The 72,089-nt window shown below is 50.7% G+C and overlaps 1 long non-coding RNA gene across 1 annotated transcript; it reads left to right on the forward strand.

Annotated features, from left to right (window-relative positions):
- Window positions 1-3,344: 3,344 nt before the first annotated feature.
- LOC119966837 lies at window positions 3,345-32,112 on the forward strand. The gene is made up of 3 exons (XR_005460851.1): window positions 3,345-3,487; window positions 23,135-23,244; window positions 31,923-32,112. It is a non-coding gene; the product is annotated as an uncharacterized LOC119966837 (long non-coding RNA).
- Window positions 32,113-72,089: the final 39,977 nt, after the last annotated feature.

Below are 72,089 nucleotides of genomic sequence, written 5' to 3' on the forward strand. Positions count from 1 at the left end.
CATTGTCTCTCTCGTAGGATTTTGATCTGTTTGAGCTGCATGCAGAAAAATACTTTTCACTGTACCCCAGGACACGTGACAATAAACAAATCCAATCCAATCCAAAGCATTCTCCTGGATGCACTTTAGGAATTCTGCCCTCTTTAAGCCTTTCAGACTTTACCTATCCCAATTAATATTGGGGAAATTGTAAGCCCTACTATTATTAACATACTGTTTTTACACTTCTCTGAGATTTGCCTACAGATCTGCTCTTCAGTCGCTCTCTGGCAGTTTGGGAGCCTAAAGTACACTCCCAGCAATGTGATTGCCCGTTTTTGTTTTTATATTTGACCCACATGGCCTCAATTGAGGATCCTGCTCAGGTATCGGGTGGAAACTTTCCTCAAAATGGCCAAATGTCATGTTCTGACTGAAAACCAACGTGTTTCTCCTAAAAAGGCCATCAAGTCCAGCTCCATAAAGATCTGGGCATGTCGCCGGCAATTGCCCCATCTATCTCACAAGCAAATCCCCCAACCCACATCATCACGCTGGGCTGTCCCATCCCGAAAATAATTTTAACGATTCCAGCATTTCAGGTGAACAAGCTACTATTGTAGAACTCTACTGAAAGAAATGCACAGCCTCACCGTTAATTGCACAATGTTCAGCACCATTCGCAACTCCTCAGACACTGAATCAGTCCACATGAAAATGCAGCAAATGATGTCCAAGTTTCTGCTGCCAATATAATGTAAGTTTATTGGTGCATGCTTTTAATAATGTTCAAATCTTCTAGCAACTTGCAGTGATGATAAAATACTCTGTAAATTACCACAAGTTGCAAAATGATGAATTGTCTGCTCCACCTTAGCCTCATGAGAGCAACTTTCCTCAATCTCCCCATGACTGCTGCATTTGTATATTAATTGAACTCACCACAGAAAGTTAGGACTGCTACGTACAACATTTAAGCACCTATTTTAAGAAGGGAATTTAATATTTTCCCACAGTGGCCCAAAAAGGGAACAATTTAAACTGTGAAGCCTCGTTGCTCAGAGTCCAAAAGGACTGCAGGTTAGGTGGATTGGCCATGCTAAAAAGCCCCCTTGTGTCCAAACATGTGCAGGTTAGGTGTATCGGCCATGCTAAACTTGCCCTTAGTGTCCAAAGATTTGCTGGTAGGTGGAGTTACAGGGATAGGACGGTGGAGTGGGCCTAGGTAGGGTGCTCTTTCAGAGGGCCGGCACAGACTCAGTGGGCCAAATGGTCTCCTTCTGCACTGTAGGAATTCCATGGTTCTATAAGCTCAATATTGGAGATGTTTGCTGATGATTATACAGTGCTCACTCAGTTCCAGTCATAATTCCTCAGATGAAGCAGTCTGTGCCCAGATTCAGGCTTGGACTGATAATGACAAATATCATTCGTGCCACAGAAGTGTCAGGCAATCACCTTCTCCAACAAGAGAGAATCTAATCATCTCCATTTGATATCCAATGGCTTCATCATCACTGAATCCCTGACTATCAACATCCTGGGTATAATCATTTACCAGGAACATAACTCGATGAGCAATATAAAAACAGTGTCTACAGGAGCAGGTAAGAGGCTGGGTATTCTGTAGCAAGTAACTCAGCATCTGACACCTCAAAACCTTTCCACCATCTACAAGGCACAAGTCAGGAGTGTGATAGAATACTCTGTATTTGCCTGGATGAGTGCAGCTCCAATAACACTCCAGCAAGACAACATTTAGCAACAAAGGGTCAAGTTAATTGGCATCCTGTCCGCCACATTAAACATTCACTACTATCACCACGAGTGCAGAGTGGCTGCAGTGTGTACCATCTAGAAGGTGCACTGCAGCCAAGGTTTCTTCAACTCATCAGGTAATGAAGATTTCCAAGTCCATTTTTAGCAAGACTCGGAGAACATTCAGCCTTAGGCTGATAAGTGGATTAGCATTTGCGCCACAGAAGTGCCAGGTAATCACCATCTCCAACAAGAGAGAATCAAAAATCTCCCTTGACATTCAATGGCATTACCATCCCTGCAACCCCCACTATCAACATCCTGGCATTTACCATTGACCAAAAACTGAACTGGACGAGCCATACAAATACCACGGCTGCAAGAACAGGTCAGAGTTTGACCTCCTGACTCCCCAAACCCTGTCTACCACCTACAAAACACAATTCAGGAGGGTGGTGGAATAATCTGCACCTGTTTGGATGAGTGAAACACCAACAACACTCAAGAAGCTCAACACATCGAGGACAAAATCCTGCCTGATTGACAGCCCACTTACAGCCTTCAACATCCACTGCGTCCAGGACCAATGCACAATGATACCAACGTCTACAAGATGCACTGCAGCAACTCACAAGGCTCCTTTGACAGCACCTTCCAAGTCTATGATCTTTACCCCTGGAAGGACAAGGGCATCAGTGGCACCACAACCTTCAAGTTCCCCTCCAAGCCACAAACCATGCTTACTTGGAACTAAATTGCTGCTCCTTCCTTGTCACTGGGTCACAACATTGCAGCTCCCTTCCTAATGGTACTATGGATGTACCTACGCCGCTGGATAGCACTGCCACCTCACAGCACTGGAGACCTGGGTTCAATTGTGACCTTGAGTAACTATCTGTGTGGAGTTTCCACGTTCTCCCCATCTGTGTGCGTTTCCTTGGGGTGCTCCAGTTTCCTTTCACAGTCCAAAGATGTGTGGGTTAGGTGGTTTGGCCGTGTTAAATTGCCGATTAGTGTCCAACGCTGAGGTGAGGTATGGGGATAGGACAGGAGAGTGGGCTGAGGTAGGGTGCACTTTCGGAGGGTCGGTGCGTACTCGAAAGTCCGATTGGCCTCATTCTGCATTGTAGGGATTCCATGAATAATATAAATTATAGATAATGAAGAAACAGAAATTGCAAGGAAGCAGTTTATTTTCTTGCATGGATTTAGGTTGAAAACAAATATCTAAGACTGCCAATTTATCTGTTTGATTTTTGCTTCCTCCGGCAAATTTTGAGTTCAAATGAGTCATCTGGACTTGAAACATTTGCTTCTCTCACCACAGATGCTGCCAGGCCTGTTGAGTTTATCCAGCATTTTCTGTTTTCATTTCAGACCCAAATACATCTGTTTGAGCCGAAGTTTCTAATTTCCCACAACTCTTCATCTGCTCTGTTCCTGGTCCAAGTACCTGAAAACTAAGAACATTAGTTCTGGATTATGATAAGATTTATGGTGGAGGAATTGAACAGGGTTGCATCCATTTCATTTTGGGTAACTTCAAAGTTGGAAGACCAATTTTGAGTTGTGATCTCCCTCACTTTATCTCCTCAGAAGGATGCAACCTGACAAATTGGAAGGGAGCGACTTCTGGTTGTTGGATCTCGAATAAAATTGGTCGTCAAATGCTCAGAACTGGCGATACACACGTTCATCCCGATTTCCTCAGATCTTCAGTTGTCCTTAAAACTGGAGAACAATTCGAAAGGTATATAGCTTTGCTTCTTAATTTTTCCAGAGCATGTAGGAACAGGGGATGCTCCCCTGGTCCCATAAAACAACTGTGGGTCACTGTCGGGCCAGGGTCAATTCCCTTCCCCAGCTTTCCCTCACTTTACCTCACCCCACCTTAGCAACCTTGGCATTGAAAATGTGCAGCAAGCTACATTGTGACACGCAACTGGCATCCAGAACTCGTCACTCAATGCAAATGAAGCCCGGTCTCGAATAAGTCTCAGACATCTTCTGTGTTAGGGCCTCAAAATTCATTTTGAACCAGTTTACAGGCAGGGGTAGAATTTCATCCTGCATGTTTGTTTGATTATTTATTGGGTAATTTTAACCTCACTCACTCATTAGCAATCTGACAGGGTCACTCCAGATCCCACTCCATTTTGCTTTCCACTGAGGTTCACGGAAAATAAACAAGGCCAGGTGAAAAACTGATGGCTGATCGGATCGTGCCAGCTTCCCCAGCTCCAGCTTCCCACACCCAGCCCCCAAAGGGTTCAGTTAAAATGGCTTATTGTCTCGGAATTTATTTTACCCGCAACATGAGATAAATCATGGACCTCATTCCAGAATGTGTTCAACGATCAGCACTCTATGGTATTCTATTAATACTTAATGCATCACATCTACATTGACAGAAGGTGACAGCTACGTCAATCATTTGGGCAGCTTTTGTCATGTTTCCTGTGGCTGGACTGAATGACAAAAACATAAGACCCTGTAGTTATGGGTTGTATTCTGATTTTCAATATTATTTTTCATATCTATATCACTAAATCGGGAAAGGCTGCTGACTGAATTAATCTACAGACAGTGATATTAATTTCTAGCCTATTCTTAACTTGGTTTTGATTTGATAAGGAGGCACCTTTTGCAAAAAAAAAATGAAAAGCAGATTTAGTGTGTCATATTCTAACAAAAAAAAACACCTTTTCAATGTCAGTGATGTCAACTACAATACTTCCAAAGCAATGTTCATTAGGTTCCAGATTTCAATTTATCCTCTTTTACGTATTCGGCATGAACATCATCATTAGTCATTCCCATCAACAATAGCGACAATTAAAGTTGAAGCTTAGCTTATTTCACATGGTTAATTTGCCAATGCCTAGCCACTTGAAGTAGCAATTTGCTCCAGCTATGCACTTAATCTGAATATGAATGCCCTTGGAAACACAATGCAGTGAATGTTCAGATAGGATTTGATAAATGTTGTATCATTACAGAGTATTTGTCAACATTATCAGCTCCAGCCATGATTCTTTTGCTGGTGCATTCACACAGAATGCTTTAGAGATGAGTCTTGCAGGTAGCTAGCTCCTGGAGAAGTAGAAAGCAAGCATTTATCATTCCTTCGAGCTTGCTGCCTGTCTTGTACTGAGCTTTCATTCTCTGCTCCAAGTTGTCTGACGCAATAACTGCTGTCAATAGCCAAGTGAAGAGTCAGCTCATGTTGCTTCCGAAGCTGTCTGTGATGCACATGCGCGCAACTGGAGTTTTAGACTCGATAAAGTTTTGCAAAAAGAAATAAATTGATGTGTTGTAAGGGTGAATGTGGTAACATGCAATTCAAACACGGCTGATCAGTTGTGCATTTTGATTCTGGTATTTTCTTGTCAATAAAGAAAGAAAAGAACAAACTTGCATTTATATCTTGCCTTCCACAATGTCAAGATGCCTCAAAGAACATGGCATTGAGAATTACAGAATCATAAACCAGAAAGATATGGATGATTCATCTAAGGAACTAGGTGCAGAATTCTAAAATGTTTTTAAAAGCTATGCAGACTCAGATAAAATGTAATGTTCAAAAGAGTGTCTACGTATTAAAAAATGTCCATTAAATCTATAGCATGTAAATTATACAATTTACAACATTCACTGTAACGGAAAATTTAAATAATATCTAAATACAGAAGTTTTATGTGATGTACCATAACCAATATTTGGGTGTATATGAGTGTGTGCGTTTGTCTATCTTGTGTAGATGCATATGTGTTTTTTTGAATATCCCAATACGCTGCATGGGGTCCCAAGAGTGCTGCTTTATTGGATCCTGACAACAAGGACCCTTGTTATAACCTGCACGAGACTTGCGGGCCAATTAGCGTCCTCTGAGACTGGTGCAATACGAGCTTCCCCACCAAAGGGCAGGGGCCCATCAGTGGAATAATGAACTTTGGCAATAAAAGCTCTGCCCGAACGGGAGTCAAGCAGAGTAGTTCCAGCTTGGACCTGAAGTATATTGTGTAAGCAGTTGTTTATTATGAGTTTCTTTACTCCTCTCGTTGTGGGCTCCTCCGTGGCCACTAAATTGGCGATGAGGATGGGATCAGTAAACTTCCGCTGTCGACGAGACATTTGACTTCTCCCAGGACCGATGAAGTTGTAGCCATATTGAACTTCATGGATACGTTACCTGTCACGGCGGCCCAAATATGTGAATGGATGCAAACCGATCCTTTATTGTCCAAAGTCCACCATATGGTGCTGTACGGGGGTCAACATTGGAAACTGTCCAATGAGTTAAAAGCCTTTCCCACCAAGATAGCCGAGTTCAGCATCGAAGATGGCATCTTTTTGTGGGGGACTCACGTTGTGGTCCCACACAAGGGTCAGGTCTTCATACTGCGAGATCTGTATAACAGGCACCGAGGGGTATCAAAAATCAAACAGCTTGCCTGCAGTTATATCGTATGGCCAGGACTGGATCTGGAGATAGAGCGACTGGCCCAGCTTTGCAGTGTTTGCCAGGAACTGCAGAAGGTCTCACCCTCTTCACCCATGGGAGTGGCCCGGGCAGCCCTGGGTGCGGCTTCATGCAGATTTTGCCAGTCCGTTTCAGGGCTCCATGTTACTGATTATTATGGATGCTCATTCAGAGTGGTTAGAGGTCGCCAAGCTGTTGCCCACTACCGTGAAGGTGATGATTGAGAAACTACAGCTCTCATTTAGTGCACACTGTATCCAGGAGGTGTTGGTTTCTGACAACGGCATTTCATTTACTAGTGAAGTGTTCGGAGGTTTTGCGAAGGCAAACGGGTGCGACACATCCTCACAGCCTGTACCACATGTCCTCAAAAGGACTGGCCGATAAAAGTGGCTTGAAGAAGCAAACCTTGGGATCCTTCGACACACGCATGGCCAGGTTTTTATTCTGCTCCTGTACCACCCCACATGTCGTGACCGGCATAGCGTTGACAGAACTTTTCATGGGCCGGAGACTTTGGCCTCAGCTTTGTGTTTCCAAATATTGGCGAGAAAATATACCATGTTTAAAAGCAGCAAAGGCATTGCCCAGCCAGACGTACTTGGACCACCGACCAGTTTGTACTAGGTGACGCAGTTTACATGAGGAGCTTGGGTGAAGGCAGCAGGTGGGTTCCAGAAACGATCATTTAGCAGACAGGTTCAGGCACAGAACTGAGTAATGAAGAAGCATTTAGACCACCTCAGAAGCAGGAGGCCAGCTTTTGCCACAACTCCTCTGGAGGAACCTACTCCTTCTCAGGCAGCCTTGGACCAGCAACATCGAGGGCGTTGCCACCTGGGGACCCGACATGGAGACCAGGGAGTTCGAGGACTGCAATATGGAGATCCAGGTATCAGACGTTTCTGACGGTGAACAGGCCAAAGAGCAGTGGTGATTCCACCATGATGATCAGCAAGAAAGTGGCGCTCACCATTGAGATATACGCCTCTTAATCCAGCTGCACAGGAGCAAGAAGCACAGCCATTGGATTTCAGAACACGCATGAGATCTACGGGGACGGACCAATTATCCTCCCAGTAAGCCTCATGGAATATGAGCTTCCCTGCTGAGGGGCTGCAGAGTAAACCTTGAGAGCGGACAAGAAAGCTATTGCGCCATCAAGATATCAGTTTGAGATCTTCTCCTCCCCATGGGTGTGATAGAACATAGAACATAGAACGATACAGCGCAGTACAGGCCCTTCGGCCCTCGATGTTGCACCGACATGGAAAAAAAACTAAAGGCCATCTAACCTACACTATGCCCTTATCATCCATATGCTTATCCAATAAACTTTTAAATGCCCTCAATGTTGGCGAGTTCACTACTGTTGCAGGTAGGGCATTCCACGGCCTCACCACTCTTTGCGTAAAAAACCCACCTCTGACCTCTGTCCTATATCTATTACCCCTCAATTTAAGGCTATGTCCCCTCGTGCTAGCCACCTCCATCCGCGGGAGAAGGCTCTCGCTGTCCACCCTATCTAACCCTCTGATCATTTTGTATGCCTCTATTAAGTCACCTCTTAACCTTCTTCTCTCTAACGAAAACAACCTCAAGTCCATCAGCCTTTCCTCATAAGATTTTCCCTCCATACCAGGCAACATCCTGGTAAATCTCCTCTGCACCCGTTCCAAAGCTTCCACGTCCTTCCTATAATGAGGTGACCAGAACTGTACGCAATACTCCAAATGCGGCCGTACTAGAGTTTTGTACAACTGCAACATCACCTCATGGCTCCAGAACTCAATCCCTCTACCAATAAAGGCCAACACACCATAGGCCTTCTTCACAACCCTATCAACCTGGGTGGCAACTTTCAGGGATCTATGTACATGGACACCGAGATCCCTCTGCTCATCCACACTACCAAGAATTTTACCATTAGCCAAATATTCCGCATTCCTGTTATTCTTTCCAAAGTGAATCGCCTCACACTTCTCCACATTAAACTCCATTTGCCACCTCTCAGCCCAGCTCTGCAGCTTATCTATGTCCCTCTGTAACCTGCAACATCCTTCCGCACTGTCTACAACTCCACCGACTTTAGTGTCGTCTGCAAATTTACTCACCCATCCTTCTGCGCCCTCCTCTAGGTCATTTATAAAAATGACAAACAGCAACGGCCCCAGAACAGATCCTTGTGTACGCCACTCGTAACTGAACTCCATTCTGAACATTTCCCATCAACTACCACTCTCTGTCTTCTTTCAACTAGCCAATTTCTGATCCACACCTCTAAATCACCCTCAATCCCCAGCCTCCGTATTTTCTGCATTAGCTGACCGTGGGGAACCTTATCAAACGCTTTACTGAAATCCATATACACCACATCAACTGCTCTACCCTCGTCTACCTGTTCAGTCACCTTCTCAAAGAACTCAATAAGGTTTGTGAGGCATGACCTACCCTTCACAAAACCATGCTGACTATCCCTAATCATATTATTCCTATCTAGATGATTATAAATCGTATCTTTTATAATCCTCTCCAAGACTTTACCCACCACAGACGTTAGGCTCACCGGCCTATGGTTACCGGGGTTATCTCTACTCCCCTTCTTAAACAAAGGGACCACATTTGCTATCCTCCAGTCCTCTGGCACTATTCCTGTAGCCAATGATGACCTAAAAATCAAAGCCAAAGGCTCAGCAATCTCTTCCCTGGCTTCCCAGAGAATCCTAGGATAAATCCCATCAGGCCCCGGGGACTTATCTATTTTCACCTTGTCCAGAATTGCCAACACTTCTTCCCTACGCACCTCACTGCCATCTATTCTAATAGCCTGGGTCTCAGCATTCTCCTCCACAATATTATCTTTATCTTGAGTGAATACTGACGAAAAGTATTCATTTAGTATCTCGCTTATCTCCTCAGCCTCCACACACAACTTCCCACCACTGTCCTTGACTGGCCCTACTCTTACCCTAGTCATTCTTTTATTCCTGACATACTTATAGAAAGCTTTTGGGTTTTCCTTGATCCTACCAGCCAAAGACTTCTCATGTCCCCTCCTTGCTCGTCTCAGCTCTCTCTTTAGATCCTTCCTCGCTTCCTTGTAACTAACATGCGCCCCAACTGAAACTTCACGCCTCATCTTCACATAGGCCTCCTTTTTCCTCTTAACAAGAGATTCCACTTCTTTGGTAAACCACGGTTCCCTCGCTCGACCCCTTCCTCCCTGCCTGACTGGTACGTACTTATCAAGAACATGCAATAGCTGTTCCTTGAACAAGCTCCACATATCCAGTGTGCCCAACCCTTGCAGCCTACTTCTCCAACCTACACATCCTAAGTCATGTCTAATGGCATCATAATTGCCCTTCCCCCAGCTATAACTCTGCGGGGTATACTTATCCCTTTCCATCACTAACGTAAAGGTCACCGAAATGCCACAACGTTCCTTCCCTCCCCTGGCAGCATTACATCATGTCAGCACAAATCACTACTGATATATTTTTAATAAGGACACAGGAGTCCACACTGAGTAAAATAAGAATAAAGTTTATTTACACAAACGATATGTACACTACCCAGTAAATCCCTACTGGGTTCCTATTCTGGTCAGTGCCTTACTTGCCAATCTTTTACACATGGGTTAATGGAGATACTCTGCCCCTAGCGGGGGAGATTGCACTCCTCAAGGAGCACGGGGAAGGCAAGCATTCCCATCATGTAGGTTCTGTGTGGGATGTTACAGTTTTCAAAAACAAAACCAGCCATGATGAACATACCAAGGGTGTAAACGTGCCTGGAGCCCCCAGGAGGTTGGGAGCATGTCATGGGGCAATGACAGGGGCAATGCCTGGGGGCAATGACAAGGGCAATGCCTGGAGGCACTGGAGAAATGTTACCCTCCTCCAACAGGGGGGTTCCCCCTTCTGCGTGTCGAGTAGGTGTTCCCCTTATCCATGGGCAGGGGTGGGGTGTGGGTGAGTTGAGTCCCCTTCTGCGGGTGGGAGTTGAAGGGTTTTTCTGATGTCCGTAGGAGAGGAGGGGTCTTGAATTTAACTTTGAGATCCGGGTGCGCTTTAAAATAATGCCAGATTCAGAATCATGGTGTTGCCAGAATGTTTCCCACTGCAGAGGCCTGCAGGAAACCATGCCATATCATCCGGGCCTGACCTCATTAATTACTCCAGCTGTTCCAGATGTGTTTTGCATCGATGTTTTTTCCCATTGGCATCACAGATAGCTGGGCATGGGTGGAGGATTCTGGTCGGCCCTTCATCTGCATCCCATTAGCAGGAGGCAGGAGGTGTTTCGCTGTGTATTCCATAGCGGGGAAGGCCTGATGACACATAGTCTGCTGTCGTATCTGGGTGCCATATTGAAAAGGTGCCCAACATCACTGACCCACAGTTGAAGAAAGAAAATGGACATCCTTAAAATGAAAATGGATCTCAAGGAACACTCTGAGGCGGGAACACGGACGTCTTTGATGACGCGGAAACTAAAAGAACCATCTGTAGATGCTTTGACAAAGCATCTACATCTCCCTCCTTGCTTTGACAAAGAGTCATCGGACTCGAAACGTTCGCTCTTTTCTCTCCCTACAGATGCTGCCAGACTTGCTGAAATTTTCCAGCATTTTCTCTTTCGTTTAAGATTCCAGCGTCTGCAGTAATTTTCTTTTAACTGTAGATGCTTCCCCACCAACTGCTGTTGTGTACTGGGTGGGTCCAGGATTGTTGGCGGCCTCTACTGTGAAACCTGGAGGTAACCCCAGGCATTGTTCAGGTGTGCCCCCGCATTTGCACACCGCGTTGTTCCAGATGTGTTTTGCATCGATGTTTTTTCCCATTGGCATCACAGATAGCTGGGCATGGGTGGAGGATTCTGGTCGGCCCTTCATCTGCATCCCATTAGCAGGAGGCAAATCAGTTTCACGCTGGCTTCCAGTGGGTTTACACACCCGCCATGGCGGGCACCAGCAGATGATGCTCCAGGAAATTTACGTCAGTGCAAAACTGATTGTTACACTCCTGCCAAATTCTCCCCCATGTGCCCACCATGGAACTCATTGGTGGGGTCATTGGAGAATTTTGTGTGACAGCATAAATCAGGTGACAACACGACAGCCGGTTTTACATCCTTCCCGTTTTTATTAATTGAGTCAATGGAAGTAAAAATTAGAAGGTAAAATAGGCTGTTGACTCGTTATTACTCATTTTACACTTTTGCACAAAATCGAGGGGCTGGGTTCTCCGATATTGAGATTAACGCCAGTGTGGACACTGTGGTGTTTTACGATAGGAAAAATGGCACAACAGCGGCACTGATTCAGCAACTCTAAATGGGCTGGCACCATCGCCACATGGATCGCAACCAGTTCCAAGGGAAACGGCGCCGAATTCGCCGGGTCTGTGATTGCCACACATGAGACTCACGCGCCGCAAACGCACTTAAACGATCCTTCCCCCCACACACATATCGTCCCAGTCAACAAGATGGCTGGGAGGAGAGCAGCGCCAGGGACACTGAGCTGGACACCCTCCTGGGCGCTGTGGAGGAGAGAAGGATGACCTTGTACCTTGGCTCGGGAGGAAGGACACCACGGGCCGCTGTTCGGCATCCGTCGTGCCTGGGCGCAGGTGGCAGACGCGGTCAGCGGCGTGGGCAATGTCGTCTGAAGTGGCATCCAGTGCAGGAAGAAACTGCACAAACTCCTCAGGGTGGTCAGAGTGAGCAGACAGCGCTGTGCCCCTGGCACCAACCCCCGTTCCCCCCCCCCCCACACACATGTAACCCGGACCTTTTCCCCGGGGGACGGCCGCACCCCCACCCTGCCCCCACATGCCAGCACCCATGCCAGCCGCAATGGCCGGGTATCTACCCAACCCCTGGGCTGCATGCGTCGGAACATCTATTACTGTTAGTGTTTGTGTTTCCCCCCTCCCCCCACATACCCATAGGCCGCCCCATGCACCCCCCCCCCCCCCCCCCCCCCGGGCAATGGCCAAACCTCCACCTGGCCCCACATGCCAGCACCCATGCCATCTGCCATAGTCTGGTGCCCTGGCCTCTGAGGCCACTATGTACCCAATCCCAGGGGTGCATGCGCCGGACCGTCTAATGGTGTCGTTGTTTGTGTTTGCACCCCTCCCCCCACCAGGAGAAGGCCGTGTACAAAAATCGGGAGAAGACCGCAAGGGGACCACCAGACCTGCGGCCCCTCACCATGCCCGAACAGAGGGCACCGGATGTGGTTGGTGGCCCAGGAAAAAGGTTTGCTAACGCTGCGGTCAGCGGTGGGCAAGCAAGTGAGACTCTGCTTAGTTGCGGATCTCCATGGTACAGTTGTGGACATCTACCCCCACAAACCCCCCTCACACTCTGCAACCCACAACCCCCTCGCCCTCTCCACAACCCACACCCCACACTTCCCTCACCTCCCCAACCCCTCCCCCATGTCCCCCCCTCCCCCCCCGTCCTGCTCTCTAACCATACATGCCGTCTTATGTCTTATAGGACCTGCCGGAGATGGGGATGGTCCATCCGGAGACTCCGCCCCCAGCAAGTTCCAGAGCCGGTGCCCCCCAGATGGCAGAGCACTGACAGGGAAAGCAGCCTGAACACCAGCCCTCTGCCCGAGACTCGGAAGACCCCAGAGTTCGGGTCGGATGAGGACACAGACTTTCCATCTCAGCTGTCTCCTACACCCTCCACCATCCCAGAGACTATCACCTCGGTTGGGCACATTAGTGAAGAGGCTCCTGGGACACTATCTGCTGTGCACCATACATCGCATCTGGTATAGGAGGTGGAAGTAGGAGCAGCCGAGGGGCTGGATGGTCGGAGGGCAGGCCGGCCCCAAGAACCTGCTGCGGCCCACATGTGTCTCGGGCTGCTGGAACATCCAGTCCCATCCACAATGGAGATGCAGTCAGAGACCCAGTGACTATAGGAGGGGATGACGGTTGGCGTCCAGCTCCTGCAGGTGCGGTCATGCGCGCCACCCGGGCCGACACCGCACAGGTGGCGTCCGCGTTGAAGGTAATGGGGCCGACGGTGTCGGATATGCGTCAGAGTGTGCAAGGCCTGGGGTATTCTGTGCAGGCGGTGGCCGAGGCCCAGGTCAGGGCTGCCCTCTCACAGGGACATCGCAATGGCGCTCCTCAGCATGACCCAGTCACAGCAGGCCATGGCTGGGAATGCCAGCGGCATTGGCCAGGCACTGGCTGGCGTGGCATAAACACTGGGTGGGGTGGCCAAGTCCCAGAGGGACATGGCCCACTCACTAGCTGCTGTGGCCCAGACCCAAAGGAACGTGGCCCACTCACTAACTGCCGTGGCCCAGACCCAAAGGGACGTGGCCTAGTCACTGGCTGACATGGCAGGGTGGTGGCACAGTCCCAGACGGAGATGGTCCACTCCCTGTGCTCCATGGCCGTGAACATGCAGACCCTGGATGAGACCAGAGAGGGCCTCCAGGACTGACAGCAGCAGGTGGCAAGGGAGCCTCAGGGGTGGCTCCGCTCACACCCGCATCTCCTGGAGTAGCCCGAGGGCCATCGGGTACCGCGAGGGAGGAGAAGGTGCTGGGGTCCGTGTCGGTGAACCCCACAGGGGAGGTGCCGGAACACCGCAGCACCTCGGGCTCCCTCCCTCCTGTCCCTGATACATCTGGTGGGCAGCGGACAGAGCTTGGCAGCACCATGCCACGCGGGATGCCCGAGCAGCAGCTGGGCCCATCCACGCCGGGTTGACCCAGGAGACGTCCGCCAATGGGGACCCTTGTCGCAGGACGGGAATCACAGCAGGCTGTCTCCACTCCGGCTGTCCCATCTGGGGTTTCACCGAGGCTCAGCGATAGGACCCCGTGAGGCCAGAAAATTGGACACCGGTTATGTTGGTCCGGGTGCAGGGCACAGTTTAGTTATAGGGGCTGGGGCACAGACTTTGTATAATACTGTTAACAATAAACACCTGTTTTACACCGTTGAAACCTGCCTCGGTGTGCAGTCTGATGGGTGTGGGACTTGGCCAGTCAGTGCTGGCCAGTGGAAGTGGGGGGTGGTGGACGAGTGATGCCCAGTGGGTGGACCGTGTAGCCCCCCCCCCCCCCCCACCTGACAATCCCTCGCACCTCCTCCCAGCGATTCGACAGGGCCATGTGATGGACTGGCTAGCTCACATGCAGGGATCACCCAGGTGGAATGTGCTACTATGGCATGAGTCAGACATTGTCAAATGATGTGGAGCATTGAGGTCATCGCAGAGCAGGCTGTCATCATCCTCCATCCCATGGACCAGACCCACTGTCACTGCCAACTCAGTGCCCCCAGCTCATCGCGCCGGAAGTATGTGTCGTGGAGGGGGTTGGTTTCGTGGCGTGGGAGGTGAGGGGTGTGGATCTGGGATGGTGGTGTCATTGCCACTGGCCAGCAACCCTCCTCCCCCCTAGTCTGCACCCACACGGCCAGTGACACTGTGTAGAACCAGGGGCCGAGGTAGGTGGCCAGCAAGATGGCCGCCATAATGGTGGTTCATGCCTGGGCGCTGTGGGGCGGTGCTCCGGCTGCTCAGCCTGTCTACCCCCACCCTCCCCTCCCCCGGCCCTGGCAGGCCTCCCCCACCACAGCCAGCACAGCCGGTGTCAAGGCCAGCAGCTCTCAGTCACTCCACGGCATTTCCTACCTCCCCTCTCTCTCGCTCAGCAGCCACGATGCCAGGTTCACAATTTTTATAACCACAAGTGAACCACGCCGTCAGGAAATCGCCCCATCGGAGTCGGTGAATCACGGAGGCTCCACAGCATCGGGCGTCATGCCCACTAATGAAATGCCTACAGAACATTCAGCCCATGTGGCGAGCGACACATTTCCACCTTTTTGGGGGGTGCTTGAGCATTTGGCATCAAACTGGCGTCTACCGCGATTTTGGCGTCGGCAAACGGATAATCCAGCCCAAGATCGACCTTGATGTCTGACAGATTGTTTTGCTGCAGCAGACTGTTTTGCTTGATTGTTTATTAGTATGCAATACACCAACCTCCAGGTGAGAAATGATAATCCGGTGTAAATTTACAAGCTGCATATTTTATGAAAAAAATACAGTTTTTTAATTTACAACATTCCATTGTGCATCATCTCAGACGTTACTGTGAATCGTTCTCAGCAGGGTGAGAGGAGGTGAGGAGACTCGGAGATCTGCAAACTTAAAGAAATTGATTGAATTGGAATCGGAGTCTGGTTATTTCTTATTTAATATTAACGCTTTACAAAATTAGGATGCCACTTAAATACAGAAAATAATATAATATTGATGTAAGCATATTAGTAATGTTAATTATCTTGCAATTCATTTTGCTTCCCTGAAATTGTTCTGCTGTCAGATATTCATCAATGACTCAAAGCCAAACTGCTGAGAATGATTCATTCCGAATGCTATCACAAGCCTCTCAGAAATAATGCAAGGTTAAGTTTGACACACATATAAATTCATCAATTTCATCAAATACAAGCCTGCACCGGGGAATCTGAACACCTTACATTTACACTCTTTGAGGTGGAAACAGTACATGTTTATGAACTTCATGGCAAGACTGTGGGATTCAAGGGAAATGGGGTTAGGCCAGGTAAATGGAATTGAGTGGGAGATGAGTAATGATCTCAGTAAATGGTGGAGCAGTCTCAAGGGGCCATATGACCTTTTCTGCTCCTGTTTATTATGTTCAACAATCTTATGCACAGCTATTGGGGGAAATTTTAACCCTGCAAAACATATGGGGCGCGGTTTTCCGCACTCACGCCGGTTCAGAGAATAGCGGGCCGCGCATATTTTCATGGCGACGCCGGTCCGACGCCCTCCCGCTATACTCCGAACCCCGCACAAACTACACGTCAGCATTCCCGGCAAAGGCCTCGAAAGATCCCCCCGACACGACCAGAAGCCCGACTTATTGGTCCCCCGCTATTCTTCGGCCCATCCCGACGTCATGACGCAATGTTTTCACGCCGGCCAACACACCTGCTTTTCAAGTTCGTCAACCAGTCGTGCTGGCTGACAAGAGCTTCGAGTAGGTGAGCGCACCGCTCAGCGCACCGCTCAGCGCACTGCTGGAGTCTGGCCACAACGGGGAAGGCATCCCCGAGAACGGGAGGGGGGTCCAGAGCGGGAGGGAGTGTAGGAGACGGAGGGGGGAGTGGGGGAGACTGAGGGGAGGAGTGCGGGAGACGGAGGGGGGAAGTGTGGGAGACGGAGTGGGGAGTGTGGGAGACGGAGGGGGGAGTGGGGGAGACTGAGGGGGGGGAGTGTGGGAGACGGAGAGGGGGAGTGGGGGAGACGGAGGGGGGGGAGTGGGGGAGACGGAGGGGGGAGTGGGGGAGACGGAGGGGGGGGGAGTGGGGGGGGGGTAGGAGAGAGTGAGCAAGTGACCCGTCCAACCCCGGTTACAAAATGTCTGCCACCATGCCATGGCGTGCCGGTCACGAGGACACAGCCGCTGGTTCCCCTGTGGCTTACGGGCACAGGCCACTGACGCACCGGTGAAGAGGACGTAGTTAACTGCCCGTTGGATGCAGAAAGTGACCAGGAGTTAGGCTGCCCGCGTGTCAGCAGCGCGACCAGGCCACCGGGACACACAGGTATCCCATGGCAGGCGGCTGCCGAGGTGTCGACTAACGTCCGTCTAACATGTCCCGTTTCTCTGCCCCCACCACCCTTCTGTAGGTTAGCACAATGTCTGCGAACAGAACGGCTATGTTCTGCGCAGTGGTTGGGGCCGCTCTACTGCATTTGGAGATGCAGCAGCATCCACACCCACAACCCGCAGTGGATGCAGGGCCAGCTGCAGCAGCAGAGGGAAGGGCTGAGGAGTTGCCAGTCGCCGAGCAGCATGGGGGGGAGGAGGAGGAGGAGGGGGAGGAGGAGAGAGTGAGGGTGCAGCCACGGCACCAGAGGCGATGACCAAGGCCGAGGGTGTACCGTGTCCGGATCTCTTTCCTAACAATGACGGACATCACCTGCAGGAGGAGACTCCGGCTGAGTAGGCGGACGGTGATACATATCTGTCACCTCGTGGCGCACCTTGCCCCACGTGGAACGGGGGGAGGAAACGCGATCCCGGTTGCCATCAAGGTGACGGTCGCTCTTAACTTCTATGCTACCGGCTCCTTCCAGTCTCCGAGCGGGGACCTCTCCGGGATCTCCCAGTCTCAGTCCACAGGTGCATCCGGGATGTGACTGACGCCCTCTATGCCATCGCGGACCGCTACATCACCTTTCCCGAGGACCGAGCAACTCAAGACTCACGAGCTCGTGAATTTGCCAGCATGGCCGGGATACCGATGGTGCAGGGGGCAATCGATTGTGTTCACGTCCCCATGCGCCCGCCTGCAAGGGACAGGGAGGTGTTCACAAACAGGAGGGGGACATACTCCATGAATATCCAGGTGGTATGCGACCCCCACATGACGTTCATGAACGTCTGTGCAAGGTTCCCAGGGAGTGTGCATGACTCCGACATACTGGCACAGTCGTACATCCCTGCGATGTTTGAGGGACGGGCCCCCCGGCTGAGGGGCTGGTTGCTAGGCGACAGGGGTTATCCGCTGAGGTCTTGGCTGATGACGCCTATACGGAGGCCTCAGACCAATGCGGAAACCCAATACAACGAGGCCCATGCAGCAACCAGGGGTGTGGTGGAGCGCTGCCTTGGTCTCCTGAAGATGAGATTCAGGTGCCTGGACCGCTCCGGAGGGGCCCTGCAGTACCAGCCCGACAGGGTCGCTCGCATTGTTGTGGTCTGCTGTGCGCTGCACAACATCGCGATGCAGAGGGGAGATGACCTGCTGCAGGAGGCGGAGGGAGAAGCCAGTGGCAGTGGTGCCAGCACAGAGGAGGAGGAAGAGGAGGAGGAGGAGAGGGAGGAGGAGGAGGAGGAGGAGAAGGAGAGGGAGGAGGAGGAGAGGGAGGAGGAGCAGGAGGAGGAGGAGGAGGAGGAGGAGGCTGGCGGAGTGGCGGGTGCAGCATGCAGACACGACCCAGGTGCTGGTGATGCCCAGGAGGCGGCACGACGGACCCGGCGAGGACGGCGGGCATGCGACGCCTTGGTGGCAGCACGGTTCACGCGTCGCATGTGACATCCCCGCTGAACACCAAACCACCACCTGCATCGCTAGTCGTGCAGAGGGTTAACACACGACTGCCACCACCACAGCCGCCCCCCCCCCCCCCCCTCAGTGTACACTGCTCCACTTCGACATCAACCTTACCACTGGTTCCAGACGGTATGGCACAACATTGATGGCTGTGTCAGCGGGTGTGATCAATGCCATGTGGAATAATGACAGCCTGTTCTGCGATGAGCTGTGAGCTCAGAATCGTTAGAGAGAGTCTGACCCATGGCAATAGCTGAACCATCCACCTTGGTGACCGCTGAGTTCGTCACCGACACTCCATCACGTGCTCGCGTGGGCTAGCTGTGGAGGGGGTGGGGGGGAAGGAACTGCACACCCGGCACCGAAGTTTCACCGCTCATCAACCCCAGCGACACTCGGTCACCATCACGATTCCTGTGGCTGTGGAACAATCACACGGTATTACAAGTAAGGTGGAACAGTGCGTTTAATGTGAACAATAATTTACAGGTGCCCTAGCCCCTACAACTAAACTGTCCCCTTCACCCGTGCCAACTTACTCAGTGTCTCTCTTTGTTGCCTTACGGGCCCTACCACTACGTCTAAGTGATTCCCCAGATGATACAGCAGGAGTGGAGGAGGACTGCTGCGAATCGCCCCCTTCGACTTGTTTCTCCTTCGGCAAGCGTTTCCTGGGGCGACCCGGCCTTGATGGGCCAGGCTGCTCTGCGGGCATCTCGGGTGACGTTGTGCCACCCTGCTCTGCCTGCTGCCCACCCGATGCACCAGGGATGGGACGGGGGGAGGCCAAGAATTCCGGAACGTCCCGTGATGGAGTTAATGGGACGGGCCCCGAAACCTCCTCCTCCTTCGGGGAGCCCGGTGGCCCCCGGGCCTCACTTTGGGACAGAGGTGCGAGCGGGGAGGTGCCCCGTCGCGCCACCGACACCTGGCGCTGCCAGTCCTGGAGGCCTGCAACGGTATCCACCAGGATCCGAAGGTTTGCAGTGACGGAGTCCAGGGAGTTAGACCTTCCCACCAGGGACTGTGCGATCTCAACCTGTGAGTGCACGACGCCATCCAGCACATGTGTCAGGCGTTTGATGCTCTCCGCGACTGACTGCTGGGACTGTGCCATCGACTTCTGGGACTGTGCCATCGACTGCTGTGACTGTGCCATGGCGTGCTGCGACTGGGCCATGACCTGCTGAGACTCGGCCAAGGCCCGCAGCGCGCCGGCAATGTTGTGTTGGCTCTGGCACATTGCTGCCTGTGAGAGGGCAACCCTGTCCAGGGCCGAGGATGACGCGTGCACATTAAGCCTAACGCCTTGCATAACCTGACCCATTGCCTCCACCGCAGATGCCACCCGTGCGGTGTCGGCCTGGGTTGCTGCCATGAGCGGCACCACTCCCTGCTCGTGGACGCGGTTCGACTCCTCTAACAGCGTCTGCAGAGTCTGGAAGACAGCCCTCATCCCGTCATTGTGTCCCTGGGTTTTTTGATGCATCGGCTGTGCGGGTTGGTTGATAAAGTCCAGGAACTTGGAAAACGTCTGGGAGCCAGCTGCATGCTGGGCCTGGCCTGCCCTCCGCCAGTCTGGGCCCTCGGCTGCTCCGACCTCCACCTGCTGTACCTGCTCAGCTGTGATGTGCGACCCAGACTGTGACCCAGGAGCCTCATCACTAAATAGGCCAGCCGGGGTGAGTGTCTCTGGGATGGTGGATGGTGTGGGAGATAGCTGTGCCGCAAGCTCGAGGTCATCTTGGGTGGACGCCTCCTCTATGTCATCAGCCCGCTGAGAGGCCGCAGGGCGTTCGCGGGCCATTTCTCTCTCTTGCTCTGTCGCCACCCTCTGGGCGTCCTGCTCCACAGATTTAGTTGGGGAAGATGGGACTCTCCACTGATCGGGCACCCTCTGTCGTGCGGCCCCGGGTGAGGTGGGGGCAGATGCCTGTGTCCGCCTGGAGGCAGGCGGCCCTGGTCGTTCGGCATCACGTCCTAGGGAAGAGAATGAAATGGGTTATTTAGATACGCTCGGCCGGGCGCTGGACGGTCCCAGTGAGCAGAGTGTGAAGGTACAGAGGATGGGGGAGGTATCCCAGTGGGCAGGGTGTGAAGGGACAGAGGATGGGGGAAGGGGGGTGTTTGTCATGCAGGGTTGTCTCACTTGTTGCAGCTCCGCCAACCTCGCATTGCGCGATCTCCCATGTGGAAGATCCCCCAACAAGGTCCAGTGCCCTCTGCCCAAACGTGGTGAGGGGGTGCAGGATGGGCGAACCCCCTCCAGTCTTGTTCCGCTCACAGTCTTGTCCTGTTGGGAGAGGGGGCATAGGTAGATCATTACAATACGGCAGGTATCAGCAGTCCGTTCAGATACTGGCACGGTTTGGGGGTCAAGTTGTAATAAGACCATTGCATCTCTCCACGGGGGCCAGAGCGCTGGGTCTGTGACAACTTTGTGACCCATCCTCAACTCACTCTGCCCCAATCCCCCTCCACTCCACGTGCCAGGGGGGGAGGGGGGGGGAGATGGGTGATGAAGTAAAGGGGGGAGGGATGGTTGTGACCCGGGGGAACCCTCTTGGCACTTACCCTGGCAGCCCTGGTGAGGTCATGCATCTTGGGCGGAGTTCTCCCCTACCCGGCGTGACGGAGGGTCCCGGAGTAGGGGAGTGGCGCCAACCACTCAGGGGTCGCGCCTCCCTAAAGGTGGGGAATTCTCCCCACCTTTGGGGGCCAGCCCCGCGCCGGAGCGGTTGCCACCAGAAGACCAGCGCAAAAAACCAGCGCCCCCGGAAGCGGGGCTGGCCGAAAGGCTTTCGTCGGTCCGCGCATGGATCATAGGGAGTGGACCATCTCCGTCTGGGGCTGTGCCACATCACCCATTGATTGTGCCACCACCTTCTGGGATTGGGCTACCTCCATCTGTGTCTGCACAATGTTGGTCAGCGCCTGGTCAATGCCTGCTGTGGCTGGGCCACACTCAGTAGCGCCACTGCAATTTCCAAGGGCTCTTGCACATGGCTGCCTGTGGGGTGCCAACCCTGCCCTGGGCCTCGGCCAGCACCTGCACAGAGTGTCCCAGGCCTTGGACATGTTGATCCACAGCCGCAGCCCTTGCCCCAGCGCCTCCACCGCGGACACCGCTCAACGTTGGCCTAGGTTACACACATGTTCGGCAGCACCTTCTGCTCCTGAACGCAGTTGGATGCTCACCGACAACCCCTAATGTAGTCCCTGGCTTTGCGACTGCATCTCCACGATCGCCGGGCTTGTCCGTTCCAAAGGCCGAGACCAATCTGGACAGCAGCTAGTTCCTGGGGTCGGCCTGGCCTCCGACCGTCCGCCCCCTCAGGAGTTCCTACCTCAACCTGATGTACCGGTTCAGCTGTGTGGTGCACAACAGATAGTGTCCCAGGAGCCTCTTCACTAAAGTGCCCTAAAGAGGTGAGTGTCTCCCGGATGGTGGAGGGTGTTGGAGACAGCTGTGACGGAAAATCTGTGTCAACATTGGACTCGAACTCTGGGGTCTCCTGAGTCTCGGGCAGAGAGCTGGTGCTCGAGCCGCTCTCCCCGTCGCTGCTCGATTCACGGGGGGGGGGGGCCTCCGGCTGTGGTACTGGCTGGGGGCGAGGGACACCAGATGGACCCGCCCTATCACTAGCAGGTCCTGCAAGACACAAGACAAGTCGAATGATTAGACCACGGGCCGGGGGTGGTGGGGATGGTTCGGGGTGAGGGTGGTGTTGGGTGGGGGGGACGGGGTGTTGGTGTTGACCGACGTGTCACGGGGAACCAGAACTCAACAGGGTTTCACTTTCTCACCCGCGGCCAAACTCCACCCGGGGACCGCCCTTTCCTCTGGCCGCCGACCACATCCAGGGCTCTGATCTGCCACGGTGACAGGCCGCAGGTCTGGCAGTTCCTCCGAGATTTCTCCGATTCACAATGTTATGAGCGACCTTCTCCTGGGGGAGTGGGGAAGCAGAAAATGACAGTGTTAGACAGTCCGACGCATGCAGCCAGGGGTTGGGTGGCTGGTAGCCTCAGTGGCCAGGGCACCCGGCCATGGTGGCCAGTATGGATGCTGGCATGTGGTGCAGGGTGGGGGTTCTGCAGCCTTCCAGGTGTAGAGCGGGCAGTCGGGTTACGGATGTGTGGGATGGGGGTTGATGCCAGGGGCACAGTGCTGCCTACCCGTCCTAGCCTTGCTGAGGAGGTTGTGCAGTTTTTTTTACAGCACTGCTGGCCGGTTCAGACGGTATTGCTCACCGCTGACCGTCTCTGCCACCTGCGCCCAGGCACGGCAACTGGCAGCCTCCTTCCCGGGCCAGGGTACAGGGTCAACCGCCTCTCCTCCACCACATCCAGGAGGGGCTCCAGATCAGCATCGGTGAATCTTGGGACCGCTCTCTGCACTGCCATCTTGTTGGCTGAGCTGGTGTGTGTGGGGAGTGAAGTGTCACTCCCCACACACACACTGCAACTTGTCAGCCTCCTGCGTTTCAATCTCACACCCGGCGAATCCGGCACCACTTCTCATTGGAATCGATTATGTTCTACGTGGTGGAGGTGCTAACCCATTAACAGTAGCTGAATTGTTCCAGGTGCAACGCCAGTTTGCTGACGTGGAACTCCACAAATCCTGTGCCTGGATCATACACTTTGTCTCAGGAACAGAGAATCCCGTGCATAACTGTTTTTTTTCCCAATATAGTTGATTGAGGTAGCAGATATCTTGCACTTGGAAAGTTGCTAATTCACAGTTCATCAAATTTCCTTTCAGATTTGGGTCCTCTGGATTATATCAAGCCTGCTCCCTGCTGCATGGAACCTAACTCGCACCAAGTCCTGGTCATTCCTAACCCCATTCTCGCAGATCTCCACTGGTTACCAGTAAGCAATGCCTTCATTTTAAATGATCATCCATGTTGCCAAATCCCTCCATTGCTTCACTCCTCCCTATTTCTGTCACCTCCTACAGCCCCATAACCCTCTGAGTTATCTGTAATCCTTCGATTATAACTTCTCGTGCATCCCTGATTATAATCAATCCACCAGAAGCAATCACACCCCAGTGGCAGAGGCTGTAGGTTCCAAAATTATCTCTCTAAATCTTTCCATCTCATTAACCCTCTTTTCTCCTCTAAAATGCTCCTTAAAACCTACCTTGATTATCAAGATTTTGGTCATCTGCTCTGATATCTCTTTCAATGGATTGGTGTTTGATAATGTTCCTGTAAAGCACTTTGAGACATGTTCATCTCATGAGAGATGCTACATCAAAATAAGTTGCTGTTCATAGAATCCTCGAATTCCTACAGTGCAGAAAGAGGCCATTTGGTCCATCGAGTCTGTACTGACCCTCCGAAAGAGAATCCTGCCCTTCTCCATTCCTCCATCCACCCCGCCCTATCTCCGTAACCCCGTAATCTAACCTGTAAATCCTTGGACACTGAGCAGCAATTTAGCATGGCCAATCCACCTAACCTTGCATCCTTGGACTGTGGGAGGAAACCGGAGCACCCGGAGGAATCCCACGCATTGGGGAGAACATACAAACTCCACACAGCCACCCAAGGCTGGAATTGAACCCGGGTACCTGGCGCTGTGAGTCACCTGTGCTTAGCACTGTGCCATCGTGCCACCCCATTGCTGCTGCTTCCGCTGTAAAATCACTAACTTATCACCTTGGTGGGATAGATTTCCATACCAGGCACACTGTAGATGGAGGGATGTAGTCTGTCTGTGAATCCCATTTGCTGGTCTGGCCTAGTTTGTTATTGCTGACAGATTGTTAATTCAGACAGCCAACCGGCTGATGGTCATGCAGTATTATTAGGGATTCAGTTGACATTGCCAGGGAGTCGCATCAGAAAGTTTTAATTTGGAGGAAAGTACAGAATACAAAAATGCACATGCCTAATGCAGTGTTTTTAAGTAATACAATGATTCCAATAGGTTCAGCTGCTTAATATTCATTGCCTGTTAAGAAAATGTATGTCAGTGGTAAAAATTAATCTCTCTTAATGTGAATGTGGAGTTATTTCCCCATTATTATTGTCAGTACGTCACTGTTTTCATGATTCAGAGAGCATTTTCTTTCGTGTGCCCTTTCACTAATCAGCTTCTATATTTACCATCTCTCATGATTTTATTCCTGTCTCTCATGCTATTCCATTTCTGTTTTCCTCACCTCTCATCACTCAACACTATTGGTTCTTTCACCTTTCAGCTGCTGCCTTTCTGTCTCTTTGTTGAGACATATCTAGAATCTTATTCACTTATATTCACCTTCCCACACTGAGCCTATTAGGAGGTATCAGAACCGAAGTCCATTCTCCTTTATTTTGAAAATTCAATATTAAAATCAACTCCTTCATCCATTGTATTGCCTTCACCTTGGGGCCTATGCCATGGCCTTTTGCCAGTGGGAGCAGGATGGCAGCAGGCTCCATAGAAAGGCAGAGGGTGGGGTTACAAGACTATCTATCTATCTATCTATCTATCTATCTCTCTCTCTCTCTCTCTCTCGTTCTCTCTTCCTTTTTCAACTTTCCTCATGTTACATGGGATCACTCCGATTCTGGTTGATCACTCTTCATACCAACCACTCTTCTCTGGATTTGGCAGATTTTACTGCTGGATGCCCTTCCTGTCACTAACACTTCCCATTTATCTGGGCTGGGAATTAGCACCAATACATATTGGCTTCCCAATAGGAAAAAAACTGATCGGACCTGCATCCTTATTTCCCAGTTTTTATTGGTGTTCCATTTTAAGGTGTACAAGGCCAGTTGGGACCAGTATTCCTATTTCCCTGTTTTTACCTTCTGGGGTTCCGCACCAGTGACTGGATTCTTCCATGGCCAACAAGTCCTGGAGAAGGACTCAAACCCAGGACCTTGCAACTCAGAGGCAGGAGTATGACCATCAGCAGCATTTGGGCTCTCTCCCTCATATGCCCAGGAATACTATTCATTGCTATGTATGACATTGGACTCCAGCTTGATGTAGGACTGCTTATGCAAAGGCCCCAACTAAAAAGCAGAGTGACCATACTCAGAGGGAAAACAACAACAATTTATATGTATATAGCATCTTTAAGATGTCCCAAGGTGCTTCATAGAGGCCTGATAAGACAAAATATAACACTGAGTCACATAAGGAAATATTACGGCAGAAGACCAAAAGCAATTGGTCAAAGGGGTTTTAAGGAGATCCTTAAAGGAAGACAGCAAGGTGAATCAGTGAGGGAATTACAACGCTTCGGCCTAGGCAGCTGAAGGCGTGATCATCAATGGTAGAGCAATTAAACTCAGAGATTCTCAAGAGGGCTGGATTAGAGGAGATTACAGAGTTGGACCATGGAGGGATTTGAAAAAAATATGAGAATTTTAAACTCACATCGTTAATTAATCAGAAACCAGAGTAGGTCAGCGACATAGCGGAAATGGGTCAATGAGATTTCTTATGAGTTAGGACGCATGCAGCAAAGCTTTGGATGATTTTGTGAGACAGAGAGTAGAATGTGGAAGGCTGGCCAGGAGTGTGTCAGAATTGTCAAGGCTGAAGGTAACCAAAGGCACAGATGATGGCTCCAGCAATAAAACAGATGAGGCAGGGGCAGAGTTGAGTAATGTCACAGAAATGGAAATAGGCGGTAGTGATGAATAGGCGGTATTTATGATTGGAAACTCATCTTGGGGTCAAATATGACATCAAGATATCAAACACCCTGGGTCAGCCTGAGACAGTTGCCATGGGGAAGGAGGGAATTAGTGGTAAGAGAGCAGAGTTTGTGATGCGGAACATTATTTAATTGGAGGAAATTTCTGCCCCACTAGTACTGGAGGCTGGATAAGCTGTCTGCCAATTTAGAGGCAGTGGAGGGATCGAGTGAGATAAAGTTTGTAGGCTTACGTGTGAAAACTGATGTGCTTTGCGGTAAAGCTGCCAAGGGACAGCACTGCAAACAGGAAATAGGAACAGGCCAAGGACAGGTACTTGAGTGACACCAGGGATAATGGTGTATGAGTGGGAAGAGAAGCGTTAATGGGTTCGACGGAAGGCAAGCATCCAGCAGAGGGCAGCAGAGCAGAGCTTCTGATTGGCTGTTCCGGGGAGATTTGCATACGTGCAGTGCGGTCAGTGTAAGTTGAAGGTGCACCTGCATCAGTGACCCGAGGAGTTCGACGGAAGGCAAGCATCCAGCAGAGGGCAGCAGAGCAGAGCTTCTGATTGGCTGTTCCGGGGAGATTTGCATACGTGCAGTGCGGTCAGCGTAAGTTGAAGGTGGTTTGTGAAGGGGCTGTTCTCGAGTGACAGCTTTACCCGAAACACTACTTACGTAGTGTCTCCCACCCATCCTCCTCCTCTAACCAAAAAAAAAGTTCTGTCCATTGGATTGCTAAACTAACAAGTTTTTTATTTTTATTTTTCAGTAGTTGGGAAGTTAGTTCAGTGGGAATGGAGGCTAGGGCAGTTGAATGTTCCTCCTGCAGAATGTGGGAGGAAAGGGTCACCTCTAGTGTCCCTTCTGACTACATCTGCGGGAAGTGCACCCAACTCCAGCTCCTCGAGAGCCGCGTTAGGTACCTGGAGCTGGAGCTGGATGAACTTCGGATCATTCGGGAGGCGGAGGAGGTTATTGAGAGGAGTTATAGGGAGGTAGTCACACCTCAGGTAAAAGAAGAAGGTAGATGGGTTACCGTCAGGGGAGGGAGAGGGAACTGGCAGGCTGTGCAGGGATCCCCTGTGGTCGTTCCCCTCTATAACAAGTATACCGTTTTGGATACTGTTGCGGGGGACGACTTACCAGGGGTCAGCAATAGGGCACAGGTCTCTGGCACAGAGTCTGTCCCTGTTGCTCAGAAGGGAAGGGAGAAGAGGAACAGAGCACTTGTCATTGGGGACTCCATAGTTAGAGGAACAGACAGGAGGTTCTGTGGGAACGAAAGAGACTCACGGTTGGTGTGTTGCCTCCCAGGTGCCAGGGTTCGTGATGTCTCTGATCGTGTTTTTGGGATACTTAAGTGGGAGGGGGAGCAGCACCAAGTCGTGGTCCACATAGGTACCAACGACATAGGTAGGAAGAGAGATGGGAATTTGAGACAGAAATTCAGGGAGCTAGGGTGGAAGCTGAGAGCTAGAACAAACAGAGTTGTTATCTCTGGGTTGTTACCCGTGCCATGTGCTAGCGAAGTGAGAAATAAGGAGAGAGAGGAGTTGAACACGTGGCTACAGGGATGGTGCAGGAGGGAGGGTTTTGGTTTCCTGGATAATTGGGGCTCATTCTGGGGTAGGTGGGACCTCTACAAACAGGATGGTCTTCACCTGAACCAGAGGGGTACCAATATCCTGGGGGGGAGATTTGCTAGTGCTCTTCGGGGGGGGTTTAAACTAATTCAGCAGGAGGATGGGAACCTAAATTGTAGTCCCAGTGTACAGGATGTTGAGAGTGAGTAGTGAGGTCAGGGATAGGGTTAAAAGTTCGAAAGAGGGCACTGGCAAGCAGGACGCTGGTTTGAAGTGTGTCTACTTCAACGCCAGGAGCATCCGGAATAAGGTGCGTGAGCGTGCAGCATGGGTTGGTACAGGGATCTCGATGTTGTGGCGATTTCGGAGACATGGGTAGAGCAAGGACAGGAATGGTTGTTGCAGGTTCCAGGATTTAGATGTTTCTGTAAGAACAGAGAAGATGGTAAAAGAGGGGGGGGTGTGGCATTGTTAATCAAGGAAAGTATTACGGTGGTAGAAAGGACGCTTGAGGACTCGTCTACTGAGGTAGTATGGGCCAAGGGTAGGAACAGTAGAGGAGAGGTCACCCTGTTGGGAGTTGTCTATAGACCTCCGAATAGTTCCAGAGATGTAGAGGAAAGGATTGCAAAGATGATTCTCGACAGGAGCGAGAGTAACAGGGTAGTTGTTATGGGGGACTTTAACTTTCCAAATATTGACTGGAAATACTATAGTTCGAGTACTATAGATGGGTCAGTTTTTGTGCAGTGTGTGCAGGAGGGTTTTCTGACACAGTATGTAGACAGGCCAACAAGGGGCGAGGCCACATTGGATTTGGTACTGGGTAATGAACCCGGCCAGGTGTTAGATTTAGATGTAGGTGAGCACTTTGGTGATAGTGATCACAACTCGGTTATGTTTACTTTAGCAATGGGCAGGGATAGGTATATACCGCAAGGCAAGAATTATAGCTGGGGGAAAGGCAATTATGATGCTATTCGGCAAGATTTAGGATGTATAGGATGGGGAAGGAAACTGCAGGGGATGGGTACAATCGAAATGTGGAGCTTTTTCAAGGAACAGCTACTGCGTGTCCTTGATAAGTATGTACCTGTCAGGCAGGGAGGAAGTTGTCGAGCAAGGGAACCGTGGGTTACTAAGGAAGTTGAAGCACTTGTCAAGAGGAAGAAGAAGGCTTATGTTAGGATGAGACATGAAGGCTCAGTTAGGGCACTTGAGAGTTACAAGTTAGCCAGGAAGGACCTAAAGGGAGAGTTAAGAAGAGCGAGGAGAGGACACGAAAAGTCGTTGGCGGATAGGATCAAGGAAAACCCTAAGGCTTTCTATAGGTATATCAGGAACAAAAGAATGACTAGAGTAAGATTAGGGCCAATCAAGGATAGTAGTGGAAAGTTGTGTGTGGAATCAGAGGAGATAGGGGAAGCGTTAAATGGATATTTTTCGTCAGTGTTTACACTGGAGAAAGACAATGTTGTCGAGGAGAACACTCAGGTTCAGTCGACCAGGCTAGATGGAATTGAGGTTCAAAAGGAGGAGGTGTTAGCAATTTTGGAAAATGTCAAGATAGATAAGTCCCCTGGGCCAGATGGGATTTATCCTAGGATTCTCTGGGAAGCCAGGGAGGAGATTGCAGAGCCTTTGTCCTTGATCTTTATGTCGTCTTTGTCGACAGGAATAGTGCCGGAAGACTGGAGGATAGCAAATGTTGTCCCCTTGTTCAAGAAGGGGAGTAGAGACAACCCTGGTAATTATAGACCTGTGAGCCTTACTTCGGTTGTGGCTAAAATGTTGGAAAAGGTTATAAGAGATAGGGTTTATAATCATCTTGAAAAGAACAAGTTGATTAGCGATAGTCAACACGGTTTTGTGAAGGGTAGGTCATGCCTCACAAACCTTATTGAGTTTTTTGAGAAGGTGACCAAACAGGTGGATCAGGGTAAAGCTGTTGATGTGGTGTATATGGATTTCAGTAAGGCGTTTAATAAGGTTCCCCACGGTAGGCTATTGCAGAAAATAAGGAAGTATGGAATTGAAGGTGATTTAGCGGTTTGGATCAGTAATTGGCTAGCTGAAAGAAGACAGAGGGTGGTGGTTGATGGCAAATGTTCATCCTGGAGTTCAGTTACTAATGGTGTACCGCAAGGATCTGTTTTGGGGCCACTGCTGTTTGTCATTTTTATAAATGACCTGGAAGAGGGTGTAGAAGGATGGGTTAGTAAATTTGCAGATGACACGAAGGTCGGTGGAGTTGTGGATAGTGCTGAAGGATGTTATAGGATACAGAGGGACATAGATAAGCTGCAGAGCTGGGCTGAGAGGTGGCAGATGGAGTTTAATGCGGAAAAGTGTGAGGTGGTTCACTTTGGAAGGAGTAACAGGAATGCAGAGTACTGGGCTAATGGCAAGATTCTTGGTAGTGTAGATGAACAGAGAGATCTCGGCATCCAGGTACATAAATCCCTGAAAGTTGCCACCCAGGTTAATAGGGCTGTTAAGAAGGCATATGGTGTGCTAGCCTTTATAAGCAGGGGGATTGAGTTTCGGAACCACAAGGTCATGCTGCAGCTGTACATAACTCTGGTGCGGCCGCACCTGGAGTACTGCGTGCAGTTCTGGTCACCACATTATAGGAAGGATGTGGAAGCTTTGGAAAGGGTTCAGAGGAGTTTTACTAGGATGTTGCCTGGTATGGAGGGAAGGTCTTACGAGGAAAGACTGAGGGAATTGAGGTTGTTTTCGTTAGAGAGGAGAAGGCTGAGAGGTGACTTAATAGAGACATATAAGATAGTCAGAGGGTTAGATAGGGTGGACAGTGAGAGTCTTTTTCCTCGGATGGTGATGACCAACACGAGGGGACATAGCTTTAAATTGAGGGGTGATAGATAAAGGACAGATGTCAGAGGCAGTTTCTTTACTCAGAGAGTAGTAGGGGTGTGGAACGCCCTGCCTGCAACAGTAGTAGACTCGCCAACTTTAAGGGCATTTAAGTAGTCACTGGCTAGACATATGGATGAAAATGGAATAGTGTAGGTCAGATAGGCTTCAGATGGTTTCACAGGTCGGCGCAACATCGAGGGCCGAAGGGCCCGTACTGCGCTGTAATGTTCTATGTTCTATGTTCTAAGCCATGAATGGGGATTCCCTGGCTACGGGAGTGAAATGGATTTGAGACTGACAACACAGAAATATCAAGATGATCAAAAGACGTAATGGTGACATTTTAGAATTGTATTGCTTTTGAAAACTTATTTCTGAACCTGCTGTATTAGTTCATAACATATGATTATTTGAATGACCGATGGAATTACATCCGACAAAAATTGGCATAAGTGAAAGTGCAATTCCGTAATATGGCAGTTAATTAATCATTAGGAAAGGAAGAACCAGTGCCTTTTACAATCCCAGGATACCCAAAACACATTCCAGACAACTACAGACTTGTGTTTTTCTAAAGTATACTCATTGTTACAGTGTGGGAAATATGGCAGCCAACTTGCGCACAGCAAGCTGCCAGAAACAACAAGGCGATAATGACCTGATTTTCTGTTTCAGATGTTGTTTGAGGGTTAGGTAGGCCAGGACATCAGGGGAGCTTTTGTCCGAATAGCGCCAAGTGATCTTTCACGTCCACCTGAGATAGGAGATGGGTCTTGAACCTCAGCTGAAAAGCAGCACTTCCAACTCAACCAAGATCAAAATACTTTTTGCTGCACCTTGGTACACGTGACAATAAACAAAAATCCAAAATCCAAATGTGCTCAAGTATCTAGAAGAGAACTTGAACATACAATTGTCTGGTTGAGAGACAAGGTGCCGCCATCTGAGCCAAGGCTGATACCGCCTGCCACCTTTTCTGTGGTGATATGCATCACTGTAAATACACAGGGGGTTACTGTAGATACACTAAGACCCTGTAAATACACAAGGGGTTAATTTAAATACACTGGGACTAAATAAACACTAGAGGGAGCACCAGAGACATCATGACACACACGCATTTAACCAATAGGTCAGTAAGATAGGACACAACCAATGGGCAGTCAAGACACACCCAGAGGTGACACTATCACAAGGGGGCTACCCATATAAAAGGACAGCGCACATATGCTCTTTCTCTTTCCGTCGGTGACACTCAGAGACACAGGGGCAGATCAGGAAAGCATCACACCCACTGCATGGATCTGAGCATCCTGGTTAGTTAGATATAGTTACTGTAATTAGATTAGCAAGAGAGTCAAACCCAAGTAGGAGAATTGTTAACTGTTCAATAAATGTGTTAAACCTATCTCCAAGTCTGAACCTTCCTTTCTCAGAGTTTACATCAAGGAAGCAGCTTATGCTACGTGAAGAAGCATAACACAACATGGTACCTAGGAGTGACCTGTTGAATCCCTATAGTTCAACTAAATAAATCAGCAACACCACCCAGGCAAGATGTTCGAGATTCGGGTTCCACAGCAGCTCAGGTACCAAGGCAATCTCAGTGAAAACTGGCGTGCGTTCAGGCAGAGATTCAAGATCTACCTGGTAGCGTCCGACCTAGATGGCATGGCGGATGCAGAGAAAATAAAGCTTCTACTCACCATCGCGGGTGGAAAAGCAGCAGAAATCTTCGAGACCTTCAAATACTCAAAGGGGCAAAACAAGATCGACTTCCAGGCAGTCCTGGACAAATTCCAAGAATTCTGCGAGCAAGACACAAGAAAAAGCAGTAAACTGAGCCAAGGCTGACACCGCTTTCCACCTTTTCCAAGAGGAGCAATGAAGGCTCTGAGATTGTTAGTTTCTACCAGAAATAATTAATGATAATTAACCGGAACATTCGGATACAGGAATATTGGTCTAGCTCTATTAAAGTTGAACTGTTATTGAATGGAAGTCCAGTCCTGCAGTTCCATATTTACATGCAAATCATAATTAAATGTTTCCCTTGATTTGTCCTCTTGTAGAAAAACATCCCTTTCTTCAGCCTGCCTCCTTTGCTGCACAGATAATCCCCCTGTTGGAAAGCAGGCACAGTAAACCATCATCAGGGTTGTGACAGTGCATTAATATTTGGGCCCTGAGTCGTGTGAGGGCGTTTTAGCTCAAACTGCTTACTTTTGGCTCATTTTCTCTCCCTTTCGCTAAGCTTAGGTCACCCATCATCACTGACAATATTTTTGACACTTTTCGATAGAGAGCAGCCATCTTTGTGAAGAGTAGAATCTGCAACATGCTACCTGCATCTACTGTGTCTGAATTCCATCAACCAGCGTTGTTTCTACATTGATTTGTCAGCTGATGTCCTTCTTTTGTCATTGTTTCAGTCTGCATGAACCCATCACCTGTACAGTCAGCTTAAGCCCATTATCTTCCCCAAGCAGAACAGTTTGGAACTGCAAATCTTTCACAATCTTGAATCCTTCATGTTCGCAGCTCACTGCCATAAAAGACGAATGTCACGATAAGACATTGATAAAGCCTTGACTTCATTTACACCAATATTGCTTTTGGTTACCAGGTGGCATAATTCAAATTCTCCTCTTTTAATACCCCCAAACATCTTCCACATTCTGTAATGAGACTGTCCAAGTAGACCAACAAATCTAATTATTTTAGCTTGTAATCTGACATAATCTTGACTGTGCCTACTCTATCTTCAGTGACGGACATTATCTCTGCTTTTTTCGGCATTGATGCAAAGTCTATTTTTTTTGCTGTAGTTATAATCTGCATCTTCCCATCATTAGCAGCAATCAGTCTACATTTCCTTCAAAATAAAGACTGTTAGTCATCTTGCTTTGTGACAGTGCTACCAAAATTGATGTCACTCATTACCAGTTCAAAGATTGCACAGAACAGTTACAACAATAATAACATCCAATGGCAGCACGGTGGCAGTGTGGCTAGCACTGCTGCGTCTCGCAGTGAGACCCGGGTTCAATCCCAGCTCTGCGTCACTGTCCGTGTGGAGTTTGCACATTCTCCCCGTGTCTGCATGGGTCTCACCTCTACAACCCAAAGATGTGTATGGTAGGTGGATTGACCATGCTACATTGACCCTTAATCGGAAAAACAAATTAAAAAAACAATAATAACAACCTTTTCACATCTCACTGCTTGTTTGAAAACAGTGAAATACTTACCTTTCCACCGATATTTGTGCCGTCTGCAAATTTTGCTACAGTACATTCAATTTTGTCCTCCAAGTCATTAATATATATTGTAAACAGTTGTGCTCCCAGCACTGATCACTGTGGAACACCACTGGGTACGGTTCGCCAATCTGAAAAAGAATCCCTTATTCACCCCTGCTGTTTCCTGCCCATTAGCCAATACCCTAACCATGCCAATATACTACCTCCAATACCATGGGCTCTTATCTTATGAATTAACCTTTTGTGAGGAGCCTTGTCAAATGCTTTCTGCAACACATCTGCTGGTTCCCCTCTATCCACTCTGGTTGAGACTTTCTCAAAAATTAGTCAGGCACAATTTTGCTTTCATGAAGCCATGCTGATTCAAGCACCATAGAGCAATGGTACTGAAAACATATTCTATAACATCCAGAATTGCAGATCAGCACCACAGTAATCCCCTGGTTTGACGCAACTGGTCTTTTTTATCTTTTTTCTTGGGCACCGGAATACTCTACATCCTCTAAAATTTAGAGTTGCATAATTAACCATTTACATTTTTCAATGATGAGGAATGGAATTAACATCATGGCTGGGAAACTCCAATAATGGGGCTATGTCCCCACGCCTGGCAGAAAACGGGCATGAAGCACTCCGGACCTTTTTCTAAAAAAGAAAAAAATCCGGAGTGATTCTCCAACTTTATGGGGAGTAGTAGGGCCCCGGCATGGGCCGCGCAGCTCCTGCTGCTGGACTGGGATTGTCCGAGCCCCCACGCCGCAATCGCACTCGGCATGGGGGCGGAGAATGGGGCATCAGACATGCAACGCCTTCGCGCAATTCTTCGGCCACTGGAGAATCGCCACCAGCTGTGAGTACACAGTTGACATGGTGCAGGTTGGGGGCCATTGAAAGAGGCCCATGCAGCGATTCTCTGCAGTCGACCGGCTTAGTTCCCGCTGGTGTGGTTCACGTATGTTTCCTCGCGCCGGGAGCTCGGCGTCACGGCGTGCGGGGAGGGGGGCGGGGGATCAGTCTCCGGGGGGGGCCTCAACGACAGCCAGGCCCACGATCGGGTGCCACCGATCGGCGGGCGCTGGCGTCACAGGCAACTGCCGCGCACATGCGCGGACCCCCGGCCAGAAGTGCAGGGCCCTGTAACGGCAGCAGGAACTGTGCGGCACATGCCGAGACCCTGCAAACCCCCTTAGGGTAGTAGGGAAGATGCTGGAATCTATTATCAAGGAAGAAATAGTGAGGCATCTGGATAGAAATTGTCCCATTGGGCAGACGCAGCATGGGTTCATAAACGGCAGGTCATGCCTAACTAATTTAGTGGAATTCTTTGAGGACATTACCAGTATAGTAGATAACGGGGAGCCAATGGATGTGGTATATCTGGATTTCCAGAAAGCCTTTGACAAAGTGCCACACAAAAGGTTGCTGCATAAGATAAAGGTGCATGGCATTAAGGGTAAAGTAGTAGCATGGATAGAGGATTGGTTAATTAATAGAAAGCAAAGAGTGGGGATTAATGGGTGTTTCTCTGGTTGGCAATCAGTAGCTAGTGGTGTCCCTCAGGGATCCGTGTTGGGCCCACAATTGTTCAAAATTTAAACAGATGATTTGGAGTTGGGGACCAAGAGCAATGTGTCCAAGTTTGCAGCCGACACTAAGATGAGTGGTAAAGCGAGAAGTGCAGAGGATACTGGAAGTCTGCAGAGGGATCTGGATAGGTTAAGTGAATGGGCTAGGGTCAGGCAGATGGAATACAATGTTGACAAATATGAGGTTACCCATTTTGGTAGGAATAACAGCAAACGGGATTATTATTTAAATGATAAAATATTAAAGCATGCTGCTGTGCAGAGAGACCTGGGTGTGCTAGTGCATGAGTCACAGAAAGTTGGTTTACAGGTGCAACAGGTGATTAAGAAGGCAAATGGAATTTTGTCCTTCATTGCTAGAGGGATGGAGTTTAAGACTAGGGAGGTTATGCTGCAATTGTATAAGGTATTAGTGAGGCCACACCTGGAGTATTGTGTTCAGTTTTGGTCTCCTTACTTGAGAAAGGACGTACTGGTGGTAGAGGGTGTGCAGAGGAGATTCACTGGGTTAATCCCAGAGCTGAAGGGGTTGGATTACGAGGAGAGGTTGAGTACACTGGGACTGTACTCTTTGGAATTTAGAAGGATGAGGGGGGATCTTATAGAAACATATAAAATTATGAAGGGAATAGATAGGATAGATGCGGGCAGGTTGTTTCCACTGGCGGGTGAAAGCAGAACTAGGGAGCATAGCCTCAAAATAAGGGGAAGTAGATTTAGGACTGAGTTTAGGAGGAACTTCTTCACCCAAAGGGTTGTGAATCTATGGAATTCCTTGCCCAGTGAAGCAGTTGAGGCTCCTTCATTAAATGTTTTAAGGTAAAGATAGATAGTTTTTTGAAGAATAAAGGGATTAAGGGTTATGTTGTTCGGGCCGGAAAGTGGAGCTGAGTCTACAAAAGATCAGCCATGATCCCGTTGAATGGCGGAGCAGGCTCAAGGGGCTAGATGGCCTACTCGTGCTCCTAGTTCTTATGTTCTTATATTCTTAACAACGGAGAATCACCCCAGACTTTTTAGAAAAATGTCCAGAGTGATTTGCGCCTGGTTTCTGGGAGGCGTGGGGACATAGCCCCATTATTGGAGAATCCCGGCTCTGATATGGGACCCTGCCCTGTGGTGCCGGCCCTGCGCGACATGGCGGACCCACGCAGCGGGCCAGCGTGCATGTAGGTAGGCCCGGTCCCCCAGATCGCGTGTGCCCGCTGATTGGTGGCCCCCGATTGCGGGCCTGGTCATCGTGGAGGCCGCCCCGGAGACTGACCCACCCTCCCCCTACCAGGGCGCCCACCGCAGCAGCAATGCTGAGCTCCCACTGGGTGGAACCATACGAGAACCACGCCAGCGGGAACTTGGCCAGTCAATCGCGGAGAATCGGCGAGGGGGCTACTTTCAACGTCCCCCGACCGGCGCTGCATTGACCGCACGCGTGCAGCTGGCAGCGAATCTCCAGTCGCCGAAGAATCGCGTGAAGGCCTCGCACGTCCGACGTCCCATTCTCCGCCTCCACGCAGGGCGCGATTGTGGCACGGGGCCTGGGAGAATCCTGACCCATATCTTACAATATGTCTGGCCATTTCCCTGAATAGCTATTACTTGCATACAAAACATCAACCTTGTTTTTAAAATTCAGGAAGATTTTGAGAGGAAAATTCAAATAATACCTTGAATCAACAGGATCCCATAGGTCCAAACATTTGGGAAAATTTGCTAACAAATCAGGAAAGTGATAGTGAACAGAGCTGTTCAAGAAGTGGTAAGTTACAGAATAACCACTAAAAGCCTATAAAGTTCCCAGTGCGAATGCTATTTATCAGGAACGGTTCATAAACCATTTATAATTTAGTTGGAAATCGTGTTAAGTATTCACTTCTGGCAGAAGTCTCTCACAAGTGTTTTTATCTTATAGGATCTGAAATTCCATGCTTGGGATTTGTGCCAGTAAACTGGGAATGGGACCTCTCAATGCTCGGCAAACATATACATGACCAGTTCATTTAATTATCTATTGGCGGCTTGCCAGCGCAAATTGTTTGTAAAGCACAGTACTTGGCAGTGAGGGAGAGATATTTAAAACACCAAGTACAATTGAAGATTGCAGTACCAGACCAAGAGGGTAACTAAGAAGTAAGCATGTGCTTCAATAATTGATTCACTGCTAGATACTATTAGTTGCAATGTGTAATTTTGTTCCCCTATTCACGAAAGCCCTCTGTTGGAGGATCTGACTAAGACAGCTGGATAGGGACAAGGGCATTGAAGAGAGGAGCAAAAAAAATGTTTCACTTTAATAAGAGTGCGCTCCAGACCTCCTCAAGATTCAGCAAAAGCTAAGGAAACTGCCTTGAGCCAGGTAGACGCAAATTCAATCACTTCCAGAATTGTGTATCAGCACCTAAAAATCCACTGATTTGATGCTACTGGTCATTATCCTTTCTCTTGGGCACCAGAACACTCTTCACCTTCCAAAATTTACAATTGCATAATTAACCATTTACACTTTTTCAATGGTTAAGAATGGGATTAACATCATATTTACAATATGCCTGGCAATTTCCCTTCATAGCCATTATTTGCATGCAAAACATTAGAATCCTTCCTCCACTTCAACTGGGTAGTGTTGCGAATACATAGCCCTCAGTTCCAACCTTTCACCTAATATAGGAGCATAGGAACATAGGAATTAGGAGCAGAAGTAGGCAATTTAGCCTCTTAAGCCAGTTCTGCCATTCAATCAGATCATGGCTGATCTCTTCCTGGTCTCAAATCCAGACCCCCACCTGTTCTCCATATCCCTTTAACCCGCATTTTATCAGAAATATATCGATCTCTGACCAATAGGTATCTTTCATATTTGAACAAACTTTACCTTAAACATATAGTTCACCACATTAGCAACACTTGTGTTGTTAAACACAACTAAAAACGTAAACTATCTACATCTGCTACTACCTCCAATTAAGCACCCATTACAGTTCAAATGCCTCTTCCAAATAAAGTTAACACACAGATTACCTGCTTAGTTGTGGAGAGACTTTTGGAGAGAGAGACCTTTTCAAGACCTGAAACTTCTGCTCAACCTAGCAGCATTTGGTAAACCTGCTGTTCAACGTAAAATATTTCTGTCTTGTCAGACTCAAATCCTGTGGCAAACTGCAAAACTAGACAGATTTGACTCCTCCCATTAATTGCATTATTTGCATCCCACTAAGGTGTCACATAACCTGCTTTGTTAGGATTAAATACAACCACTCATAAGTTACCTACTCTCCAGAGAACCTCCAAAATCATAACATTATCCCATTAGCCCTCTGTATGAAAACAAGTAAATGGTTAGAATCAATTATGACCTCACCTTTTAAGACTCCTTAATTACAGCATTAACGGACACACAGTCTAGGTACCTTAGCCTAGGTTCTTTACTACTATTACTGCAACAAATCTATTCTTTCAAAAACCTTACTGCACCAGATGCAAAATATAATGGACTGGATTCTCCGCTGGCGGGATGCTCCATTTTGTCTGCAGCCTGGGGGTTTCCCGATGGCATAGGGCTACCCCACAATGGGAAACCCCACTGACCAGCCGGCATAACGGAACATCCCGCTGGCATGATGAAACAGACATGTGGCGCAGCGAGACAAAGAATCCAGCCCAATATTTAACAATTTCTTACTTTCATCACAATTGAGGGAGGTTATCTGAAGATTAAGGCCACTGCCTATGATTCCGTGTACTTATGTTTTTCCTGATGTTCCTCTCATGTTCTGAATGCTTTCTCAATGCCATGCACTGAGTGAGTCATTTTTATCTGGGAAGCATTAAATAATGTTTCTGAGTTGTGGAACCAAAAACGTGCAGAATGCAAGGGGGCAGAGGAGGTTGTAGTGGCAAGAATGTGTCACTTTCTCATTGGAGACTGAGTAGACTGCCAATGGTCTTGAAGCAGTAAGGCACTGAATTCATGGGTACTCAACTGAAATGAAAAATAGTCCAAGAATATCACATCTACTTAAAAATCTGAAGCCAGCCTAGGTGGAAATGTAACAACTGATGGGTGTGGCTCTCTACAGCCCTCATTCTCAGCAATGTAAAGCACAACACTGTGATGCTGGAAAAAATAAAATAAAAATAGAAAATGCTGGAGATACTCAGCAGGTCAGACAATGGACTGGATTCTCCGATTTGCAGACTAAATGCTGACACCAGCATAGGAACAGTGGAGTTTCACACCAGGAAAAATGTCGCAACAGCTGCACTGATCCTCCGGCTGGTGGAAGAAGCGCAGCGTAAGACACGGCTGGCGGATTGCCATGTTCATGGTTGCGCAAGCGCACGGCGGCGGCCTGCAGCGGCCCGCCATGCAACATCACACCGGCCGCGTGAGGAACCGGCCAGCCAAATAATGTCCCCCAGTAACCCCCCTCGCAACCTCAGGACCATCCTCCACCAGTCCACCCAGCCCCCATCAAAGCTCCGCCTGCCAGCAGAAACCCCCCCTCGACTGTGACGGCGCTGGCCACAGTCCACAACCGCCACGCGGGGTCCACAAAAAAAAAATAAGTGCTCGGCGCTGTCGAGAATTCAGCCCATCGGGGCGGAGAATCGGGGGAGGGCCTCAGGTGATGTCCTGAAGCTGTCCATGCAGCGTATGGCGTGCTCAGGCTTTTGAGGCGGCGTAGCATCGCAAAAGCGGCGTCGCCCCTGATTTCGCCGCAAATGGGGATTCCCCGGCCGATCGCCAAACACGATTTCGGCGTCGGCGACCGGAGAATCCCACCCAATGTCTGTCGAGAGAAAAACAGCATTAATGTTTAAGGTCAATGACCTTCCATCAGAACTAGCAAAAGTTAAGCGATGTTTAGTTAAGTTCAAAGCAAGTATTTGAGCAGCAAAGGGCTGGAAAGAGTGGGAGGGAAAAATCAGGAAGGTCTGTGATAGAGTGGAAAAAAGGAAAGATTAAATGACAAAAGGCTGATGGTGCCAAGGAAAAGGAGGTGGTGATAAGTGGTTGACCAATTTGCATTATAAGCCCACTGACTCTCACAGCCATGTCACCTATAATTTCTCATATTCTCCTTTCTGAAAAAGCTTGATTTAATTCTCCCAGTTTCTGCATTGCATCTGTTCTGATGCAATCTTCCCTACCAGCACTTTTAATACGTCTTCCTTTGTCCTCAACCAAGGAATCTGGCCCTGTGTGGTTGAAAGAGCCCTCAACACTGTCCATTCCACTTCTCGTACTCCTGCCCTCATTCCTTTGCCTACTTGCAAGAATCTTAATAAGGTTCCTCTGGTTCTCATCTTCGCCCCACCAGGGTCTATATTCATTACATAATCATCTGCCATTTGCAACATGTGATGCCACCACCAAACACACCTTTGAAGTGCCTCCTGTTGGTTGTCCAATTCTCCGAAGCGTATGGGAAACTTTGATCCTATCCTCATTAAGAAGACACAAATAACGTACCAGAAATGTTGGGAAACACAAGGTAAAGTGAGAAGGAGGCACTGAAATAAAGAATTGTACTATCTGTTCCACTAATAATGCAATGACCTCGTGAGTGTAAACCTGCCGTTTCACCTCTTTCCTCCACACTGTCCAAACACTCTTTGAGATGAAACAGCAATTATTACTTGTACTCCTTTCTAATTAGTATCTCAATTCATTCACTGCCCACTTTGGGTTGTGGAGGCACCCGTTGCAAGTGAGAATGGAAAAATCTGGCGTTCCAGCCAAAACTCCATTCACTCTCGGCGGCACCAGAAAATCCCAGCCACGATGAATGTCATGATGTGGAGATGCCGGCGTTGGACTGGGGTGAGCACAGTAAGAAGTCTAACAACACCAGTTAAAGTCCAACATGTTTGTTTCAAACACTAGCTTTCGGAGCACTGCTCCTTCCTCATTCACCTGAGGAAGGAGCAGTGCTCCGAAAGCTAGTGTTTGAAACAAACATGTTGGACTTTAACCTGGTGTTGTAAGACTTCCTACGAATGAATGTGGAAGATTTTGGCCATTGTGTCTCCTCCATATTGGGGAGAATAAATGCGTGATAATTTCTTGGATTACCTGCATTCAATTCACGAGTGTAACTCCAGCTTCTAAGTCACTTATATTAGTTATCTGCTCTGCTCCTAGTCTGACCTCTCTCAATGGTCTTTGATACTGTTCCAATAAAACTCAACAGATGCTTATGGAACAGCATGGGCCACACGGTGGAACAGTGGTTAGCACTGCTGCCTCACAGTGCCAGGGACCCGGGTCATTGTGCGTGCCTTGGGTCATTGTACGTTCTTCCCATTTCTGCGTGGGTTTCCTTTGGGTTCTCCTGTTTCTTCCCACAATTCAAAGATGTGCAGGTTATGTGAATTGGCGATGCTAAATTGCCTCTTAGTGTCCAAAAGGTTAGGTGAAGTTACTGGTTTATGGAGATAGGGTAGGGATGTGGGCCTCGGTAGAGTGCTCTTTCAGAGGGTCATTGCAGACTTGAAGACCTTAATGGCCTCTTTCTACAGTGTAATGATTCTATTCTACTTTCCTACCTTACCTTTGATTAATGACTTTACTGCCTTCAGGACACACGTTGAATTGAACAATTTCAGACCCTAACCTCTGCATGTACTTCTCTTTTTCTTCGTGTGCACACATTTGTGGACAGCAGCTGTTCATATTGATAAGGAGCAGGATTGGGGGCAGTTTAGAATTCAGCAAAGGAGGACCAAGGGATTGATTGAGAAGGTGAAAATGGACTACAAGAGTAAGTGCTCGGGGAACATAAAATCTGACTGTAAAAGCTTCTATAGGTATATGAAGACAAAAAGATTGGTGAAGATTGGTAAGGACTCTTAGATTAAGAATCAGAAATTTATAATGGGGAACAAAGAAATAGCTAACCAATTAAATGTACACTTTGATCCTATCCTCACGAAGAGGACACAAATAACGTACCAGAGATGTTGGGGAACACAGGGTATCGTGAGATGGAGGCACTGAAATAAATCAGTATTAGGAGGGAAATGGTATTTGGGAAATTGATGGGATTGAAGGCCGGTAAATCTCTGTGACCTGATAATAATCTACATCCCAGAGTATTTAAGGAAGGACCCCTAGAAATAAAGGATACATTGGTGGTCATCTTCCAAGGTTTTATAGGCTGTGGAACAGTTCCTAAAGATTGGTGGGTAGTTAATGGAACCCCACTATTTTGAAAAGGAAGTAGACAGAAAACTGGGAATTATAGACCAGTCAAACTGACGTTGATAATGGGGAAAATGCGAGAGTCAATTATGAAAGATTTAACAGCAAATCACTTGGAAAACAGTGGCAGAATCGAACAGAGTCAGTACGGGTATATGAAGGGGAAATCATGCTTGACAAATATATTGGAATTCATCAAGGATGTAACTAGTTAAGTTGATGAGGGGGAGCCAGTGGAAGTGGCTTATTTGGACTTTCAAAGGGCTTTTGACAAAGTCGCACAGAAAGAATACTGTGTAAAATTAAAGCGCATGAAATTCAGGGTAGCGTATTAAGATGGATAAAAAACTGGTTGCCAGATTGGAAACAAAGAGTAGGAATAAAGTATTTTCCTGATTGGCAGGCAGTGATTAGTGGAGCATCGCATGGATTGGTGCTGGGACCCAGCTACTCACAAGATATATATTAATGATTTCAATGAGGGAACCAAATGTAATATCTCCAAATGTGCTGGTGAGACAAAGCTGGGAGGGAGGGTGAGCTATGAAAAGGATTCAGAGATGTTTAAGTGTGATTTGAACAAGCTGAGTGAGTGAGCAAAGGCATGGCAGTTGCAGTATTATGTGGATAAATGCAAGATTATCCACTTCGGTAGCAAAAACAGGAAGGCTGATTATTTTCCGAATGGTAATCAATTAATAGAGGGGAATATGCGAGACCTGGGTATTCTTTTACACCAGTTGCTGAGGGTAAGCATGTAGTTGCATCAGGCGGTAAAGAAGGCAAATTCTATGTTGGCTTTCACAGCAAGAGGATTCGAGTACAGAAGCAGGGATGTCCTGCTGTAATTATAAAGGATCTTGGTGAGACCACACCTGGGGCGGGACGCGATTATCCGCAGAGCGGAGAATCGGCGGCATTGGGGTCGGCGTGGTTGGCGTGGCGCCGGTCAGGGGCCACGCTACGTGGACCCCCTGCAATTTTCCTGAATCGGCCGACCAGCCGAAAAAAAACCCGAGTCCAGCCGTCACCGTTCACACCTGCTCTCAGCCGGCAGGACCTCGCCGTTGAAGGGTCCGGGGGCAGCTTGTTTGGGGGGGGGGGCTCCGATGTGGCCTGTCCCATGATCGGGACCCACTGATCGGCGGGCCGGCCTCTCTTTCTTCCGCGCTGGCGTCTGTACTCCTGCGCCATGTTGGGTCAGGGCCGGCGCGGACAAGGGAGATGCCGCATGTGTGTGGAAATCACGTCGGTGGGACTGCGCATGCACGGGTTCGTGCCGGACCCACTGCGCATGCACGCATCCCCCGGCACCCATTCCACGACCGGATCAGCAGCTGGAGTGGCGTGAACCGCTCCAGCGCCCTGCTGGCCCCCTGTAGGGCCAGAATTGCTGATCCTGGGGCCGTGTTGACACCGTCGAGAAACTCAACCGTGTTTCCGACTGCATCAACCCTTAGCCTCAGGATTAGAGAATCCCGCCACTGGTATATTGTGTGCAGTTTTGGTCTCCTTATGTGAGATGGTTGAGTTGAATTCAAAATACAATTCAGTTTGTGGTAATTTCTTCAGATCAAAATGCACAATACAAAAATGAAACAAAAAGAAATAGCAGTTTGCAAAGCAAAGTAAAGAATAGCTTTCAAAGATTATGTTAAAAGATGATTTCAGAGACAGAGAGAGAGACAGAGAGAGAAAAAAGGTTCTCTCCCGGTCTCATAAGGAAATCATAATCTTTAAGGTTCTGTCCCCTTTCTGACTGTGATTGGGTTAAAATAATTATGATTCATATCATTTCACCGAAATGTCTGTCTATCAAGTTTTAAGAGATAATGTGGTATGAGAAAATTTCTATATGTTTCCATAATATGGTGTGATCGGACCACCTGTTTCCCACCATGTTTTCTCGAAGTAGGATATTTGCCCAGTAATGATAACAATGAGTTTACTCTGCAACGTGGACTTGGAGTATGTATGGTCAGTTTTCAAACTGACTTCCTTATCAGGGGCGGTATTCTCCCCTACCCGGCGGGGCAGGGGGTTCTGGCGTAGCGGAGTGGCGCCAACCACTCCGGCATCGGGCCTCCCCAAAGGTGCAGAATTCTCTGCACCTTTAGGGGCTAGGCCCGCGCCGGAGTGGCTCCCGCTCCGCCGACTGGTGCCAATGGCCTTTGGCGCCACGTAAGCCGCCGTTGGGGCTGGCCAAAAGGCCTTCGCTGGTTGGCGTGAGTTTGCGCATGCGCCGGAGCGTCAGTGGCCGCTGACATCACAACCGCGCAGTGGCGGCGGTGGAAGAAAAAGAGTGCCCCCACGGCACAGGCCCGATCGCGGGCCAGGCCACCGTGGGGGCACCCCCCACGGGGTCCGATCGCCCCACGCCCCCCCCCCCAGGACCCTGGGGCCCGCTCCCGCCGCCTGCTCCCGCCGGCGCAGAGGTGGTTTAAACCACGTCAGCGGGAGAGGCCTGACAGCGGTGGGACTTCGGCCCATCGCGGGCCGGAGAATTGCCGCGGGGTGCCCGTCGACCGGCGGGGCGCAATTCCCGCCCCCGCTGATTCCCGGGTGGCGGAGAATTCCGGCCACGGCGGGGGCGGGATTTACGAAGGCCCCGGGCAATTCCCCGACCCTACAGGGGGTTGGAGAATTCCGCCCCAGATCTTTTCCCATGCTCTCAGCCTTTTCTGCTGTCATGGCTAATATATGACTTTTAGGAGTATAATGTCACTAAATCATTTCTTCCTTTAAACTTTTATTATCTATAAGAAAAGTAGATTTCTATCAAGGACAAAGCGTAAATAACATCGCCTATCATCTCCTTACAGACCTGCAGCAGGGGTTACTTACTTTAATTATGTTATTCATTTACAATGATCTCACAATTAAATGTTGTGTTTTGATGTTTCAGTAAGACATTTGTATAAGGTTGTAAAGTGTAATGGAAAACACTTATCAACAAAAATAATGTTAGAATACAAAACTTTGATACCATGTTAACATTTAACATAACGTTTAACATTAGCAGCTGTTGTATGACATTTGTTTAATAGCTACGACAACTTTTCCACATTTCTTGCCACAAAATGCATCTTTTCACTTTAACACAAGATCAATAAAATATATAGTTTTACATGAACACAGTGGTTCTGTTGTGTTTATGTAACTAGGGGAAGGAAGGGAGGGGGAGAGGGGAGGGAGGGGAAGGAAGAGATGTGAGGGGAAGAAGGGGAAGTGCAGAGGAGAAGAGGAAGGGGGGTTAGGGAGGAAGGAAGGAGGTTCACTGTCCAAGAGCAACAGATGTCAGGTGAAGTTAAACTGCACTTGCATCACCTAGGGCCTGGACTTGCACACCTGCACCAGGAGAAATGCCTGCGTCAGGCTCCATATTGCCCTCCTCCTGCTTCTCCACATCTGGTTGCAAATCATCTTCCGGGTGAATGCTCAGGCCATGCTGAAGGGCAACGTTATGCAATACACAACACATTACAACTATCGTGAGTTTCATTTTCACTGTTAAGGCAGTGCGGCAGTTAGAATTTGGCTTCAGGTCTTCCTTCAACATTTCGCAAAGATGTCCCATTGTCCCCTTGCTGAAGTGCAGCCTCCTGGCACCCATCTCCTCTGTCATCATTTCATATGATGTCCTTTGCCTGTACACTATCAGGGGTGAGTAATTGATTTGCTTCCTCACCAGGCAGACATGTGGCCTGACTCTTCTCTCCCTGCACCAACGTTGAAGCAGCAAAGTCATTTCAATGATTTTAAGAGTGATGTCCCAGCGGAGGTAAAGCATGACTCCAGATTATGAATCATTTTACAACACCCTTGGCTAGTGTGTGGTGAAGTCCAGCTCCCAGGTGCCAGATTCCCAACATAAGTGAATTAACCAATAATTTGGATGAAACTTTCACAGGCCAGGTTGAAAAGTGTTTCAACTGTCAACCTTAGCTGAAAGAACCTGCGCTTTCTAAGTGGACAATCATACTCATTATCACATAATCACCGCATTCTATAATTATACTTCATTTAATCCTTATGACAAACCAAAGTATAAAAATCTTTCTTTTACTTTCTGTGACTCTAAACTAATTTTACACTGTAAAGTACCTTTTTAATGTAATTAGCAGCCTCATGCCAAACCAAAGTTCGAAAGAAACTATGGACAGGATTCTCCGTTTCTGAGACTAAGGGAGCGATCCTCCAGCCACGCTGTGCCGGAAAAGCAGCTGGCTGCGGTGCAGCCTGGCTTGTGAAAGCCGGGAGACCCCACTCCCGGAATCCACCCAGGATTGCAATGCCTCGCGAGATAAAACGCAATCTCGCAAGACGTTGCAAAGGAAAATCCCGCCGACAATGGGCATTTGGTATTGATCCCCACAAACAGGAACGGTATTTGAGAGGGTATCCAAGGAGATTGGATGCCCATAGCTGCATGCCTTTTGGGCAGGGTGGTGCTCTGGCACTGCCAGTGCCAACCTGGCACCCTTGCAGTGCCACCTGGGTGGCATCCTGGCACTGCTGACATGCCCAGGTGGCATTGCCAGCTGGCAGGGGCACTGCCGTTGTGCCAGGTTGGCACTGCCAAGGTGCTAAGCTATATCTTTTGCGATTGGGCCGGGGTTGCCCACCGTGGATGTTAGAAGGTGCGGGAGGGGAGCTCTCATGTTGCATTCAGGATGGGGGAAGTCGAGGATTTTATTTGTGTCATCCCTTTCTCTCGCTACAAGGGGCAGTTCTGCCGAGTGGAGCTCTCCATTGTAAAAAATGGGGAACGCATCAGCCGCGTGTTCCCTGTTTATGCCCCTTAATCGACATGAGTAGCGTTGAATAGCCAAGTGTTTCACGGCACAGCGAGTGCCAGGAAACACGCGACTGAATGCATTCGCTAGGGGACTTGTTCCTTTTTGAGAAGATTGTGCCCTAAGTGTTGACGGCAACGCAGATTCCGTGGACTTTTGCGACAGAAAAACCAGCGCCGCATCCGGGCGATTCCTGTTAAGGGGTTAGCACTGGCGCCACATGGAACACAATCGATTCTAATGCTAAACGCTGCCGGATTCGCCAGTTCCACGATTGACATCCAAAGGTTGACAAGCTTTAGCCGCATATAAACAATTGTCCCCCACATAGACCATCCCAACCAACAACATAATCGCTTATTGTCACGAGTAGGCTTCAATGAAGTTACTGTGAACAGCCCCTAGTCGTCACATTCTGGTGCCTGTTCGGGGAGGCTGGTACGGGAATTGAACCCGCGCTGCTGGCGTTGTTCTGCATTACATTATTTTTTATAAATTTAGTGTACCCAATTCATTTTTTCTAATTAAGGTGCAATTTAGCATGGCCAATCCACCTAACCTGCATCTTTGGGTTGTGGGGGCGAAACCCACACAAACACGGGGAGAATGTGCAAACTTCACACAGACAGTGACCCAGAGCTGGGATCGAACCTGGGACCTCGGCGCCGTGTGGCAGCAGTGCTAACCACTGCGCCACCATGCTGCCCCCTTGTTCCACTACAAGCCAGCTATTTAGCCCACTGTGCTAACCCAGCCCATTGGCAGCGAGGAGAGCAGCCCTGAGGTTCACAGACGCTGATCTGGAAACGCCGTTAGATTCAGTTGTGGAGAGGCAGATAACACGGTACAGCGGTTCGGAAAGGAGACTGCCAGCTACTTGGGCGCAGGTGGCAGAGGCCGTAAGTGCCATGGGCAACACCCTCCGGATGGGCTAGCAGTGCGAGAAAAACTGCACAACCTCCTCAGGGTGGCCAGGGTGAGCAGGCAGCTGTGTGCCCCAACACTAACCCCAGCCCACACACCTGTACCCCTACCACCCCCCTCCCTCAGAGGACGGCCAAACCCCCACTTTGCACCACATGTGGGTACCCATACCGGCTGCTGCGGCTGGGTGCCCTGGCCACTGAGGCCATCACCTACTTACCTCCTGGGCTGCATGCATTGGATTGTCTAACACTGTTGTTTTACGTGTGTCCCCCCCCCCCAGAAGAAGGCAGCGCACAACCACCTGGGTGAGAGAAGGCAGGAGGGGGACCGCTGGACCTGCGGCCCCTCACCGTGGCAGAGCAGAGGGCCCTGGATGTGGTTGGCGGCCCAGAGGAAAGCAAGATCGCCGAGGTGGTTCTCGGCCGCGGGCGAGGAACTGAGACCCCCCCTTAGTTGCGGTTCCCTGTGTCACGTGTGTCAACCCCTCCCCAACATCATCCCCACACCACCCTTACCCCCACACCACCCTTAACCCCAGGCACACCATCACCCTACACTACCCCATACCACCACCCCCCACCCCTTCTCTCTCCCAGTCTGCGGTCTAATCATGCGTTTTGTCTTGTGTCTTGTAGGACCTGCTGAAGATGGGGAAGGTACATTTGACATCCCCCGTCCCCAGCCAGTGCCATAGCCGGAGCTCCCCTGTGAGCCGAGCAGTGATGGCAGCAGCTCAGACACCTTCGCCTGAGACTCAGGACGCCCGGAGCTAAAGTCGGAGGATCACAGATGCCTCCAACACCCTCCACCATGCCAGAGACACTCACCTTGGTTGGCCACGTTAATGAAGAGGTTCCTAAGACACTCTCTGGTGCGTACCACACAGTTGACCCGGTGGGAACACCCGAGGGGGCAGACGGACAGAGGGCAGGCCGACCCGGGTCCAGAGCATCTGGAATAGGTAGTCCCATCCATGGTGGAGATGCAGTTGCGGAGCCAGGACTACATCGGGATTCTCGGGGAGCATCCAGCACCTGCAGGTGCAGTTGGAGGAGTCCAAACATGTGCAGCAGCTGGAGGTGGTGCTGACCATACGTACCACCCAGGCCAACACTGCACGGGTGGCATCTACGGTGGATGCATTGGGGACGACGATTTTGGCGATGAATCAGGATGTCCAAGGCCTGGGGCATTTTGTGCAGGCACGGCCCACACCCAGAACAGAGTTGCCACCTCACAGGCGACCATGTCCCGCAGCCACCTGGAAATCGCAGCGGCACTCCTGAGCGTGGCCCAGTCACAGCAGGCCATGGCTGGGAACGTCGGCAGTATTACCCAGGCGCCTGCTGACATGCTGCATACAGCGGGAGGTGGCCCAGTTCCAGAGGGTGATGGTGCAGTCACTGGCTGATGTGGCACTGACCAGAAGGTGGTGGCACAGTCGCAGCGTGATGTGGCACAGTCCCTAATGGATATGATCCACTCCCTGTGCTCCTTGGCCATATACAGACAGAACCTGATCGAGCCCAGAGCAGGCCTCGGTTGGCCAGGACTGGCAGCGGCAGGTGTCAGGGAGCCTCAGGGGATACCTCTGCTCACACCCTTGTTCCATGGAGTAGCCGGTAGGCCATTGGCAACCCCGAGGGTGGAGGAGAGGTGCCGGTACACCGCAGCACCTTGGACCCCCGCTCCCCCCCTGCCCCTGGCACATCTGGTGGGCAAAGGGCAGAACAGGGTGACACCATCCAGGCCTGGTCGCCCCAGAAGACACCTGCCAATGGGGACCCTTGTCGCAGGAATCACAGCAGACCGCCTCCACTCCTGCTGTACCATCTGGAGATCGACCTATACGTAGCCGTAAGGCCAAAAAAGTAGACACCAGTTAAATTGGCACGGGTGCAAGGCTCAGTTTAGTTATAGTGGCTATAGGGTACAAACCTGTATATATTGTTCACAATAAATACCTGTTACCACTGATTCAGCCGGCTTCGTGCTCTGTCTGATTGGTGTGAGGGGTGGCTGGTCTGGGCTGGCCAGGGGGCGCGGGTAGGGGGGAATGGGCAGACGTGCGGGTCGGTGGAATTTGCGGACCCTGTTGGTGGCCTATGCTCCCCATCCTCCTCCCCCCACCTCCCGACTGTCCCCACCACCGCCACCCCAGGGATCCAATGGGTCCGTGTGATGGAGTGGGCAGCTCGCATGCAGGGGGATGGTGGAAATTACTACCGTGGGCAGGAGTCAGACGTCGTCGTATGATGCCAATCACCAGAGCTCATCGCAGACCGGGTTGTCATCATCATCCCATGGTCCAGACCCACTATTACTGGGGCCCCCACCCCGTTGTGTGGTAGGTATGTATCACGGAGGGGGTTGTAGGCAGAGGGTGGCCAGGGGGATGTTGGGGGGGGGGGGGGGGGGGGGGTTGGAATGCGCTGTCCGTGCCCCTGGCCAACCCACCCTCCTTTTCGTCGGTGAACTTGGAGCCTATCAGAACGGCCCGTGCGCGTTGGCCATGGCACACACGGGGTGCGACCTGCCTGCCTGCCCGCTCCGCTGCTGGCCACTCCGCTTCTGCCCGCTCCACTGCTGCCCACTCCGTGGCTGCATGCATCGCTGCTGCCCACTCCGCTGCTTCCCACTCCGCTGCTGCACGCACCTCTGCTGCCGCTCCATTGCCGCATGTGCTGCTGCTGCAGCTTCCACTTCTTCCTCCAGCAGTGCCCACTGGTACAGCTGCAGGGCATCCCCCAGGGCTGCAGCAACCAGCAACAAGTTCACCATGGCTGGTTGAATTCCAATATCCATTGTCTGCAGGGGGTGAAAGGTCAACGTGTTAGTATGGTGCATATCCCTCTGCCCAACCAGGTCCACCGGGCTACATGGTGGCGCCGGTTGGCACTGTAGGATCCCGCCCCCGTATGTCCCTTGTGCCCACCAATTGTGGCAAGGGGGGTGGGTGGTGTGGCGGGGGAGGGGGGGGTGGCGTCAGGAACCTGGCCCATCAGAGACGGAGAATTGCAGAGGCCCCGGAGAACATCGGACCAGGCCTGCTAATGTTATGCAAACGGTATCTACTGTACATGTGTTCCGGAATGCATTGACGCCGCTGTTGAACTGACGGAAAATCGCGATTTGGCGTTGGAACGGGTTATCTGCCCAATCGCCCTTCAGGATTTTGGCTTTGGCCAATGGAAACTCCTGTCCTATATCTTCCTTTCACTTGATTTGCATTTTAAACATATTTCTAAATGCTGAACACTAATAATATAAAACATTAACCAACCAAAAAAATGTCTCCGGCCTCAGCGTGATAACCTTGGACTGAGAAGTAAAAGTGCAAATAAAAAGGTGTAAAACTTACCTAATGTCGGGGCAAGTCGGCCACGTTAGTGCTGTCTCAGGACTTTGCATGCAGCAGCTCCAGCGCAGTGCATGAGTTCAAGCTGTGAAAAAAAAAGCCTGCCGGGAGTTTGAATTCACGCGCCTCCAGGGTGCATGCCAATGCGTCGACATCTGGGTAGTCGTGCCATGTCGTACCGTGCCGAGCCATGCATGTGTGGTGGTCCAACAACTTAAATTGTTGTTACGAAAGGAAGTTGCAGGCCATTACTTCTTTTGACCGATAGATTGCATTTTATAAATATGCAGTGATATACAAATGTGTAACAAATTCAATTTTCTCTTAATTAATAGTTTAAATGTTAATTGTCACAGTAAATATTTTCCCTTAGGCTGGTGCAAATCCACAAGCCATGGCACACTCGAAAACTACTTTTCAGAAAGGGAAAACTAGATAAACTCACAGGGACGAAAATAATAGGTGATGTTGATGGGGTTAGACGAGGAGGGGTGGGAAGAGGTTCATGTGGATTGAAAACATCAGCAGCAACCAGTTGGGTCAAATGGACCTATTTTAGTACTGTCAGTAACGTGTAATTAAAATGTTCTATGAGAACACATAACACATATCTGCCAACAAACAATTTATATTTGATGTGAGCTGAAGCTCTATTTCAGCAGTCAATATGTTGGACACCTTTTCACTTGGGACCAATTCCACACCTGTAACCGTGGAGTTACATGTCCCTGCAGGCTGTGCAGGTAGAGGTGACACATAGCTATCTATTAGACAGAATTCACAATGCCATAAGCAGAAAAGTAGAAAAACAAGTGAATGTTGCTAATGGAACACAATAGAGGTGTGTGCCGGCAAGCAACTTGTCAAAATGTATTCTCTCTAAATTGGGTCGGATTTCCTTATGCATTCTTATCCTTTTCCAAGACATATATAATTGATGGCTGGTGATGCTATTGCTTCCACTCTCTTTCTCTGCCTCGTCTCATGTCAATTTTGTAATTCTCACCATGTCAACTGTCAGACCATCAATTGATGGACTGCCTCCATCAATTGCATCCCTCCCTCTGAACATAGTCCCAATATTTTATTTGTCCATTCTTTGCTTCTGACTGTGCAATTTTGACAAGCCCAGTGCTCTCCAATAAATTCCTGGCGACATTCATGGGCATTAGTCCAAGTTGGCACCTGACCCAGAAGGCCATTGACATGCTCTATGTGCACATGGCCGCAAATCCATGGAAGAGTGTGCAGAAGTAGAGGGCTTCAATGTGCCAGTTCAAAGTGAGCAGCAGATCTCACCTACCAACTGATGTCAGGGTGCAAGTTTGGATAATATGAAATATGAATTCCGACAAGCTATTGAAGGTGACAAGGGCAGCATTAATCTTGAATAACAATACCAGGAACCATCAACTTTTTTGGAGCTCCACTTCTGAGGTCGATAGCTATGATTCTGATTGAGGAATATATACTTTGGCGTTCTAGATTGCATTGTGGATTCTAGTGAGCTAACTGACACATTTCATTATTGTCAGCGGCTTTTAAGGTGGATTGCAGCAGTGGGAACATGAGGTACTCGAAAGACCAGTGGAACAGTCTGGAAGAAACAAGCTGGATTTTGATCTTGCAAGGAACGATGGAGTGTGTAGTGACTTAATTAAAAATTACTGAGTGTTGCAAAGTCTGGGATAAACTCACTTGCATTGTTCCAGATGATTTTCATAAAGCTTTTGATCTAGTGCCTCATGCAATTTTTGCACAGAAGCTGGAAGCTCTGGAGAGACAAAAATCTAATTAAAACCCCAAGCCGGTTAGGGAAGAAAAAGCTGGGAAGTTCCCATCCAATGCCCCTTAATTGATCAAAATTAGTCCAGGAGATTATTCTAGTTGTGATTAATGTGATGTGAAGCTTGCCCCTGATGTGACAGCATGAGCCAAAAACAGGTCAGGTTCAAACATGAAGGAATTCAGTGAATCAGTGATCACCAGACAAGCCAGCAGCCTGTTCAGCATGAATACTTATAAGGAAAGGGAAAATTAAACAGCCTGGAATTCTCCTTACATCATAGTAATAGTGACTTCCAGTTGTTGCCTGTAATTATAAATTTCCCTTCCAAGAATGATAGAGCAAAGAGGCCTGCTTTATTTTGGATAAATGTGTGTTTTAGTCGATTGTAGATTCTTAAAAAAAATGTTTTTAGTAAGGCATTTATTTTTTTTACATCTAACACAACCAAAACCAAAAATAGAACAGGAAATCACATAACAAATAAATAACCAGCACCCCCTTCGGCCCACCCTCCCTGCTGTTACCCTCCACCCGCCCTGCCTCTTTTTTTTAATCCCAAAGTTTCCCCCCAATCTCCCCCCCCTCCCCCCCCCCCCCCCCCCCCCCCGCCTTCCTACCCGCCTCCCCTTGCTGATTTCTTAACTATCCTTGAAGAAGTCAATAAACGGTTTCCATCTCCGGACAAACCCCTCCACAGTCCCTCTCAAAGCGAACTTGATTTTTTTTACAACCTAAGGATTTCCCACGAGGTCGCTAACCCACACCCTCGGTTTTGGCAGCCCCATGTCTCTCCATTCCAACACGATCTGGGCTACCAGGGAGGCAAAGGCCAAGACTTCGGCCTCTATCGCCCCCTGGTCTCCTGGGTCTTCCAGCATTCCAAAAATCTGGACTCGGGACAATCTTCACCCTCAGCACCTCAGACGACTCCCCGCCAATATCCCTCCAGTTTCGACAGCCCCATATCATGTTGTCATGGTTCGTGCCCCCCCCCCCCCCCCCCCCCCCCACCCCTCCGTGCACCGCCCACATCCATCCTCCACACCCTTAAAAATATATTCATTTTGGCCAGCGTCTTTAAATTGAATGAGGCTAAGCCTCGTGCACGAAGAGGATGCATTCACCCTCCTCAGAGCCTCCTCCTATAATCCAGCCTCTAACACCCTCCCCAGCTCTTCCTCCCACTTCCCGCTTAACTTCTCCTATCAGGGGCGAAATTCTCTGCAGACCGTCGTAACGCCGATTTCCGGCTAGAAAAATCGGTGTACATGACTCCGGCGTCGGGGCCTTCTTTTAGGCCGCTATTCTCCGTTCCCGGAGGGGCCAGCAGCTGACTGACGCGATACGCGTCAGTTTCACCAGCTGCGGAAGTGGTGAGACCCGGCGTTTTTTGGAGGAGGAGGAGGAGAGAGACAGACCCGGCATTTGGGGGGGGGGTTGCGGCATTTGGGGGGGTTCCGGCATTTGGGGGGGGGGGTTCTGGCATTTGGGGGGGTTGCGGCATCGGGGGGGGGGGTTTGGGGGCAGCGGCATCGGGGGGGGGTTTGGGGGCAGCGGCGTGCAGAGAGGGGGGGCGACGGATGCCCGGGGCCAACGCACCGTCGCCCCCCCTCTATACGCCGCTGCCCCCTACCCCAACCACCACCCCCTCACCACCCCTACCTCCCTCCCCACCACCCCTACCCCCCTCCCCACCACCCCTACCTCCCTCCCCACCACCCCTACCCCCTCCCCACCACCCCTACCCCCCTCCAACGCCGCCCCCCCATCTCTCGCAACGCCGCAACCCCCACCTCAATGCCGGGTCCCCCCCCCTCAACGCCGGGTCCCCCCCCCCTCAATGCCGGGTCCCCCCCCTCAACGCCGGTACCCACACCCCGTCCCCCTCCCTCTGAAGGCCGGTACCCACACCCCCCCGCTCTCTCCTCCTCCCCCCTTCCTTCCTCCTCCCCCCTTCCTTCCTCCGTCCCCCTTCTTCCTCCTCCCCCCCTTCCTTCCTCCGTCCCCCCCCCTTCCTTCCTCCCCCCTTCCTTCCTCCGTTAGTGGGGGGGGGGGTGCGGCGTCCCCCCCCGATGCCGCAACCCCCCCCGATGCCCCCCCCGATGCCGCAACCCACCCCCCGATGCCGCCCCCCCCGATGCCGCAACCCCCCCCCCGATGCCGCAACCCACCCCCCGATGCCGCAACCCACCCCCCGATGCCGCAACCCCCCCCCCGATGTTCCCCCCCCGGATGCCGCAACCCCCCGGATGCCGCAACCCACCCCCCGATGCCGCAACCCACCCCCCCGATGCCGCAACACCCCCGATGCCGCAACCCACCCCCCGATGCCGCAACCCACCCCCGATGCCGCAACCCACCCCCAGATGCCGCAACCCACCCTCGATGCCGCAACCCACCCCCCCCATGTCGCAACCCACCCCCCCGATGTCGCAACCCACCCCCCCCTCCGATGCCGCAACCCCCCCCCCCGATGCCGCAACCCACCCCCGACACTGAACGGCGTCAACCATCATCAATGGTTGACGCCGTTTTAAAGCAACTCTGATTTTCGCCGACGTGGCCACGGGTCGGAGATTTGTGGAATCTAAAAAAAAAATGAAATCCCGCCGGCGCCAGCTGTTTTCAGAGGCTGCCGGCGGGATTTGCACAGCGCCGGTTTTTGGCGTAGGGGTGGTGAGGGGGGGTTGGGGTATGGGCAGCGGCGTGCAGAGGAGGGGGGGCGACGGATGCCCGGGGCCAACGCACCGTTGCCCCCCCTCTGCACGCAGCTGCCCCTACCCCAACCCCCTCCCCAACCCCCCTACCCCAACCCCCTCCCCCAAGCCCCTCCAACGCCGCGCCCCCCACCCCCCACCCCCTACTAACGCCGCACCCCTCCCCCACTAACGGAGGAAGGAAGGGGGGAGGAGGAAGGAGGGGGGACGGAGGAAGGAAGGGGGGGAGGAGGAAGAAGGGGGGGAGGAAGGAAGGGGGGGAGGAGGAAGGAAGGGGGGGAGGAGGAAGGAAGGGGGGGAGGAGGAAGGAAGGGGGTGAGGAGGAGAGAGGGGGGGGTGTGTGGGTACCGGCCTTCAGAGGGAGGGGGACGGGGTGTGGGTACCGGCGTTGAGGGGGGGGACCCGGCGTTGAGAGGGGGGGTTGCGGCGATGAGGGGGGGTTGCGGCATTGAGGGTGGGGGGGTTGCGGTGTTGCGAGAGATGGGGGGCGGCGTTGGAGGGGGGTAGGGGTGGTGGGGAGGGGGGTAGGGGTGGTGGGGAGGGGGCTAGGTGCGTTGGAGGGAGGTAGGGGTGGTGAGGGGGGTGGTTGGGGTAGGGGGCAGCGGCGTACAGAGGGGGGGGGCGACGGTGCGTTGGCCCAGGGCATCCGTAGCCCCCCCTCTCTGCACGCCGCTGCCCCCAAACCCCCCCCGATGCCTCAACCCCCCCCCCCCGATGCCCCCCCGATGCCGCAACCCACCCCCCGATGCCGCAACCCCCCCCGATGCCGCAACCCCCCCCCCCGATGCCGCAACCCACCCCCCGATGCCGCAACCCACCCCCCGATGCCGCAACCCCCCCCCCCCGATGTCCCCCCCCCGATGCCGCAACCCCCCGGATGCCGCAACCCACCCCCCGATGCCGCAACCCACCCCCCCGATGCCGCAACCCCCCCGATGCCGCAACCCACCCCCCGATGCCGCAACCCACCCCCCGATGCCGCAACCCACCCCCCGGATGCCACAACCCACCCCCCGATGCCGCAACCCACCCCCCGATGCCGCAACCCACCCCCCCATGCCGCAACCCACCCCCCGATGCCGCAATCCACCCCCCGATGCCGCAACCCACCCCCCCGATGACGCAACCCACCCCCCCCTCCGATGCCGCAACCCACCCCCCGATGCCGCAACCCCCCCCCGATGCCGCAACCCACCCCCCGATGCCGCAACCCACCCCCCGATGCCGCAACCCCCCCCCGATGTCCCCCCCCGATGCCGCAACTCCCCGGATGCCGCAACCCACCCCCCGATGCCGCAACCCACCCCCCCGATGCCGCAACCCCCCTGATGCCGCAACCCACCCCCCGATGCCGCAACCCACCCCTCGATGCCGCAACCCACCCCCCGGATGTCGCAACCCACCCCCCGATGCCGCAACCCACCCCCCGATGCCGCAACCCAACCCCCCATGTCGCAACCCACCCCCCGATGCCGCAACCCACCCCCCGATGCCGCAACCCACCCCCCCGATGACGCAACCCACCCCCCCCTCCGATGCCGCAACTCCCCCCCCCCCGATGCCGCAACCCACCCCCGACACTGAACGGCGTCAACCATCATCAATGGTTGACGCCGTTTTAAAGCAACTGTGATTTTCGCCGACGTGACCCGTGGCCACGTCGGCGGGACTTCGGCCCATCCGGGCCGGAGATTTGTGGAATCTAAAAAAAAAATGAAATCCCGCCGGCGCCAGCTGTTTTCAGAGGCTGCCGGCGGGATTTGCACAGCGCCGGTTTTTGGCGTAGGGGTGGTGAGGGGGGGTTGGGGTAGGGGCAGCGGCGTGCAGAGGAGGGGGGGCGACGGATGCCCGGGGCCAACGCACCGTCGCCCCCCCTCTGCACGCAGCTGCCCCTACCCCAACCCCCTCCCCAACCCCCCTACCCCAACCCCCTCCCCCAACCACCTCCAACGCCGCACCCCCCACCCCCCACCCCCTACTAACGCCGCACCCCCCCCCCCCCACTAACGGAGGAAGGAAGGGGGGGAGGAGGAAGGAGGGGGGACGGAGGAAGGAAGGGGGGGAGGAGGAAGAAGGGGGGAGGAAGGAAGGGGGGGAGGAGGAAGGAAGGGGAGGAGGAGGAAGGAAGGGGGGGAGGAGGAAGGAAGGGGGGGAGGAGGAGAGGGGGGGGTGTGTGGGTACCGGCCTTCAGAGGGAGGGGGACGGGGTGTGGGTACCGGCGTTGAGGGGGGGGACCCGGCGTTGAGAGGGGGGGGTTGCGGCGATGAGGGGGGGTTGCGGCGTTGAGGGTGGGGGGTTGCGGCGTTGCGAGAGATGGGGGGCGGCGTTGGAGGGGGGTAGGGGCGGTGGGGAGGGGGGTAGGGGTGGTGGGGAGGGGGCTAGGGGCGTTGGAGGGAGGTAGGGGTGGTGAGGGGGGGTTGTTGGGGTAGGGGGCAGCGGCGTACAGAGGGGGGGCGACGGTGCGTTGGCCCAGGGCATCCGTAGCCCCCCCTCTCTGCACGCCGCTGCCCCCAAACCCCCCCCCCCGATGCCGCAACCCCCCCCCGATGCCCCCCCCTTGCCGCAACCCACCCCCCGATGCCGCAAGCCCCCCCCGATGCCGCAACCCCCCCCCCCCGATGCCGCAACCCACCCCCCGATGCCGCAACCCACCCCCCGATGCCGCAACTCCCCCCCCGATGTCCCCCCCCCGATGCCGCAACCCCCCGGATGCCGCAACCCACCCCCCGATGCCGCAACCCACCCCCCCGATGCCGCAACCCCCCCGATGCCGCAACCCACCCCCCGATGCCGCAACCCCACCCCCGATGCCGCAACCCACCCCCCGGATGCCGCAACCCACCCCCCGATGCCGCAACCCACCCCCTGATGCCGCAACCCACCCCCCCTATGCCGCAACCCACCCCCCCGATGCCGCAACCCACCCCCCCGATGCCGCAACCCACCCCCCCGATGACGCAACCCACCCCCCCCTCCGATGCCGCAACCCCCTCCCCCCCCCCCCACGATGCCGCAACCCACCCCCGACACTGAACGGCGTCAACCATCATCAATGGTTGACGCCGTTTTAAAGCAACTGTGATTTTCGCCGACGTGACCCGTGGCCACGTCGGCGGGACTTCGGCCCATCCGGGCCGGAGATTTGTGGAATCTAAAAAAAAAATGAAATCCCGCCGGCGCCAGCTGTTTTCAGAGGCTGCCGGTGGGATTTGCACAGCGCCGGTTTTTGGCCGGTCAGAGATTTAAAAACCCTGCGGGAGCGGGAATAACGCCGCTGCCTGCCGATTCTCCGACCCTGCGTGGGGTCGGAGAATTTCGCCCCTGGGCACCGTCCCAGACCATTAATTCTTTGTAAATCTCCGAAACTGTCCTCACCCACCCTTGTTTTCGACACGACCTAGACATGCAACCCTGAGGGCGGCCGGTCAGGAAAGGATGGGACCTGTTTCCTCACATAGTCCTGCACCTGTAAATACTGAAACTCATTCCCGCTGGGCAGCTCATACTGCTCTACCAGTCGCTCCAATAAATAGGTCGCCAAACCACTCAATCCCCACCCACCACCACCTCCGGAACCCCACATCCAGCTCCCCGGAGCAAACCTGTGATTTCCACAAATCAGTGCCCAACTAAGGCCCCCTCCAGCCTCAGGTGCTGCCGCCATTGTCCCCACACCCTCAGAGCCGCCATCACGATCGAACTTGTGGAGTACCCGACCAGCAAGAATGACAAAGGTGCCGCCAACAATGCCCCTAAGCTAGTATCCTTGTAAGAGGCTGTCTGCTTCCACATTGACCCTTCCCCATTATCGACTTCCTGACCATGGCTAGATTTGCTTCCAAGTAGTAGTTCATCAAATTTGGCAAAGCCAGCCCAAACCTCCATGTCCCTACTTAAGCACCTTCTTCACCCGTGGGGCTTTCCCTGCCCAGACACCCCGCGATCAATTCATTAATCTTCCTAAAGAAGGCCTTTGAAATGAAAATTGAAAGGTTCTGGGACACTAATAAAAACCTCAGGAATACCGTCTTCTTCATGGACTGCAGACCGCCAACGACAGCGGGAGCACGTCCCACCTCTTAAAATCCCCCTTCATCTACTCCACTAACCGCGGCACCTGGATGCCCAGATACCTGAAACTCGCCCCCACTACATTAAACGGCAGCTTGCCCAACCTCCTCTCCCGCTCCCTCGCTTGGATTGAGAAGACCTCACTCTTCCCCATGTTTAACTTATATCCGATCTTCAAGTGTGTTTCTTGGAAAAGGGCCACATCTTTTTTCGTTTGTTGGTGGATGGAGAAGTTTTCTCCTTCGACATGTTTTGTTGTGCTGAGGGTGAGTGTACCTTTTTCCTTCAAGCTCCTCAGGTGCGCAAAAACACGCGACTGCATAACTGGCCCATTCAGCCCCCTCACATTCCAGTGGTTCTTTACACTGTGCGGGTTGATGTCTTTGACAGGTGTCACATGTCATGACCATGTACGTTATGTCTTGATCCATGCCGGGCCAGTACACAGCCTGTCGTGCTCGCCTTTTGCATTTCTCAATGCCTAGTTGGCCATCATGAATCTTACGTAGCATCTCGGCGTGGAGTGTGGCCGGAATCACAATCTGCGCATTGCGTAGCAGCAGGCCGTCAACTTCAATCAGTTCTGACTTGACATTCTGTAATTGTGGACATTGTCACCTCGTCCAACCGTGCTGGAGTAGGTGCAGCACCCTCCGTAAGGTTGCATCTTTCTGCGTCTCCTGTCGGATTAGGAAAAGCTTCTCATCCGAAGCAGGCAAATTCTCCGTGCATAACTGTGTTTGGGCCTCGATTTCTCTGATAGGGGCTGGTGGTGCGCTATCAGTGCCAATGGATCGGGACAGTGCGGCGGCAATGGCAAGGTCTCGCCCCGGGGTGTATATTAGGGCAAAATCATACCTTTGCAGCTTCATCATGATGTGCTACAGACGAGGGTCATGTCATTTAGATCCTTGTCTACGATATGGACCAATGGTCTGTGGTCGGTTTTCACTATGAACGTCGGCAGGCCGTACACATAGTAATGAAACTTCAGAATCCCAGTGAGCAGTCCGAGACATTCTTTTTCGATCTGGGCATATCTGCACTCAGTTGGGGTCATGGCCCTGGACGCGTATGCCACCGGGACCCAGTCAGACTAGTCGTCCTGTTGGAGGAGAACGGCACCAATCCCGTCCTGGCTGGCGTCAGTGGAGATCTTGGTGTGTCTGGTTGCGTCAAAGAAAGCAAGGGTCGGTGCCCTCGTTAGTTGCTGTTTGAGATCCACCCATTCATTTTGGTAATGTTGTGTCCACTCAAATGCAGTGGTCTTTCGTAAGAGATTGCGTACAGCTGCCGTCCGTGCGGACAGGTTTGGGATGAACCAGCCGAGGAAGTTGATGAAGCCCAGATATTGTTGCACCACCTTCTTGTCATGCGGCGTCTTCATGGTCCATATTGCAGCGATTTTTGCCTCATCAGGGCTGACACCCTGAGAGGGGCTGGTTTAGCACACTGGGCTAAATCGCTGGCTTTTAAAGCAGACCAAGGCAGGCCAGCAGCACGGTTCGATTCCCGTACCAGCCTCCCCAAACAGGCACCGGAATGTGGCGACTAGGGGCTTTTCACAGTAACTTCATTGAAGCCTACTCGTGACAATAAGCAATTTTCATTCATTTCATTTTCATTTCATGATATGGTGTCATCCAAAAAGGTTACAGACTCCTTCGCAAATGTTCATTTTGCCTGGTTCAGTTTCAAACCGTATTTATGAATCCTCTGAAACACCTTCTTCAGATGACAGAGGTGTTCTTCTTCAGTGGTGGACCATACGATGATGTCATCCACATAGACTCTGACACCCTCGATGCCCTCGGTCATTTGCTCCATTATCCTGTGGAAAATCTCTGAGGCAGACATAATGTCAAAGGGCATGTGATTGAAGCAGAAACGTCCAAATGGCGTGTTGAACGTGCACAGTAATCTGCTCGAATCATCGAACTGTATCTGCCAAAACCCCTGCAAGGCGGCGAGTTTGGTGAAGATACGAGCATTCACCATCTCAGACATGATCTCTTCACGCTTGGGGATGGGGTAGTGTTCCCAGCGAATGTTCTGGTTCAGGTCCTTCGGGTCTATGCATATACGAAGATCTCCAGAAGGTTTCTTAACACAGGCAATGGAGCTAACCCAGTCAGTCAGCTGTGTGACTCGCGATATTAAGCCTTGTGACTGCAGTCTGTTGAGTTCCGCCTTCAACTTCTCCCGCAGTGGAGTTGGAACCCTCCTGGGCAGCTGAATGACGGGTTTGGCATCTGTCTTCAGCATGATTTAGTATTGGCAGGGTAAGGTGCCCATGCCTTTGAATACGGCGGGGTATTCTTGTAGCATGCTGTGGATTTTAGCTTCCAGGCTTGATGGATACTGGGTGTGCATATAAATGCGTTGCACCAGCTGCAGGTCTTTGCAGGCCTGAGCGCCTAACAGTCTACAATCTTGAATCATAGCTGCTTGCCTATCGTCTTGATGTCCACCCGGAGATGGCACGATCCCTTTGAGGCGATCTGATTGCCGTTGTAGTCCTTCAGGCGACATGCAGCGGGTATTATTTCATGGTCTCCTGGAATCAAATGGAGATCCTTGCTAGTGAGGAGATTAGCTGAGGCCCCAGTGTCAAGCTTGAAGACTAATGGAAAGTCATTAACTTGCACATTCGCAGTCCACTCACTGCAGGAATCAATGTTGTTGACCGGGTGAGACGTGGCGATTGTTGCGCCATGTTCCTCGATTGTCTCGATCGTGTCCACAACAAGCGAGTTGTCGCAAGCGAGGTTGTCCTCGTCGGAGGAATACTCATCATTGGGGTTTTTGTGCTCCGTTGAATCTATGCGTTTTCCATTGAAGTTCATGTGTTTCTGTCTAGTTGTCCTCATTAGCAGTGCAGCTCTGCGCTGTGAGGCAAAGTGATTGTATTTGCCACACTTTAAACATTGTTTTCCAGAAGCTGGACATTGCCCTTTTAAATGGGCGTGTCCGCAGCTGGGACACGTCATGACGCTGTCTCTCCATGCTCGCGCAAGCACAGTAGGCCTTTCTTCCGTGTCAAATCTTCAGGAAAACTATGCATGCGTGTGGCCTGCTTCCAGGTTCGCGCGCACGGGATTGCCACTAGAGGAGCGCCTTCTGGAAGCCTGGGCCAACATTTTGACACGCTCGACCTCGTCATGAAGTCCTTGGTCCCAATAAGTAAACTCCTCGGGCAAAATTCTCCCAAAGGGAGACAAACAGCCGACGCCGGAGTGAAACCCGGAGTGTTTCACTCCGGCGTCGGAGGCCGCTCCTCGCCCCCTATTCTCCCCCCCCCACCCCGGGGGGCTAGGAGCGGATGCTTGCGTCAAAACGGCGCGCCAGGAATGTCGCGGCCGGCAGCGCCTAAGTGATGTCACCCGCGCATGCGCAGGTTGGCCGGCGCCAACCCGCGCATGCGCGGTTACCATCTTCCCCTCCGCTGCCCCGCAAGACATGGCGGCTTGATCTTGTGGGGCGGCGGAGGGAAAAGTGTGCGTCTTTCAGAGATGCCGGCCCGACGATCGGTGGGCACCAATCGTGGGCCAGACATCTGCTGAGCACGCCCGTGGCACTCAATCCTCCCTCCGCCACCCCCAGGCCCCACACACAGCGGTCGCGCGCTGTTTACGCCGGCAGCGACCAGATGTGGTTGCCGCCGGTGTGAACCGGTCGAGTTCGGTAGGCCGCTCGGCCCATCTGGGCCGGAGAATCGCCGGTCGCCATTAGAAACGGCAAGCGGCAATTCTCCGAGCGGCCTATCGCAAAACGCAACACGCTATTTTGGGGGGGGGGGGGGTGGGAGAATCACGTGGGGGTGCCAGGGCAGCGTGGCGTGATTCGCCCGGCACTCCCGCAATTCTCCCACCCGTCGTGGGAGTCGGAGAATCGCGCCCCTCATATTCTTCTTTACTTTTTTCTTAAGTACAGCATCTTTGCATGGCTGTTTCATAGAATTTACAGTGCAGAAGGAGGCCACTCGGCCCATCGAGTCTGCACCGGCTCTTGGAAAGAGCACCCTACCTGAGGTCAACACCTCCACCCTATCCCCATAACCCAGTAACCCCACCCAACACTAAGGGCAATTTATCATGGCCAATCCACCTAACCTGCACATCTTTGGACTGTAGGAGGAAACCGGAGCACCCGGAGGAAACCCACGCACACACGGGGAGGATGTGCAGATTTTGCACAGTGACCCAAGCCGGAATCGAACCTGGCACCCTGGAGCTGTGAAGCAATTGTGCTAACCACAATGCTACCGTGCCGCCCTGTTTCTAGGGTTAAATCTTTTTGTTTAAGTAAGGATTTTCTAAGTCCCTCATCAGATATACCATGAACTATCTGGTCTCTGATGAGGGAGTCATGGAGGTTTTCAAAGTTGCAGGATTGAGCAAGTAACTTTAAATCAGTTACAAAACTGCTGAAAAATTCTCCCGGTTTTTGCAAACGCCTGGTGAACTTGAATCTGTCAAATATTTCATTGACTTCAGATTGACAGTGGGTTTTAAATTTTTTGATGATTATTTCCAGCTTGCCCTTGTCTTTCCCTGCTAGGTAGGTAAAGGAATTATATCTTTCTAGTGCCTGCGGCCCAGCCAGGGATAAGAGCAAGTCTATCTTCTTGGCATGAGATGCTGAGGTTAGATCCTTAGCTTCTAGATATATTTTGAACTGTTGTATGAAAAGTTTCTAATTGGAATGCATATAACCAGGTTGGATTGGGTTCATCGTGCCGATTGGTGTCTGAAGGGTCCAAATGCTGCGAGGTCTTGTGTGGTCGTCTTCTCTTACTGTTGTCTAGCTAGCTTGCTGAAATCACACCTGGTACCATATGTTATTCTCTAAGTCTGAATGAAGACTGAAGACTTACAGTTAGCACAAGCTCTTTATTCAAAGGGTTTGTTCTGCTTCCAGAGCTCAACTAGATGTAAAACAGTCAAGAGGTATGACCAGTGAGACTAAGGTAAGCTGCCCACGCTGAGCTGTCTCTGTGTGCTGCTGCTCCCTAGCTCTGTGCTTCTCAAAAAGGTGGATCCTACCTTGGGCTCAACCCTTTATACCCGTCCCCGATGCTGCCCTCTGGTGGTGCTGTGACTGTTACACCTGTGCTGCAGTCCCTGGTGTATGTGCAGATGTTTGTACAGATGTACAGATGACTACAAACCAGAAATGCAAATGAATTATTTTACCTTCATCATAACGTTTTGATTCTATAATCCATATGAATTATATTTATTTTTAATAGAGTTTACATCTCTCTTTTCCAGAATTGCTCGCTTTAAGCTTCTATTATTGAGCTAAGATAGGGCACCCTGGCTGTGCCCAGAGGTCCAAAAATAGGCCATCTATTGTTCAGAATTTATGCTTCTAGCTCTGATCTTAAAGATAAACATAGGTTAGCTTTTAAATATAATTAACTCCAAGTTTGCTTTAATTACATCAATCAGTATTAGTTATCAGTTTCTCAATAAGATGCCTACATTTTTTCCCCCCACAGTTTAAACCTCAATTCTCGTAACCAAAGGTTATTTTTCAAAACACACAGCATGCAATGGTGTCCTTCAGGAAAAGTAACTCTGAACACACAATTTGATTTACATGCAACTCCAGAGCACACTATGTGATTGATTCTCAATGCCCTCAGCTTGGCAAGCAAATCAGTTGTTGGCATGAACAGTGCTAACCAAGTCCTGAGAATAAATGAAAAACCCTCGAGTGGTGATGTGTATACTGAAATATTCCTGTCTGGAAGGTAGTGCCTGTTTGAAAGCCTGCAACAATAAGCAGTGGTGCTGTAAATAGCAGTCTTCCTTGCTTTCTAACTTTTTTTGACGCAGATAAACAAAATTCCCTGCACTGGAGAGGATAAATGTTCCATCTTTTCCAGCAACTATCCTTATGGCTTCTCTCAGTGATGCAAAATATTTTTCTTCAGAAAGAGGGAAAATGATTGAACAGCAAGTTCCTGCTACGCTTGACTCCAATTCCACTTTCTCTCAGACTCCACGTGTTGCCAATCCAAGTTATTCCACTGGCATGGTTGTGCAAGTCTAACAATCTCATAGTGCTCTCGTTTCCTCAGTGGCTGATGATAAAATTTATCCATGCGTCTCAGCTTGCTTTATTCTCCTTTGAATCAAAATGAATGACCTCGCTAACTAAACTTTAATCTCTATTATTCTAGTCAGAATGGATACAATGATGCTTGGAGGCATGATTGAATACTGTCACAAAGTGGTTAGCACTGCTGCCGCATGGTGCCAGGGACCCATGCTCCATTCCGGCCTTGGTTGACTATCTGTGTGGAATTTGCCTGTGTGGAACTTTCTCCCCATATCTGCGTGGGTTTAGAACAGAGAACAGTACAGCACAGAACAGGCCCTTCGGCCCTCAATGTTGTGCCGAGCCATGATCACCCTACTCAAACCCACGTATCCACCCTATACCCATAACCCAACAACCCCCCCCCCCCCCTTAACCTTACTTTTATTAGGACACTACGGGCAATTTAGCATGGCCAATCCACCTAACCCGCACATCTTTGGACTGTGGGAGGAAACCGGAGCACCCGGAGGAAACCCACGCACACAGGGGGAGGACGTGCAGACTCCACACAGACAGTGACCCAGCCAGGAATCGAACCTGGGACCCTGGAGCTGTGAAGCATTTATGCTAACCACCATGCTACCGTGCTGCCCCAAAGATACAAGATGTTCACTGTATGTTTTAAAAAGTTTAACTTGAGTTCATAGAATAAACATTGTTTTACTTTATAAAATACTTTTCCACTTCTGCTGTACCACACCTGTAGATTGGGCCGTGTGCTCCCCATACCACAATCTAGTAAAAGTTGTGCATCAGGTGAACTCCATGGTGCACTTTGGGGTTCTCTAATCTCTTGCTCCAGAAGGAGTTCAGCAAATGTTTACCAGATTAATTCCTGGTATGGCTGACATATGAGGAGAGATTGAATAAGTTAAGTTTGTATTTGCTGAAGTTCAGAAGAATGAGGGAAATCTCATAGAAACCTATAAAATTCTAACAGGACTAGGCAGAGTAAATTCAGGAAGGATGTTCCCATTGGTGGGTGTGTCCAGAACTAGCGGTCACAGTCTGAGGATATGGGGTAGTCCATTTAGGACAGCGATTAGGAGACATTTCTTCACCCAGAGAGTGGAGAGCCAGTGGAATTTGTTACCACAGGAAGTAGTTGACCAAAACATTGTATGGATTCAAGAAGCAGTTAGATATACCACTTAGGGCGAAGGGGATCAAAGGATATGGAGGAAAGGAGGATTAGACTGTTGAGTTGGATGATCAGCCATTATCATAATGAATCATGGAACGGGCTTGAAGGGCCGATTGGCCTCCTCCTGGTCCTATTTTCGATGTTTCTATGTCCAAATTTCCTTTCAATTGACATCAAGGAGAGAATTGAGAGAGATGTAGAATGGGCAACTGGTTCAATAACACCTGTTTAACAATATCGCTAAAAGCTATCTTCATTTAAACAACTCGAAAAACAGAACTGGCTTACTGTGGGATACCAATGGCCTTCATAGAATTTACAGTGCAGAAGGAGGCCATTCTGCCCATCAAGTCTGCACTGGCCCCTGGAAAGAGCACCCTACCCAAGCCCATACCTCCACCCTATCCCCACAACTCAGTAACCCCACCCAACACTAAGGGCAATTTGGTCCCTCAGGGCAATTTAGCATGGCCAATTCACCTAACCTGCACATCTTTGGACTGTGGGAGGAAACCGGAGCACCCGGAGGAAACCCACGCATACACAGAGAGAACGTGCAGACTCCACACAGACAGTGACCCAAGCCGGGATTCGAACCTGGGACCCTGGAGCTGTGAAGCATTTGTGCTAACCACTATGCTACCGTGCTGCCTATCAGAGGTTACCTGGACTGAAGTCACAGAAATAAAAGCAATTAGTCAAAATGTAAATCAGAGCGATCAACATGCTAAATTGGTCGATTATTAAGTGACAATCTTCTGATTACCCAACATGAACTGTTATAGTGCGGGACGCAGTGGTTGCTGAGTGCTTGCTGGGAAAGTGAATGAATTTTTAAAAACTTACCGTTGGGGGTTTCCAACTGAATCCTGTCGGACAGTAGTACAGATTTAAATTATTTGCGCAGGCCCATAACAGCTGATTGCTGTAAGATTGCGGGATGCAGTGGTTGCTGGTTAAGTGTTTTATTTTTACCTGTATTTAAGTTGGGCGGTTGCTAAACCCGAGACACTACACTTGTACTCTCCCCCACCCTGCCACCTCCTCTAACCTAATGGGGTGAGTGACTATCAGGTAAGCTCTTTCTTTTTCTTGTTTTTACCGCAAGTTAGCTAGGGGGGTTGGTAGGGAAGGCAGTGCAATGTTCCTCCTGCAGAATTTTTGAGGTGAGGGGCACCGTCAGTGTCCCTGCTGATTTCACCTGTGGGAAGTGCACCCATCTCCAGCTCCTCAGAAACCACGTTAGGGAACTGGAGCTGGAGCTGGATGAACTTCGGATCATTCAGGAGGCAGAGGTGGTCATAGATCGTAGCTTCAGGGATGTAGTTACTCCGAAGAATGAAAATAGATGGGTGACGGTGAGAGGGGCTGGGAGGAAGCAGTCAGTACAGGGATTCCCTATGGTCGTTCCCCTTAGTAACAAGTATACTGCTTTGGATACTGGTGGGGGGGGGGGGGGGTGTCTTACCAGGAGTAAGCCACAGTGACCGCATCTCCAGGACTGAGTCCATCCCTGTGGCTCAGAAGGGAAAGGGGTAGAGCAGGAGAGCAATAGTTATTGGGGACTCGGTAGAGGGACAGATAGACGGTTCTGTGGCAATGAAAGAGACTCATGGATGGTATGTTGCCTCCCGGGTGCCAGGGTCCGTGACGTCTCACACCGTGTTTTCAAAATCCTTAAGGAGGAGGGTAGCAATGACATAGGTAAGAGTAGGGACGGGGATTTAAAACAGGAATTTAGGGAGCTAGGGTGGAAGCTGAGAGCCAGGACAAACCATGTTGTCCTCTCTGGTTTATTGCCGGTGCCACGTGCTAGTGAGGTAAGGAACAGGGAGAGAGTGCAGATAAACACGTGGCTGCAGGGATGGTGTAGGAGGGAGGGTTTCAAGTACGTGGATAATTGGAGCTGATTCTGGGGAAGGTGGGACCTGTACAAACAGGACAGTTTGCACCTGAACCAGAGGGGCACCAGTATCCTGGGAGGGAAATTTGCTATGGCTCTTCGGGGTGGTTTGAACTAATTTGTCTGGAGGAATGGGAAAATGAGCTGTCGTCCAGAAGCCAGTGTTGAGAGTAGTGAGGTACTGAGGAGGTTATCAAGGTCGCAGTAGTGTACCGGCAGGTAGGAAGGTGGGTTGAAGTGCGTCTACTTTAATGCAAGGAGCATCCGGAATAAGGTCGGTGAATTTGGAGCGTGAATTGGTACTTGGGACTACGATGTTATGGCCATTATGGAGGCATGGTTAGAACAGGGACATGAATGGTTGTTGGAAGTTACGTGGTATAGATGTTTCAGTAAGAGTAGGGAAGATGGTAAAAGAGGTGGAAGAGTAGCATTGTTAATCAAGGATAATTTAACGGCTGCAGAAAGGCAGTTAGAGGGGGTTCTGCCTACTGAGGTAAAATGGGCTGAAGTTAGAAATAGGAAAGCAGCGGTCACATTGTTAGGAGTTTTCTATAGGCCCCCAAATAGTAATAGAGATGTGGAGGAAGAAATTGCAAAACAGATTATGGATAGGTGTGGAGGTCTCAGGGTAGTTATCATGAGTGACTTTAACTTTCCAAATATTGATTGGAACCTCTATAGGTCGAACAGTTCGGATGGCGCAGTTTTTGTACAGTGTGTGCAGGAGGGTTTCCTGACACAATATGTGGATAGGCCGACAAGAGGTGGGGCCCCATTGGATTTGGTACTGGGTAGTGAACCGGGCCAATTGTTAGATTTGTTTGTGGGAGAGCTCTTTGGAGATAGTTACCACAATTCAATGTCTTTCACTATTGCAATGGAGAGGGATTGGGCCATACGGCAGGGCAAGGTTTATAATTGGGGGAAGGGTAATTATGATGCGATTAGGCAAGAATTAGGGAGCATAAAATGGGAACAGAAACTGTCAGGGAAAGGCACAAATGAAAAGTGGAGCTTGTTCAAGGAACAAATACTGCGTGTCCTTGATAGGTATGTCCCTGTCAGGCAGGGAGGAAATGGCCGTGTGAGGGAACTATGGTTCAAAAAAGAGGTTGAATGTCCGGTCAAGTGGAAAAAGGAAGTGTATGTAAGGATGAGAAAACAAGGTTCAGTTTGGTCGCTTGAGGGTTACAAGGTAGCAAGGAATGAGCTCAAAAAAGGGCTTAGGAGAGCTAGTAGGGGGCATGAGAAGTCCTCGGTGGGTCGGATCAAGGAAAACCCCAAGGCTTTTTACTCTTATGTGAGAAAGAAAAGAATGACCAGGGTGAGGTTAGAGCCGGTCAAGGACAGTAGTGGGAACTTGTGCATGGAGTCAGAAGTGATAGGAGAGGCGTTGAATGAATACTTTTCTTCAGTGTTCACCGAGGAGATGGGCTATGTTTTTGAGGATGAGAGTGTGATATAGGCAGGTAGGCTGGAGGAGGTAGATGTCCGAGGGAAGATGTATTAGCAATTTTGGAAAAACCTGAGGGTCGACAAGTCCCCTGGGCCAGATGGGATATATCCTAGGATTCTTTGGGAGGCAAGGGATGAGATTGCAGAGCCTTTGGCTTTGATCTTTGGGTCCTCACTGTCTACGGGGATAGTGCCAGAGGACTGGAGAGTGGCAAATGTTGTTCCTCTTTTCAAGAAAGGGAATAGGAATGACCCTGGTAATTATAGGCCTGTTAGTCTTACTTTGGTGGTCGGTAAGTTAATGGAAAAGGTCCTGAGGGATAGGATTAATGACCATTTGAAAGATGCAGCTTAATCCAGGATAGTCAACACGGATTTGTGAAGGATAAGTCTTGCCTCACAAATTTGATTGAATTCTTTGAGGAGGTAACTAAGTGTGTAGATGAGGGTATACATGGATTTCAGTAAGGCGTTTGATAAGGTTTCCCATGGTCGGCTCATGAAGAAAGTAAGGAGGTGTGGGATAGAGGGAAATTTGGCCGATTGGATATCACACAGAAGACAGAGAGTGGTGGTGGATGGAACATTTTCAGACTGGAGACCAGTTACCAGCGGTCCTCTGCTATTTGTGATTTTTATAAATGACTTGGAGGAGGGGGCTGAAGGGTGGGTCAGTAAATTTGCTTCTGACACCAAGATTGGTGGAGTAGTGGATGAGGTGTAGGGCTGTTGTAGAGACATTGATAGGATGCAGAGCTGGGCCGAAAAATGGCAGATGGAGTTTAACCCTGATAAGTGCTAGGTGATTCATTTTGGTCAGACAAATTTGAATGCAGATTACAGGGACAATGGCAGGGTTCTGATGAATGTGGAGGAACAGAGAGATCTTGGGGTTCATGTCCACAGATCTCTGAAGGTTGCCACTCAAGTGGATCGAGCCATGAAGAAGGCCTCTAGTGTGTTAGAATTTATTAACAGGGGTCTTGAGTTTAAGAGCCGCGGGGTTATGCTGCAACTATACAGGACCCTGGTGAGACCACATTTGGAGTACTGTGTGCAGTTCTGGTCACCTCGTTATAGGAAGGATGTGGAAGCATTGGAAAGGGTGCAAAGGAGATTTACCAGGATGCTGCCTGGATTGGAGGGTAGGTCTTATGAGGAAAGGTTGAGGGAGCTAGGGCTTTTCTCATTGGAGCAAAGGAGGATGAGAGGCGACTTAATAGAGGTTTATAAGATGATGAGGGGGTAGAGTGGACATTCAGAGACTATTTCCTCGGGT

This window comes from Scyliorhinus canicula, chromosome 6 (genome assembly GCF_902713615.1).
Source record: "Scyliorhinus canicula chromosome 6, sScyCan1.1, whole genome shotgun sequence".
Taxonomy (NCBI): domain Eukaryota; kingdom Metazoa; phylum Chordata; class Chondrichthyes; order Carcharhiniformes; family Scyliorhinidae; genus Scyliorhinus; species Scyliorhinus canicula.